The 72089-nt window shown below is 36.1% G+C and overlaps 3 pseudogenes; all 3 read left to right on the top strand.

Moving 5' to 3' along the window:
• Positions 1–14979: 14979 nt before the first annotated feature.
• Positions 14980–15905, top strand: LOC118928704 (olfactory receptor 14A16-like; annotated as a pseudogene).
• Positions 15906–22226: 6321 nt separating this feature from the next.
• On the top strand, positions 22227–23163 carry LOC118931423 (olfactory receptor 2T8-like; annotated as a pseudogene).
• Positions 23164–41924: 18761 nt separating this feature from the next.
• On the top strand, positions 41925–42877 carry LOC118936164 (olfactory receptor 6F1-like; annotated as a pseudogene).
• The last annotated feature ends 29212 nt before the right edge of the window (positions 42878–72089 follow it).

The following is a 72089-nucleotide window of genomic DNA, read 5'->3' as shown; positions in this document are numbered from 1 at the left end:
GACCCCTCACGGAGGTAAACAACCAAAAAGTCCCCCTGTCCATTACCCCTCTGGGCGCTGCGAAAGCAGAGAAGAAGCCAAAGGCTGGCCATGCCCTCAGAAAGGGAGCTTCATCCACTCCGGCCAGGCAAGACACAAAGACCCAATATACACGCAATTACCCAACACAAGCCACTAGGGGTCGCAGTTGTCCCAGAAGAGAAAGGCCACTAGCAAGTGAAAAGTTCGGCCCTCCCAGCAGTCAATAGCACCTGTCAACAAGAAAAGGCAAAAAAATATGATCCAGACAAGACTAACCCAGACAGCTTCAGCATCTGCTACATCTTCCCCTGAGAAGGAACCTGGGGAGATAGATCGAACCACTCTTCCTGAAAAAGAATTCAAAACAAAAGTCATAAAAATGCTGATGGACTTGCAGAGAAATATGCAAGAACGAAGGAAGGAGAATAGAGAAATAAAACAAGTTCTGGAAGGACTTCAAAACAGAATGGATGAGATGCAAGAGACCATTAATGGACGAGAAAACAGAGAACAGGAACACAGAGAAGCTGATGCAGAGAGAGAGATAAAAGGATCTCCAGTAATGAAAGAATTTTAAAAGATCTAAGTGACCAATCAAAATGGAACAATATCCATATTATAGGGGCACCAGAAGAAGAAGAGAGAGAAAAAAGGGATAGAAAGTGTCTTTGAAGAAATAATTGCTGAAAACTTCCCCAAACTAGAGGAAGAAATGGCCTCTCAGACAACAGAGGTACACAGAACTCCCATGACAAGGGATCCAAGGAGGGCAACACCAAGACACATCATAATTAAAATGGCAAAGATCAAAGACAAGGACAAAGTATTACAGGTAGCCAGAGAGAAAAAAAAGGTTACCTACAAAGGAAAACCCATCAGGCTATCATCAGACTTCTCAACAGAAACCCTACAGGCCAGAAGAGAATGGCATGATATACTTAATGCAATGAAACAGAAGGGCCTCGAACCAAGACTACTGTATCCAGCACGAATATCATTTAAATATGAAGGAGGGATTAAACAATTCCCAGACAAGCAAAAGTTGAGGGAATTTGCCTCCCACAAACCACCTCTACAGGGCATCCTACAGGGACTGCTCTAGATGGGAGCACTCCGAAAAAGAGCACACAACAAAACACCCAACATATGAAGAAGGGAGGAGGAGGAATAAGAAGGGAGAGAAATAAAGAATCATCAGACTGTGTTTATAATAGCTCAACAAGCGAGTTAAGTTAGACAGTAAGATAGTAAAGAAGCTAACCCTAAATCTTTGGTAACCACAAACTTAAAGCCTGCAATGGCAATAAATTCATACCTTTCAATAATCACCCTAAATGTAAATGGACTGAATGCACCAATCAAAAGACACAGAGTAATAGAATGGATAAAAAAGCAAGATCCATTCATATGCTGCTTACAAGAGACTCACCTCAAACCCAAAGACACGCACAGACTTAAAGTCAAGGGATGGAAAAAGATATTTCAAGCAAACAACAGAGAGAAGAAAGCAGGTGTTGCAATTCTGGTATCAGACAAAACAGACTTCAAAATAAGGAAAGTAACAAAAGACAAAGAAGGACATTACATAATGATAATTGGCTCAGTCCATCAAGAGGATATAACCATTATAAATATATATGCACCCAATACAGGAGCACCAACATACCTGAAACAAATATTAATAGAACTAAAGGAGGAAATAGAATGCAATGCATTCATTCTAGGAGACTTCAACACACCACTCACTCCAAAGGACAGATCCACCAGACAGAAAATAAGTAAGGACACAGAGGCACTGAACAACACATTAGAGCAGATGTACCTAATGGACATCTACAGAACTCTACATCCAAAAGCAACAGGATACACATTCTTCTCAAGTGCACATGAAACATTCTCCAGAATAGACCACATACTAGGACACAAAAAGAGCCTCAGTAAATTCCAAAAGATTGAATCCCTACCAACCAACTTTTCAGACCACAAAGAAATTAAACTAGAAATCAACTGTTCAAAGAAAGCAAAAAGGCTCACAAACACATGGAGGCTAAACAACACGCTCCTAAATAATCAATGGATCAATGACCAAATCAAAATGGAGATCCAGTAATATATGGAAACAAATGACAACAACAACACTAAGCTCCAACTTCTGTGGGACACAGCAAAAGCAGTCTTAAGAGGAAAGTATATAGCAATCCAAGCATATTTATAAAAGGAAGAACAATCCCAAATAAATGGTCTAATGTCACAATTATTGAAATTGGAACGAAAAGAACAAATGAGGCCTAAGGTCAGCTGAAGGAAGGACATAGTAAAGATCAGAGAAGAACTAAATAAAATTAAGAGGAGTAAAACAATAGCAAAAATCAATGAAACCAAGAGCTGGTTCTTCGAGAAAATAAACAAAATAGATAAGCCTCTAGCCAGACTTATTAAGAGGAAAAGAGAGTCAACACAAATCAAAAGTATCAGAAATGACAAAGGAAAAATCACGACAGACCCACAGAAATACAAAGAATTATTAGAGACTACGACAAAAACTCATATGCTAACAAGCTGGGAAACCTAGGAGAAATGGACAACTTCCTAGAAAAATACAACCTTCAAAGGCTGACCCAGAAAGAAACAGAAAATCTAAACAGACCAATTAACAGCAACAAAATTGATGCGGTAATCAAAAAACTACCAAAGAAAAAACCCCTGGGCCAGATGGATTCACCTCGGAATTTTATCAGACATTCAGGGAAGACATAATACCCATTCTCCTTAAAGTTTTCGCATAAATAGAAGAAGAGCGGATACTCCCAAACTCATTCTATGAAGCTAACATCACCCTAATACCAAAACCAGGCAAAGACCCCACCAAAAAAGAAAACTACAGACCAATATCCCTGATGAACGTAGATGCCAAAATACTCAACAAAATATTAGCAAACCGAACTCAAAAATACATCAAAAGGATCGTGCACCATGACCAAGTGGGATTCATCTCAGGGATGCAAGGATGGTACAACATTCGAAAGTCCTTTAACATCAACCACCACTTCAACAAAAAGAAAGACAAAAACCATATGATCATCTCCATAGATGCTTAAAAAGCATTAGATAAAGTTCAACATCCATTCATGATAAAAACTCTCAGAAAAATGGGAATAGAGGGCAAGTACCTCAACATAATAAAGGCGATTTATGATAAACCCACAGCCAACATTATATTGAACCGCGAGAAGCTTAAAGCTTTTCCTCTGAGATCGGGAAATAGACAGGGATGCCCACTCTCCCCACTGTTATTTAACATAGCAGTGGATGTCCTAGAAACGGCAATCAGACAAAACAAAAAAATACAAGGAATCCAGATGGGTAAAGAAGAAGTTAAACTGTCACTGTTTGCAGATGACATGATACTGTACATAAAAAACCCTAAAGACTCCACCCCAAAACTACTAGAACTGATATCGGAATACACCAAAGTTGCAAGATACAAAATCAACATACTGAAATCTGTGACTTTCAAACAACTCCATTCACAATTGCATCAAAAAAATTAAAATACCTAGGAATAAACTTAACCAAAGAAATGAAAGACTTATATTCTGAAAACTAGAAGTCACTCTTAAGACAAATTAAAGGGGACACTAACAGATGGAAACTCATCCAATGCTGGTGGATAGGAAGAATTAATATCGTCAAAATGGCCTTCCTTCCAAAAGCAATATACAGATTTGATGCAATCCCTATGAAACTACCAGCAACATTCTTCAATGACCTGGAACAAATAATTCAAAAATTCATATGGAACCAACAAAGACCCCGAATAGCCAAAGCAACCCTTAGAAAGAAGAATAAAGTAGGGGGAATATCACTCCCCACTTCAAGCGCTACTATAAAGCCATCCATATTAATCAAGACAATTTGTTACGGGCACAAGAACCGAGCCACGGACCAATGGAACAGACTAGAGAATCCAGACATTAACGCAGACATATATGGTTAATTAATATTTGATAAAGGATCCATGGACATACAATGGCGAAATGACAGACTCTTCAGAAGATGGTGCTGGCAAAACTGGACAGCTACATATAGGAGAATGAAAATGGACCATTGTCTAACCCCATATACAAAAGTAAATTCAAAATGGATCAAAGTCCTGAATGTAAGTCTTGAAATCATTAAACTCCTGGATAAAACAGGCAAAAAACTCTTAGACATAAACATGAGTGACCTCTTCTTGAACATATCTCCCCGGGAAAGGAAAACAACAGAAAAATGAACAAGTGGGACTATATTAAGCTGAAAAGCTTCTGTACAGCAAAAGACACCATCAATAGAACAAAAAGGAACCCTACAGTATGGGAGAATATATTTGAAAATGACACATCCGATAAAGGCTTCATGTCCTGAATATATAAAGAGCTCACATGCCTCAACAAACAAAAAACAAATAACCCAATTAAAATGTGGGCAGAGGAACTGAACAGACAGTTCTCCAAAAAAGGAATACAGACGGCCAACAGACAAATGAAAAGATGCTCCACATCGCTAATTATCAGAGAAATGCAAATTAAAACTACAATGAGGTATCACCTCACGCCAGTAAGGATGGCTGCCATCCAAAAGACAAACAACAAAGGTTGGCGAGGCTGTGGAGAATGGGGAACCCTCCTACACTGCTGGTAGGAATGTAAATTAGTTCAACCATTGTGGAAAGCAGTATGGAGGTACATCAAAATGCTCAAAACAGACATACCATTTGACCCAGGAATTTCACTCCTAGGAATTTAACCTGAGAATGCAGCAATCAAGTTTGAGAAAGATCAATGCACTCCTATGTTTACAATAGCCAAGAATTTGAAGCAACCTAAATGTCCATCGATAGATGGATGGATAAAGAAGAAGTGATACATATACACAATGGAATACTACTCAGACATAAGAAAAGGGCAAATCCTACCATTTGCAGCAACATGGATGGAGCTAGAGGGTATTATGCTCAGTGAAACAAGCCAAACGGAGAAAAGAAATACCAAATGATTTCACTCATATTGGAGTATAAGAACAAAGGAGAAACTGAAGGAACAAAACAGGAGCAGAATCACAGAACCCAGGAATGGACTAACAGGTACCAAAGTGAAAGGGACTGGGGAGGATGGGTGGGTTGGAAGGGATAAGAGGGGTGAAGAAGAAGGGGGGTATTAAGATTAGCATGCATGAGTGAGTGGGAGAAAGGGGAGGGCTGTACAACACAGAGAAGACAAGTAATGATTCTACAACATTTTGCTATGCTGATGGACAGTGACTGTAAAGGGTTTATAGGGGGGACCTGGTATGGAGGAGAGCCTATTAAACATAATATTCATCATGTAAGTGTAGATTAATGATAAAAAAAAGCAGTTCCTGTGTGTTGACCTCCAATGAGTTCTATACAATGGTATAAAGGTCATATAAAAGGGTAGGCAAAGCGTCTGTTTGTGTTTATACAGAGGATCAAAGCCTAATTTGGCTCCCCAGAAAATGAACTTAGATAAAGTATGAAAAAAAACTTCCAACATCAGCACTATCTGGAAGTCTCATGCCAGAAGATCATCATCAAAAAACCCCAAGAAAGATCCACGCAGTGATACAGGTGTCGATGCACTCATCCCACCAGTTCCTGGACTTGCCATGGGAATGAAGAAGGAGATATCTAAGCTGGCCTGTGCATACAGTAAAACAACAAATTTGACTGGATCTATACTGTTGGAACTCAACCAATAATTAGGAGAAGTGCAAATTGTAGTGTTCCAAAATCTTACAACTACAGACTATTTACTGTTAAAAGAACATATGGGATGTGAACAGTCCCCAGGAATGCGTTTTTTTAATTTGTCTGATTTCTCTCAGACTGTTCAAGTTCAGTTGGACAATATCCACCATATCATAGATAAGTTTTCACAAATGCCTAAGGTGCCTAACTGGTTTTCTTGGTTTCACTGGCGATGTCTGATAATTACAGGTATGCTTTGGTTACGTAACGGTACTCCTATTATGTTAATGTGTGTACGCAATTTAATTAGTAGTTTAAAACCTATACATGCTGAAGTTACTCTACAAGAAGATATGTCAAAGAAATATTCAATCTTCCCATGTTTTCTTCTGTCTTCTACTTCTATAGCTTTTCTTCTTCCTTCCTAATTACAACCCTTAAATAGAATTCGTGCCTCATATCGATTTTACCGAATATCATAATTCTTCCAAGTGATAAAGGTACCTCAAGAAAAATGCTGGTCATAGTAGCCACATGGCATAAATATGCAAAGAAGTAAAAAGCTATCCTTTTCAAACAATATTGCTTCTCTCTAACTTACCAACCTTACATCTCCTTGTATGGCCCCAGAAGATAATTGGTTAGCCAGAGACAGGTAAGACTCCTCAAGGGAGTAACAACCTAAGACAGGCACAGTCACAGGGGGGTCATCAGGTGAGAAATTGGGGATCAACAGAGGTGAGGCTTAGAACCTCACCCCCCCTGTTCTGAGAGAAATCTTCTGCATCCATGGATGTTTTATTGCCCTTGTCTAGCTTGGATTAACACATAGTCTATAGGCAAACACCTGATCATCTACATTTGCTCTCTTACAACACTAAACTATGTTTCCTACCTTTATCTTGTATCTACCTACCACTTCAGCATTTTATTAAAAATAATATTAATAAAGAGAGAAATGTGGTATCCACATATAAATCAAGTATAAAAATCAAATGAGTATTCATATTTGAACTGACTGTTTATAGTTCATAATGCATGAGCAAAACCAAAAGTTTCTGTGATGACTGCCCTTGTACTGTTCACCACGTAACTTATTCACTATGTAAGTATTTGTTCTCCATGTAAGAACTTGTTCGTTATGCTTCAGAAGATTGGAGACTGACAAAAATTAGGCTTGGGGTGGATTAATGATTGTCCATTGAGCATTGACACCCCTATACAGAATTTTATTGTTGTTAACAACCATTTGATCAATAAATATGAGAGATGTCCTCACAAAAAAAAAAAGTACAGACTTCCAATCATAAAGTAAATAACTAACCTGGATGTAATGTATAGCATAAGGAATATAGTCAAAATATTTTAACAACTTAGTAATAGCTGGTACCTAGAATTATCATGTATATAAATGTTGAATCACTGTGTTGTACACCTGAAACTAATGTAATACTGTGTGTCAACTACCCTTCAATAAAAAATAAATATGTACAAAAAATACATTAATAATTAAATGTATATGAATACAATAAAGATCTTTAGAAGAATAATTATTAAGTTGAAGTTTAAAAATTAAATACATAAAATTATCTTTGATCTAATATATGATGAAACTAGAATGCTTTCAGTAAAAAAAGAAAATAACATAATATAATTTCTCCATTATTTATAAGAAGCACACCAAAAATATTACAGATATCACAATACTGTAAAAATCAAGATATATCAATTTTGCATAACATTTAAAAGTAATTTTAAAATCTATTCTGCAAAAAATTTCAAGTTTTCAAAAATACGTACATGACACTTTGAGAAAATTCTACATTTAGATGTAAGACTAAAACATATCATAATTGAAAGCTCCTATCAGAAGCACTAATAAATTAAATGAAATCACACCATTACTGCAGTTGATTTCTTTGGAACTGAAGAATTTCATTCTAAATGTGCATTTTTATATTCATCTCATAAAAATTCAGTTATTAAAATATATCAGTCTGAAAATAATTACATTAATCATATACCACATTCCTCATCTTTCATTTTTTCTAGGATAATGACAATGAGAAGTCAAACTGGGCATGATCATCCAGGTGGGGAATCTTGGAGGGTAAATGACTCAACAAAAGTGGTGAGAAGGAAGTATAGGCTTATGACATAACATTCAAGCAACTCATCACCCCTGGAAGAAGCAGGGAGAAGAATCTAGAACTTGTGTTGCACAGCAAAGCAGACATACTCTTCCTTAGACTGAGTGATATAAGGGGTGAAAGAGAAGGCAACACCCTCTGTGTTGCAGGTAGGGTTACCTGGACACAGATATTTAACTGAGTTGGGTATGCTTTAGAAATCAACAACACCAGTGAAAATAATTAAAAAGAAGCAGGATTGGGCAGGAGGTGAGTCAGCAAAGCTTTTCCCTGCCTAGTGTTAGAGGAGGTCATGGAGAGGCATAAGCACTACTGATGAACAAGCCAGAACTGGGAAGTGGAAGGCTCCTCTCCCTCCCTTTTCCTTAGATTGTGCCACCTTCCCACTGTAGGAGCTGATTCAAGAATACAGTCATGACAGACTAGTCCTATAAATTCCTGAAGGCCATTAAGACCTCTGTGTACACTTTTAAGATACTGGTGGGCAGGCACAGACATGTATTCATCTTGCAGCCACCCAAGAATAACAATGTATGTACGTTCCTTTGCTTATCTAACCTGCAGCCTACCTACATGGAGTGGCCTGCCTCTTTCTTTAGTTTTTCCTCGCCCACCATTGAGTGGTGGTCAGTCTGAATCTCATCTGGAGAACTCCCAAGGCCGTGAACCAACATCCAGTTAGGGCTCAGAGGCAGCATTTTCTGCCGTGGTGTCCCTTCACCCCAACATTGTTCAGTCATAGTGGGCTGTCATGGCAGGGCATGGACTACTTTTCCCCAGGTAGGTCCTGAGATGGTGACTACATGAGCATGTCTGCTGACCTCAGTTAGGCAGCAAGTCCTTCTTCCAGAGACATATCAACACCATTTGAGAGGACTTCAGGGTGGGATGTATTCTCAGAGAAGCCCTGTGCTTTAAGGAGATGATGTTTGAATGGACATTCAGGGCAAAGTTTTAAACTCTAAAGGATTTTGCTGATTAATAATTTCCAGATGGCATGGAAGATTTTTAACACTTCTGAAGGAGTAAATATGGGGCAGAAAAATGAGTTTGCAGAGCCATGTGTTTATACATTTAGGGATTTACAAGGCTCCATGTGACATACACTTAAAGAAGATTAACCAGGAGAAGTTGTTCATACAGGCAGGAGAGAGAGAGTGGTCTTCCAACAACAGTCAGGTCTCATGGGTCCACTTCCTGTATGACTCCCCAGAGGTGTGGAGGAGCATGATGTCTATAGCGCAGGGATCCGTAGATCCCTGCCTCCTGAAGAGCAAAGGACACTTGTTGTTTCTTTTGGATCCCTTCTTAACTGCACATTCCACATTAGCAAATTGTCTTGGCTCTAATTTCAAAAGTATATAGAATCTTATGTCATATGAACACTTTCCACTGCTACAAACATTTAAAACTGAAGGTGAGGATATGAGAAAAAGGGAACATTTCTACACTGTTGGTGGTTATATGAATTGGTGCAATCACTATGGAGGTTCTTTGAAAAACTAAAGATAGAAATACCAAATGACCAAGTAACTCCACTTCTCAGGAATTTACACAAAGAAAGCACGATCTCAGATTCACAAGACATAGGCACCCCTGTATTTATTGTAGCATTATATACAATAGCCAAGATATGGTAGCAACCTAAGTGTCGATCAGTAGATGAATGGATAAAGAAGTTGTGGTACATATACACAATGAGATACTATTCAGCCATGAGAAGAAAACAAATGCTACCGTTTGCTACAACATGGATGGAGCTAACGTGTATTATGCTCAGTGAAATAAGCCCAGTGGAGAAAGACAAGTAACAAATGATTTCCCTCATTTTTGGAGTTTAACAACAAAGCGAAACTGAAGGAACAAAACATCAGCAGACTCACAGACTTCAAGAAAGGACTAGTGGTTATAAAAGGGAATGTTGGGTGGGGAGGGAAATAGAAGAGGATTGGGGTGTGTGGGGAGGTCACAGGGAAGACAGTGTAGCACAGAGAAGACAAGTAGTGACTCTGTGGCATCTTTCTACACTGACGGGCAGTAACTGCAATGGGGTATGGGGGGAACTTGATAATATGGGTGAATGTAGTATCCACAATGTTTTCATGTGAAAACTTCATAAGAGTGTATATCAATGATAACTTAATAAAAAAGATGTGGTACACGCCAAAAAAAAAAAACCCACTAAGCACATTGCACAGAATTTCAGGAGATCATATAGTATATAAATAACTTAAGGGATTAGAAAATGAAATGATAACTTTCAGTCTAACAAGAGGTCTAGTATCAAGGTATCTGCCCACCTAGTACTGATCATTACTCCTAGAGAAGTTGGCAGCCAGCATCTCAAGCGAGTGATCAAAATTAGTATCAATAGCAGTGAAATTGTCATAGTGTATCTACTTTTGTTCTTGCTTTATTTTTCCCTAGATTTATTTAGGTATTATTGAAACAAAACTTAAGTAGATTTAAGGTTACAATGTTGTAATTAGACACAAATGTATTGAAAAATTGTTCCTAATGTAAGGTTAGTTAACATCTTTAACCCCTCACATAATTATGATTTGTGTGTGTAGTGATAGTATGACATACTTTCTTAATAACCCCCAAGTATATACACAGTATTGTTAATTATAGTCATGATGCTGTACATTAGAGAAACGGCTTTTATTTGTCTTACAGCTGGGAATTTGTTCCATTTGACCAACTACTCCAAATTTCTCCCTCATCCAAGACCCAACAATCAACATTTGATGCTCTATTTCTATGAGTTCAGCTTCTTTAGACTCCTCATATAAATAAAAACATAGAGTATTATTCTTTGTATGTCTCACTTATTTCACTCAGTATAATGCCTCCAATGTCTATCCAAATTATTGAGAAAGGCAAAATTTCCTTTTATAGAACTGCATAATATTTCATTACATATATATATATTTATATATATATTATGTAAATGAAGTCACACTTTTTCCATCATTCCTTGAAGGACACTTAGGATTTCCACATCTAGATGTTTCCACATCTTTCTTGGTTATGGATGTAGTACTGAAATGAATACAATATTTGCATTTCTTTCAGGTATATTGGCAGAAGTGGGATTGGTGAATTGCATGGTAGTTTTATTTTTTGAGTGACGTCCACATTGTCTTACACACTGGCTGTGCCAATTTACATTCCCATCAAGGGTTTCCTTTTCTCCACACATCCTTGCCAACACTTAGTGTCTCATTTTACTGGGAATAGCCCTCTAACAGATTATAAGGTGACACCTCATTTTATTTGAACTTTGTTGAAGATATCTATTTATAAACCACTTTTTGTTTATTTTTTTGCTTAGTTTTTGCTGTTCCATTGCATGTATGTATTTTGGGTATTAATTCCTTGTCAGGTAGATGGTCTGCAAATATTTTTTCCCTCTCCATGCATTGATTTCTGTTTTACTGTTTCTCTGCTCTGCAGAAGCGCTGTAGTTCAGGGTGGTGCTACTTGTTCATTTTTGCCTTGATGCTTATGCTTTTGGTGTCATATCCAAAAAACTTTACCACGACCAATGACAAGGCAGCTCTTGGGTCTGGTTTCTAGGAGTGTTATGGTATCAGATCTTACGTGTAAGTCTTTAATCCATCTTGAGTTAGTTTTTGTGAGTGTTGTAAAACAGAGGACCATTGTATTTTTATTCATGTATTTATCCACTTTCCCCACTACTGTTAATTGAAGAGAATATCATTTTTCAATTCATTTTCTTGGCTCCCTCGATGAATATTACTAGAATATACATAAATGTACTGATTTCTGGGTAGCCAATTTGTTCCATTGATTTATCTATCTAGTGTTATGCCAGTACTATACTATTTTTATTTCTGTGATAAGAATGCTTGAAATGAGATAGTGAGATACTTCCAACTTTGTCCTTCATTTCAAGGCTGCTTTTGCTAGTCAGAGTACTTTTTTTTATTTCATACTAATTTATGATAGCTTTCAATTTCTGTGAAAAACGCATTATTATTTTGATAGGAATAAAATTGAATCTGTAGATGATTTGGTGTAGTATAGTGTATTAACAATAGTAATTCTTATAATCTGTGGATGTATTTCCTTTCCATGTATTTGCATCCAGTCTTCCTCCCAGTCTAGTTCCTCTACAGTGTACACTTACCAGAGAGTGATCAAGGTAAGCATAACATGACCTGCTTCTCTCCTACTCAGAACCACCTGTGTCTTTCCTCTCACAGTAAAAATTAACAGCTTCACATGAAGTGCAGTATTCCTGATCATGAAATCTTTTTGTTCACTCATACTCTAGTCTCTTATTTCCCTGCTCCCCGGAGATTGTCAAGCTCACATGTCACACCCCCGCTGTGCTCTTAATTGACCTGGTGTTAGTGGACCTCCCTCTGGGACTGCACTGTATTCCCTTCCTCCAGTCTCTCTCCAAGGCCTCCATCTCTGGGTGAGAGACAGATGCATTCACACTCACCTTTGGACTTTGACTCACTGCACTACTTTTAATGATGTATTGCAGTCTACTGGGTCTGACCCATAGCAGGCACTCAATAAATGACTGAAACATTGGATGCTAGATTAACTGGAGTCCTGTCATAGATATGTAAACCACTAAAAAAGTTAAAATATGGCACAGTGATCGCACTAATAATTGAGTGAGGTTTAGTATAGGCTGATACTGACTGAGCAGGTTAATGGAGAAAACAATAACACTATATTCCCTCTGGAATAAAACATCTTGATAAATTACAACTCTTGGACTACGGTTAAACACACAAGAGATATCGGCAGTAGAGGTAAAATGGTCAAGCTCTTCAGGTCTCCTCTTTCTTTTGACTGAGTTATTGATGAAGCCAGAGTTGAGAATCATACAACTTTTCAGAGGAATCAACAAAGCTAGTCATCTCTACTCAGTGGAGATGTGTATCCTTCTGTCCTTGTGATGGCAGTTAATTTCACTAGAAATAGCTTAAGTAGACAACTGGAACTTTTTGTATCAGGATTTGGAGGCATACTATTAAATAATTTTTTCATAAAAATCGTTTTAAATTTAAAGTATTCTAGATTTAAAATTTCATTTTATATTTAAAAAAAGTAACAGTAGTTAAAGTACTAATTTTACTATAATGAACACTAAAAATATCTAAAGGGATCAATTCATTCTGTGGTACACGAATTGTTCAATTACCAATATCAGTTTTTTTTAGGTGCGTTTCAGTGGGAGAAAACAGTATTTTTCTTAAATTTAATGTGCTCCACTGATTATGATTTATAGTGGTTTTATTACAGTATTACATTCCTATCTGTTAGTGCTGATTTTAGCATTTAGAATACTAAGGTGAAAGTGTATTAAATGTTAAATTAAATAACAATTAATGAGAAGTAGACAGTAAATAAGGAATAGCCTCAAGGTGAAACTAAAAATAAAATAATGTTGAGTCTTCAAAAAAGGTGTGTTATATTTTTCAACCCCTAAAATATTGACACATATGAGTCAGATTTTATCTTCAGGGACTCTATGGAGCATTATTTCTTAATCATTTAATATATCACATTAGGAGTGATGGACAGATATGGAAATCTATTTATCATGATGAACACCTGGGTTTTTCTTAGTCTGTCACTGAGAGGCTGCTACTGATCTTGTAAAATGAAGAATTTACAATATTTTAACAGGGATATCAGCATATGTATATCAAATCTAATTTTATCATTATGAACATGTGTTTTAAGTCACCCGCAAATTTTTACATCTTTGACTGGAATACGATCTAAACTTTATTTTGTTTTCATTAAAATATGTGGAATTATTTCCACTAATATATTAAAATTGCTGTATATTATTACTTTCCCAAACCTAACAACCAATATGTACTGAAGATGTTCACATGGTCCAGCACCATGGAGAAAAGTGGAACATAATATTTTAGAAAATTAGAATAAGAGTGTGTGATAGAATATTGTATAGTAAAGGCTTAATATTTTACATTTGCATGAAGGCTGATGAACAAAGTCTGTACAAACAAAATTTATCAATGTGTTACTGCAAAAAGAGGAAAATTACACTCGGCTGACCAAGACTGAATTTAGCTCCAGCTATAAATGGTCCCTTGTCCCCCACCACGTATTTGCATTTATCTTATGTTAGGGATAGAAGGAGACAGGAAAATAGATGGGGAATAGGTGAACATGTAAAATATCATGCTTGCAAGTTCATGCACTCTGGGACTGGAAGTTCAGACATAAAAAAGAAAAAAGATCATATAGAAACACTTTTTAACTTATTAGATATGGGAAAAAGTCAGATAAAATGGGAAATAATAAGAGGAATTGATAAATTGATAAATATGGGTCCAACAATCTTAGGTCATACCCTGTAGGATTTGATACCTAAGGCAATCAGAATATGTGTCATATAGAACCATAATGCATATATGAATAAAACCAACTACTTTTATGATAAATAATTTGAGTATTATGAACGTGAAAAACGGAGTTAGATCTATCTCTATATTAAAATGTTAAATGTAAGAACATCTCCAGATTGAGAATTTTGTAGAGAGAATGTAGGTTAAATAGTTTATAGGATTGAGGACAGTCTGTAATTCATTTTTTTAAAGAATTGTTTACTGTTTAATTTCTTGGAAGATATGCTGAAACAAATGTTGTTAGTCACAGGATAGGGTGTAAGGACATTAAGATTAGGACACAATTTAGCAGTTATCAGTTTGTTTCTCAGGATTCATTTATAGATATGGGGAGGATGCTTTTCATCAGGACACTTACGTTAAGGTCGGTTCAAATTTTCAGTCCTTCAGCATCTTTCATAGAACATATTTGGGTAATAAAAATGGCATGTGCATGTGCACTGAGTATAAAGTGGTTCAGTAAAGCAGTGTTATTCAGGTACTGTTGGTGATCAACCCACATGGTAGGAGTAACATTTTTATTAAATAGATTGTGTGATGACTATATGAATATAGAACTATATTGTAAGTTGAATATGGAAGGACTTGAAAATGACGTTTCATTTCTCTTTTTTTAAAATACAGATTTATGTCTCCAAGCAAAACAAATCTCACAGCTGTCACAGAATTTATCATCATTGGATTTTCTACCAATGAAAATATGTACATTTTGCACTCAGTGCTCTTCATCTTGATATACTTCTTTGCACTAATGGAAAACGTCCTCATTATCATGATCATAACTTTGGACATGCGTCTCTGCACCCACATGTACTTCTTCCTGAAATATTTGTCCTTCTTGGATCTCTGTCTAATTACATTCACAATCTCCAGATCTATTGCCATCTCCTTGACTCACAGTAACTCCATTTCATTTCCTGGCTGTGAAGCCCAGTTCTTTCTCTTATGTTTTTAGCTACTGCAGAGCTGAATCTCCTCACCGTGATATGCTTTGACCGCTATGCTGGCATATGCCACCCCCTGCACTATGAGGTCATCATTAATGTGAATATGCATGTTCAGCTGACAGCTGTGTCCTGGCTGGGTGGGGGTCTGGTCGCCATAATGCACACAGCTGGTACCTTCTCCTTATCCTACTCTGTGGTTCTAATGTCGTCCATCATTTTTTTTGGTGATATCCCACAGTTATTGGCTATTTCTTGCTCAGGATACATAATAAGAGAGATTGTACCTATCCTCATTAGTGTGGTATTGGATATCTGCTGTTTTATTTCCATCATTGTTTCCTATGTCTACATCTTCTCCACTGTCAAGAAAATGCCTTCAACAGAAGGTCAGTCAAAAAAAGCCTTCTCCACTTGCCTTCCACATCTGATTGTGATTGTATTATTTCTCTCCACTGATTTCTCTGCATATCTGAGGCCGATTTCACATGCCCCTTCCATTTTTGACCTTGTCATTTCTGTGTTCTACACCATGGCTCCCCCAACCTTTAATCCCATGATATATGGTCTAAAAAATAATGCCTTAAAAAGTCTCTGGAAATGTTGCTGAAGTGACTATTCACCCAAAATCATTAGGTATTCCATCTTTTATTTCAAATACAATTATCATCAATAATTAAATGTCCATTAATTGGTAATATTTTTCTTAAAATCCTTTAAAGACAGTTTTCAGAAGATTTTTAGGTTTGTAACAAAATTGATTGTGAGGTATAGAGATTTTCCACAAAGCCCTTATACCCACAAATACATAGCCTCCCATAAGAGCAATATAACTAACAAGAGTCATACTTCATTTAAACCAACAATGTACTGTTAACATCTCATAATTACTCAACATCCATAGTTTACATTAGGGTTTCTATCTTAATGTTTTATATTCTATGAGTTATATAAATGTAAAATGACATTTACTTATGAGTATATCACACAGAGCATTTTACTACCCCCAAAATCTTGTCTGCTTTGTCTACTTTTCTCCCTTACTTCTGTCAGCTTCTAGCAGACACTGAATTCTTCCATTTTCCATAATTTTTGGTTTTGTAGAATGTGATTCAGTTGGAATCATGCAATAAATAACATTTTGAAATTAGCTTATTTTACTTAGTAATGAGCATTATGTTTCTCCATATCTTTTTATAGCTAGATGGCTCCTTTCCTTTTATTTATGAATAATATCCCATTGTCTGCATGCACCACATTCATTTACCTTTCCACCTGCTGAATGCCACCTTGGTTCATTCCAAATTTTAGCAATTAAGAACAAAGCTGCTATAGATATTCTTTTGCATTATCATTCGTGTACATAAGTTTTCAACTCCTTTGGGTAAATACCAATGAACATGTTTGGTGGACCACATGATAAAATTATATATGGTTTGTAAAAAATCCACCAAAACTGGCATCCAAATGGCTGTAAAATTTTGAATTCCTGTAACTAATATGTACGACTTCCTGGTGCTGCACCTTCTCGGCAGCATTTCTATTAATGTCTGGAACTGGCTATTCAAATTGTGTGCAGTGGTATCTCATTTATTTTATTTTTATTTTACTGATGACATATGATATGGAGCATCTTTTTTTGTTGTTTTGAGAGGAGGGCATCTCTCATATTTATTGATCAAATGGTTGTTAACAGCAATAAAATTCTGTATAGGGGACTCAATGCACAATAATTAATCAACCCCAAGCCTAATTCTCAACAGTCTCCAATCTTCTGAAGCATAACGAACAAGTTCTTACATGGTGAACAACGTCTTGCATAGTGAATAAGTTCTTACATGGTGAACAGTTCAAGGGCAGTCATCACAGAAACTTTCGGTTTTGATCACATATAATGAACTATAAACAATCAGGTCAAATATGATTATTTGTTTGATTTTATAATTGGTTTATATGTGAATCCTACGTTTCTCCCTTATTATTGTTTTTATTATTATTATTTTTAATAAAATGCTGAAGTGGTAAGTAGATGCAAGAAAAAGGTAGAAAACATAGTTTAGTGCTGTAAGAGGGCAAATGTCAATGATCAGGTGTATGCCTATAGACTAAGTATTAATCCAAGCTAGACAAGGGCAACAAAACATCCACGGATACAGAAGATTTCTCTCAAAACAGGAGGGTGAGATTCTAAGCCTCACCTCTGTTGATCCTCAATTTCTCACCTGATGGCCCCCCTGCGACTGTGCCTGTCTTAGGTTGTTCCTCCCTTGAGGAATCTTATCCGATGGAGCATCTTTTCAAACGTTTATTTGACACCTGTCTGTCTTCATCAGTGAAGTGCCCAATTTTCAGTGGGAGTGTTTGTTTTCTTATTGTTGAATTTTATTTGTTCTTTGCATATTTTGAATAAGGGTCTTTTATCCTATAGGTCTTCCACAAATTATTTCTCCCAGCCTGTCACTTGTCTTCTCCTTCTCTTGATATTTTCTTTCTCAGAAATTTTAAATTTTTTAATTTTACTGTAGTCCAGGTTAACAACATTTGCTTTCATGAATCCTGCCTTTGATGTTGTATCCAAAAAGGCATCGTATAACTAAGGTTATCTAGGGTTTCTCTTAGGTTATTTAGCAGGGTTTTTTACTACAATGCTTTGCATTCAGGTCTAAGATCCATTTTGAATTAAATTCTGTAAAGTGTGTACAGTCTATATCTGGACTGTTTTTTCATGCCAAGTTTTTCCAGCAACATTATTAGTTGAATAAACAATCTGCTCCTTTGTCAAAGATGAGTTGATTATATTTACAGAGGTCTATTTCTGAGTTTCTATTCTATTGCATTGACCTATTTTATATTTATGGTCATTACCACACTATCTTGATTATTGTAGCTTCCCACTAAGTCCTGACCTTGGGCAGTATCAGTCCTCTAACTCTGTTTTTGTCCTTGATTTTATGATGTGACTGGTTTTGCTTTTTAAACTATTTTTTATTATGGAATGATTGACAAATATAATTGTATTTATATATATATTTATTGAGTCATTATATTGTACCTCTGAAACAAATATGATATTGTATATCCTATTAATAAATAAAAATAAAGTATACAATGTGAAAATTATATATATATTTATTTATATATAAGTGTATATATAGTTGAATGAATACCAAGATGAGCATAGTTAATGCATCAACTCACATAGTTCACAGAATTAACCATTGTGTGTTAGCGATAATTTATAAGATTTATTTTAAGCAACTGTTAAATATAGAGTACCATATTATTAACTATAGTCACCAAGCTCTACATAAGATCCTCTGAACTTTTTCTCATATTTAAAAATTTTTATCTTTAGACATTCATCGCCCCTTTTCCCCCTCACTGAAGCCCAAGGCAGCTACCATTGTATTCTTTGTAAATATGAAGTTGTTTGCTTGTTTTTTAGATTCCACATGTAAGTGAGGCCATACAGTATTTGTCTTTCTGTCTGGTTGACCTCACTTAGCATAATGCCTTCTGGATTTCCCCATTTGGTCACCAATGGCAAGAATTCCTTCTTTTTTACTGTTGAATGATATACCATGAATGTTGTGTGTATATAAATTTATTTGTGTACTTCTCCATCAAAGATCTTTTAGGTTGTTTCTACAGCTCAGCTTTTGTGAATAATGCAGCAATGAACATGGGTGTGCAGATCCTCTTTGATATACTGATTTCTGTTCTTTCAGGTACATCCCAGCAGTGGGGTCGCTGGATCAAGTGGGGTTTATGTTTTAAGTTTCTGAGTCACCACCATACTGTATTCCATAGACTGCTCCATTTTACATTTACATCAACAGTGTCTGAGAGATACTATTTCCCTTATCTTGTTAATATTTGTTATCTGTCTGACAACAGCCATGCTGAGCTATGTGAGGTGATACCTGGATATGGTTCTGATTTCTAGTTCTGTGTCTATTAGTGATGTTGAGGCACCTTTTCAATACCTGTTTTGCATATCCACTTTGGAAAAATTATACTGAGGTCCTTTCTTCATTTTATAATTAGATTATTTGCTCTTGTGATACTGAGCTGTGTATGCTCTTTTAATACATTTTTGGATATTAAGCCCTTATAATATATGTGGTTGGCAAATATTTCATCCCTTTCCATATTTTTGAACCCCACTTTTGAACCCCAGAAAATCCATAGTTCTGCTGTTTACTCCATATAGATTCACAGATAAAAGCCTCTATTTGTCTATCCTACAATCTGAAGAACTGAAATGTATGCAAGCTGACACAGTCGTCAGATAAAAACTATAGTAATAACCTGTCAATTCAGTCCAGTGAATGATTTGACTGTTACTATTTTAGTTTTTACAGCATAGATTGATTAATCATCTCAGCATCCTAAAGTAAAAGAGTTCAGTTTTAATGTTAGGGCAACAAGGATCAGAAAAATGTCGAAGGAAAATTATAGACACTATTCTAAATTTTCTGTGATAACTCTATAAAAGGAAGGGTGTATCTTTGTGCCTTCTATTAGCATTGTCAAAGAGATGATTCTGAGACTGAACACAAAGATCTAGAAGTTTTAGAAATATTCTAAGCAAGAGTCTTGGAACAGAGGGAAAAAAAAGATTTCTGAAGCCATAGTGAAAAAAGAAAGATAAACACTTATGTTTTAGAGTAGTAAATCTTCCTGTTCTTGCACTAGTCAATGTTGAACTTCCATTCTTCCACTTAGTGCCACTATTCTTTACTTGCAAGATGAGCTAATTCTTCATTTTTATTTCCAACCACACTTTTTATACATTGGCAATTTAGTTAGGAACTATCTCTTAATATCTTATTTCTGTAGGTTTACAGATACTTAAATCAGTGGAAAATTGACTCATTCACATAGTGTGAAAGTAGAGTTAGGAATATTCATGCAGCATCAATCAACCCAAATGTCCATAGATGGATGGAATTAATAAGGAAAACATTCTACATACAAAGGAATATATTATTCACCTTAGGAACGAATGAAATTCTGACACATTTGTAGCATGGATGATGGTTGAGGATGTTATGTTAAATGAAATAAGCCAGTCAACGAAGGGAAAATTTTGTATAATTCCACATATCTGATGTTCCCATAATAGTCAAATTTAAAGAGACAGAATACTAGTAAGGTGCCTTCCAGTTCCTGGGGGCAGGGGGTATAGAGGGCTACTGTTTAATGGGCACGTATTTTCAGTTTGAGAATATGTATAGAGTCCTGGCAATGGATACTGGTGACAGTTGCAGAAAGAATACAAATATGCATATCACTGTACTACAGAATACTTAAAAATGGGCACAATAATAGCAAAAATTATTTTAAGAAAATGACACAACCCCCTACAATGACTAAACTACAGATTTTTTTTAACACTTACTTGCCTTATCTTTTATTGTTGTTTTTAAAAACTAAACACTAAGTGGCATTCAGACTCCCCACCTTAAAAATGTTCTTTCTCTTTCTCAAGTGCTCTCTTACTACACACACACACACACACACAAACACACACATGCACACACAAAGGCGCCATTTACTTTTTATGCATTAATTTTTAAACAAGTTTAAAGTTTTGTCAACATTCAACAAGGAGAGATCAGAATAATAGAAAATAAGGAGTCTCCCAATCAAAAAAATGAGTCAGGAGGATTAGTTACTAGGTGTTCAGTGTGCAAGTTACAAATATAGGACTTTGCAGATAGAAAAGTTTTGGAAAATGCAAAGAGGAAGTGGGCTCTGTGACGTCTAACTCTGAGTCAACCAACTAAAACCCTCCAGCAGAATGCCACCCCTACAACCATGATGCTCCCACAGTGGGGCTGGGGACTGAGTGAGGCTTGGCACTGCCTTTGTCTGTCTTAATTGGCCTTCCAGTATGGGAGGGCTGTGTCAGTGGGGAGAAGGAATGACCACGGAGGATGGGGTCTCCTGCTGCCATGTCACTTCATTGAATGACATCAGATCCTTGAGACTGAATTACCATCCCCATCTCTGGTCATATTTATTCAAAATAATACATAGTTCCAGTACCAGCAGATAAGAAATGAAATTGCCTTTAAATATGTATGTTCTCTTGGCACCGAGGAGGAAAGTAATTTATCTCTGTGTTGGGAGAGGAACAAATGAGTGTTTTTTTCTTCTTTATCAGAAGATACTATATTTCTGTGAATTTGAGGAGAAACAGTGTCATTACATGAGTGCCTTTATACAGTAAATGAGAGCACACTAAGCAGTACAGACATGCTTTGGGGGAAAGCATTCAAAGAAGGTCACCCTTGTTTTCAGTGTATAACGTGATACATTTAAGCTGAAGGCACTGCCAATTCCAAGTAGTTGTGTTTCCATCTGCAGACTCAGGCCTGTCAGTCCCTAGACCAGGGGAAATAAGCTATGTTGTTTGGAAAGGAAAGAATGCCTCCTAAGATTACTCAACATCAGGGAAAATTATCTGATTTTAGTTTCAATAAGTTTTGAAATGTTACATAGGTATAACTCCATTATCAAGTACATAGCTTTACACAGTTAAATGCATCGATTTAATTTAGCTTCCAAGAATATTACTATATTTGATAGAAGGCTAGAAAAATTTTATAAATTATGTAATTAATATCTTGTCCATTTGTGTTGCTATCATAGAGCATAAAGATACACTTACAAAGCAAATTGGATTTATGAAGAATTCTCATTCATTGTCAGTTAAACTAAACTGAGAAGTACTTAAAATTCAAACCTTGAAAACAGGAAAATACTGAAATTAATTTTATGCCCTAGTTAAAAGATTTTGCAAATGGCAGTTCAAGTATTTGAAATAAGTTTTGTTATTTTCAGTTATTTTCATGAAAAATGTAATTGAAATGGACCATTGTGACTGATGAAAATCATCTATTTCGCTGTTTTCAGTGTCAGTCCTGTTAAAATCATGGAAAGTGGGAACAACACCTCAGAGATCATTCTCCTAGGAATCTTTAAGCACTCAGGAGACCACCCGTTTCTCTTTGTGATGGCTCTTGACAGTTGCCTTCACCTCCCTCATGGTCAACGCCCTCATGATCCTGCTGAATCACCAGGACCCCCAGCTGCACACGCCCATGTACCTCCTATTGAGCCAGCTCTCCCTCAGGGACTGGGTGCTGGTCTGCACTACTGTGCCCAAGATGGCTGCTCACTACATGACAGGAAGAAAGTCCATCTCCCTCACTGGCTGTGGGGTACAGATCTTCTTATTCCTCAAATTGGGGGGAGGCAAGGGCTTCCTCTTGGCAGCTATGTCCTATGACCGCGAACTGGCTATTTGCTACCCCCTGAGATACCCCATCCACATGAACTGACGACTATGCCTGCTAATGACTTGGGGTCCTGGTTCCTGGGAGCAGCTGATGGGCTCATGCAGGCTGCTGCCACCCTGAGTTTCCTGTTTTGCAGGACTCATGAGATTGACCATTTCTTCGGTGACGTGCTCACTCTGGTGCGGTTGGCTTGTGCTGACGTGTACACCTGCTGTGTGTTAATGCTCCTCGTCCCACGTTCCCTCATCCAGATTTCCTATAGTCTCACCCTGGCTGCTCTTCTCCGGATGCGTTCTACAGAAGCCCACAGAAAGGCTTTTGCCACCTGCTTCTTACACTTGGCTGTGGTGGGACTGTTTTAAGGAGCAGGCATTTTTACTTACATGAGATCCAAATCCTATAGGTCAGCTAACCATGACGAGGTTGTGTCAGCATTTTGTACTACCTTAAGCCCTGTGTTGTACCCCCTCATCTATAGTCTGAAGAACACGGGAGTCTGAGGTCACGGGAGCCCTGACAAGGTTTATGGGCCAGTGTCCTGCCTTAAATAAAGACTGAGGGTAAGATTCCTAGAGAGGAGTTATATATGCATTATATCTATAACGGTTATTTCTCTTTTTCTTTGAAATATAGATGGACCTCCATACATTGGATTGTCTATTACATTGTCATCAAGAATAAATTGTGGATGTTACAAGTCTGTTGATCACAAATCCTTATTACAGTGTTTCCAAATCACACTTCACAAATTTATTCAATGAATTAACTTGGCTACTTTTGCCTAGCTGGCTGTCTTATGCTCTTACTGACTGGTTCTACTGGAGCTATGTATTTGTTATATGTTTTGATTATTGCCAAAATTCTGTTTATAAAAGAAATTCAGTCAGGCATGTGTTACCAGAAATTAGGTATTTTATTGTGCCACCATCTTTATATCAGTGATTATCAAATTAATGTTCCTTTCTACCTATAATAACTTCCTCTCTGATATACTCCATTCTTTATGAAATACTATAAACAAGAAATTATATTATTATATATCTAACAACTATTATATGGAGTTTACCTTGGGACATCCTGAACTACAAATAAATTTGAAATTTATAGTGGGGTGTAACTTCCATCCATGGTAGAGAAAGCATGGACTAGAATCATCTTCTCCCTATTATTTATATGAAACATCTTTTTCCATCCCTTCACTTTTAATTTGTGCAAGTCTTTGGGTCTGAAAAGAATCTCCTGTAGGCAGCATATGTATCGGTCTTGTTTCTTTATTTATTCCACCACTCATGTCTTTTGATTGGTGCATTCAGTCGATTTATATTTAATGTAATTATTGGTAGGTATATATTATCACCAGTTTATTAAATGTTTTCTGTTTGTTTTGTGGTTCCTCTCTGTTCCTTTCTTCCTCTCTTGTTGATGGTTTTCTTTAGTGTTGTGTGGTTGGATATCCCTTTTTTACTTTTTTGTGTGTCTGTTACAGGCTTTAGGTTTGTGGTTATCATAAGGTTCAAGGATAGTTTCTGAAGTACATAACAGCCTATATTAAGTTGATGATTGCTTTATTTCAAACACAATCTAAAAGTGCTTTTCTCTTCTTTTTCCTCCTCCGCACTTTATGTATTAGATGTCATAATCTGCATTTTTTTGTATATACTTTGAGCCATCTTATGTAGTTAACTTTACTACCTTTATTTTGTTTTAATTTTGTATGTGCTTGGTAATTAATTGGTTTACTGCCTTTAATGTACATTTATTTTCACTGGTGAAAGTTCTTCAGCCTAAGGAACATTTCTGTCTACAGCAGTCCTTTTAATATGTTCTATAATACCAGTTTACTCGTTATAAATTCCTTAGGCCTTCATTTACCTGGGAAATGTTGAATCTCTACTAAAAATTTGAAAATAAGTCTTGCTGGGTTGTGATTATTGGTCAGAGGTCCTTCTGTTTCAGTACATCAAATTATTCATGCCCCTCCCCTCTGGCCTATAAAGTCTCTGCCGAGAAGTCTGATGATAGTTTCATGGGGTTTCCATTATAAGTAATCTTTGTTCTCTCTCTGGGTGCTTTCCATACTCTCTCCTTATCCTTAATCTTCACCATTTTAATTATTGTATGTCTTGGTGGTGTCCTCCTGGGGTTCCTTTATTAGAGGGTCTGTGGCCTTCCATGACCTGAGTGTCTATTTTCTTCCCCAAAGAAAACTTCCCCAGAAGTTTTCAACAGTTAATTCCTCAAAGAGTGTTTCTAACCCTAAGTCTCTATCTTGTCCTTCTGGTATCCCTATTACACAAATATTGATTCATTTGGAGTTATCATACAACTGTTATCATTCTTTCATTCCTAGAGATCCATTTTTCTCTCTGTTTCTCAGTTTCATGTGTCCTTGTTCAAGGAGATACATGAAAATAACACAACTTACATTATAATCAATGATAAAAAGATCAAATAATTTCCTCCAAGATCAGGAACAAGGCATGTGTGCCCACTCCCTCCAGTTCTTTTCAGTGTGATGCTGAAAATCTTAACTAAAGTAATTAGACAAATAAATAAAACATGTGTAATATATCCAAATTGGAAATGAAGAATTAAATTGTCTTTGTTTGCAAATGACATGATCTTTTATATAGAAAATCCCTAGAACTCCATAAAAAACTGTTAGCAATAACAAAGTAAATTTCCATGATATACAATTAACATACATTCAGTTGTTTCTAAACAGAAAAATGAACTATATGAAAATAAATAAAACAATCCCATATATAATACATTCAAAAACAGTAATATATTCAATAAGAAATTCAAATGAGATAAAAGATCTGAGCTCTGAATTATAAAACATTGATTAAGGAAATTGAATAAAATATAAATAAGTGAAAATATGTATCATATCTATGGATTGGAAAAATCAATATTGTCATAATGACAAAATTATCCAGAGCTGTTTGTAGATTAAATGCAGTCTTTATCAAAATTGTAAAGGCATTTTTCACAGAAATACAAAATAATTTTGAAAGTCATATAAAAGCATAGACATACCCTAGTAGCCAAAGAAATTCTTAAATAGAAGAACAAAATTAGAGGCTTCACAGTTTGTGATTTCAAACTACATTACAGACATATTGTAATTAAAACAATACGGCACTGGCATGAAAGCAGACTCATAGACCAATGGAACCAAGTCAACATTCCAGAAATAAAACTCATGCATGTACAATGAAGTAACTAATATTTGACAGAGGAGTCATAAGACCTAACAATCTTTTTTCAAAGACAGCTCCATGCCTATGTTCATTCACTATTAGTCACAAAAGTCAAAACAAAACATAAAAACACCCTGTGTCCATTGAAAGATGAATCAATAAAGGTAATACAATATGGGAGATCCTTCCATTTGCATCAAAATAGATGAAGCTTAAGGACATTATTCTAAGTGAAATGAATTAGATAGTCAAGATGAATACTGTGTAGTATCACTTAAAGGAGAATATAAGTAAGCCAAGTTCTTAGAAACAGAGAGAATAGTGGCTGTCAGGAGCTGGAGTTATGGAATATATAGCAGATGTTGATCAAAGGGATCAAACTTCCAATTTTAATACGAATAAGTTCTGGGTATTTATTGTAAGCTGCCTACCTAGAGGTACCAATATTGTGTTATACAGTTGAAAGGTGCTGAGACTGTAAATCTTAAATATATTACCAGAGACTCACATGCACATGAGGTAATTTTGTGAGGTGATGTATGTATGAATTAACATCATTGTGGTAATCATTTTGCAATATATAAATATATCAAATCACCACATTTTGCACCTTAAACTCAATGATGTACGTCAATTATGTCTCAATAAAACTAGAAAAATATACTAAATATATTAATACAGTCATGTAAAACAACATTAATGTTGTATACAATTCTTCTATCTGCTTTAATATCTGTTCACAACAGTCATTTATAATTGGTACCTTATAAAATAACAGTGAGAAATTCACCCTTAAAATTACACATGGGAAAATTTAACAGATACAAATTATAAGTAATCTCTTAAGGCTTTCATGTCTGTGTTATCAACTAACAGCCATGTTTAGGAGAAAATAGAAATAATGACAAAATAAAAATATTTGAAGATATTATGCTTGCTGATGCCAATATTCACTAAGTGTTTAAGTGAGGTGATAGACAAGGTAGGGTGGTACTCACGTTAATCTAAGTTTTAGATATCTAGCACACAATACAGTACTTTTCAATTATATCTTTATTGTTTGATGCATTATTTATCATTTTACTTCACACAGTTGCATACCTTAGTAAAGGAAAAGTTTTCTACTTTTCCACCAAGTCTTGGAAATCCTGATCTAAATAACATGTGTCATCTGTATTGAAGAGCTTTTAAGCATAAAGGTTGTAGAATTTCATTTGAAAAGTAATAAGTGCTATAAAAGGTGTACACCTCCTGGATAAATAAGTTATGTCATACAATGTGGTAGACAAAAAGAAAGTAACACAACTTAATTTTTTATACACAACATTTTAGATGAAGGATTTTTGTTTATTGACAAGGGAACCAAATAAATACAGTAGAGTTCAGACTGTCAGGTGATATTACCATAAGTTCATGCCTGAGATTTTACTTTAGAGAGTATTAACAGAAACTCCTGGGAAATGTAAGAACTTCCTAATCTCTGTGATGAAAAAATGCCATCATTGGATTGCTGTGTTACCAAAAGAAGGGATAACTTTATAAATCTTTATTGGTCTCCAGAGAAAATGTCTCTGTGGTACACACCTGCAGTTGACTATCTGTTTAGTATCCCTTTCTCCTGAGAAACTGAATAGATTGTATCTTGGAGGCCACCTAAGAGCACGTTCAAGTTCTTCATGCTTCCTTGTTTACCTCTTTCAACCCTATATCCTTTGGTTAAATCATTATGACCAATCATGAATTCATCATGCACATGCTTTATCATTGCTGCTGGAGATGAAAGTGGTGGATCAATTGAGCCAACTTTGTTCATGAGAAGGAACAGTAATGACCGCAGTGAAAAAATACCCAAATAAAAACATTAATTTAGGTAAGTTATTTTCAGTTTTTTACAAAAGCCCCTTTGCTGGCAGCCTATGATACATAGAATGGCTACATGGGCATCTTTTAGTTTTATAGATGTAGTAGTCCCTGCCCTCAAAGAATGTTATTCTGAGATATTTAGTATACAAATGTCCATCCAAACAATAAGGCTTACAGGTACTGATGTTATTTAGTATCTGATGTTATTTAGTCATAGTTCATATTTTTCAAGGACTTTTAGGGTGAAAACTCTTCTAACAGTTCTACTTCCAAAGCTGTTTTAGAAATATTTAAAAGTATATGTCATTACACATTTCTGAATTTCTCTTCCTTATAATATAAAATAAGCTAGTTCTTGATTTTATGCTGATGAGACTATAAAATATCCAAACCATGACAATTCAGTTAATGTAGAATTATGGTTTGTAGTTTTCTTTTTTCAAATTTGTGTTGTTTGACCTCCTAGAATGAGTTTAGAATTATTCCTTCCTCTTCCGTTTTTGTGGAATACTTTCAAAAGAGTATTAGCTCTTTAAAAGTTTTCTAGAATTCAACCATGAAGCTGTCTGGTTGTGGAATTTTGTTTATTGGAAATTTTTTTATTACCAATTCAATCTTGTTAGAAGTAATTGGTCTGTCAGGTTTCCAGTTTATTCCTGGGTAAGTCTTGAAATATTGTATGTTTCTAGGAATTTATACATGTCTTTTAGTTTGTCAAATTTATTGGCATATCATTTCCAATGTAATTTTCTTATAATTGTTTCAGTTCCCCTGTGTCACTGGTAACGTCCTATTACATTTCTGATCTTTTCTTTATTTTTGTCTTCTCTTTCTTTCCTGATATGTCTGCCTAAGGGTTTGTCTATTATATATGTTGTAGAAATACATATTACACACTTCTGAATTTCTGTGTTCTTTATAGCATTAGATAAGTTGGTTTTTGATTTTATGCTGATGATACTATACATTTTCCAAAAAGTAAAAATTCAGTCAATGCGGCAAATTCAAACTTCAAATAATATGTTGATATCATTTAACACAACTATGCAGCCAACACATACAAGATTTGGTTCTAGTGTGACTTTTCTAGATGTTGATGTTATACACATGATCTGCTGCAATAAATATTTTGTCTACACCTGGGGTGGAATGTGGTATTTGAGGAACAACAATTCCATCCAAGCATTTGTTACTAAAGAGAACATGATTGTTTTGGGCCACACATACTCAGAAATTATGATAATTTCCATGGATGCCTTGAGCACAATTTCCAATTAATATTCTTTAAATATTCTACATTTGAGAGTTTTATTTATCTCTAATGTATGAGAGTTAGGTTCTAGCTTCTTAATTTTGTCACCTATTCAATAATGAGTTCTTGGCTTTAACTCTTTTAGAAGCCAGGTATGTTTCAATAGATCTGTAAAATTGGCTCTACTTGGAGAAGCACTGTGAAATAATATTGATCTAAGATAAAGGGATATGCCCAGGGAGATATGAGAAAAGCTGAGGTTCTGGTTACATTCGTTTTCCATAAGAGACTTTTTGGTAACATGATGCTTAAAAAAACCCATACACCTCATTGTCTCTTGGAATTCATATTAATTGAAAATTTAACTTCTATCCACTTCAGGAGCATTAGCCTGACTCTAAAAGGAAAACTCACATTGAACTTCAAGATGAGTTTAAGCCTTCAACAAGATAGGCACAGATAACACAAATAACACAGAGGAAGGAATGTCTATCATAATATTCCCTCTATGCAATCATTGTCATAGTCTGCTACTGGAAATGTCATCTCCATTTCATTCAATTCAGCTATTATTCTCCAAACACATTAGACTAGTTGTATATTCATTATATTTGTTTTATTATTAATTCAAAGAGATAAAGGTTTTTTTTAAGTAAAGCAATTGTTTTCAATATTCTATAAACCAGAAAACTTTTAATAACAAATTTTCATTTCAGAGCTACAGAGCTAATAAGCTTTGAATCCTTTGCTGTCCAGGTTCATTCACTTAGAATTACATAATTTTGATTCATGTATTTCAAATCATTTATTTGCTGTTCAACAATTCTCTGATATGAGTGTAATCTCACAAATAGAGGCAATGAAAAATTGTGACTTGCTTCAATTAATTATTAAAAATCATTTATTCCTTATTTTAAGCAAGTGGGAACACATAGGCTTTATGTTATGAAATAGGTGAGCCACTCCCTATCTTGCCAGATGCTATATTAGCCAAAATCTCCTGAAATGTATTATTTTGTTTTGATAATTTTTCATTCATGCAATAATTCCATTATCTAAGTCTGAACTATTAGAAGATGTGATATAAGAGTAAACATGACATAGACTCTATTATTCAAGGGCCTTGCAAGTTAATTTAAAAATACATAAATTAAGGATCAATTGAATTGCTGCAGCTTAATTGTTCTGACAAAGATTAAGGGCTCTGGGACACACACCTAAAATAAGCTGGAATGAGTCTTAGGGAGGTTGTAAAGCCGAAACAAAGAGGAATATAGATTATAACTACTACTCTTGATAGTAAAAAAACAAGAGTGTTTCAATAATTTTACATTTGGCATTTTCATCATTTTCATGGTGAAATTGCACCTTATGCGATTGCAAAAGAACAGTCAGAAAATCTGTGTTGAAATATTAGTTTCACTTACTTTTAAGTATATGATAAATCATGGGAAAGACTTAGCACCTTATGAATCTCAGTTTATTCATTGGTAAACAGATAATATGATTTCCAGGGGAATTGAATGAAAATGAATTAGAGAATGTATGAATAGCTTAGTTTGGGTGTGATAAAATGTCTTTGTTTTAATATAGAATTTAATTATTCTTGAACTAATTTAATGGTGATAAATCAATTGAACCAATATGATTACACCATACCACAAATAAATTGTATTTATTATATTTTCACAGAAAAAAATCCAACATGGATTGATGGCCTGATTAAATCTGGTTTCTGAGCTTCATGCTTCTGTAAACCACAAGATCTACATGCAGGTGATGGAAATTTGGAAGAGGCTAAACCAGAGCAGTGTTGTGGAGTTCCTTCTCAAGGGGTTTTCTGATGACCCAGCTAAACAGCCGCTCCTGTTTTCCCTGCTCCTCTTCATTTATCTCACCACCATGGTTGGAAACCTGCTGATCATCCTAACAATCATCTCAAATGCTTGTTTTCACTCCCCCATGTATTTCTTCCTTAGCAATTTGTCCTTGATTGATCTCTGTTTGTTTTCCACTACAGTTCCCAAAATCCTTGTAGATATCCAGACAGGAAATTCCACCATCTCTTTCAATAGCTGCATGATGCAAATGTACCTGTTTATCTGCTTTTCAGGGTTGGAAACATTGCTTCTCCCTATCATGTCCTGTGACCGTTTTGTTGCTGTCTGCCTCCCTTTGTCCTACTTATCCATCATGACTCCCAAATTTTGTGCCTATCTGCTGGCCAGCTCCTGGATCTTTGCCGTCTTGAGAGCACAGATACACACCATCTTATTGGTGCAATTACCCTTCTGTAAGGATAACAAAATTCCTCAGTTCTACTGTGATATTCATCCATTGCTAAAGTTGTTCTGTTCAGATACCTACATCAATGAGTTATTTATTTTTATTAAGGGGGGAATTGTAGTGGTGGTGAGCTTTACCTGTATTTTAGTTTCTTACATACTCATTGGTTGTGCTATGGTCAGAATACCATCAACCACAGGGAAGATTAAAGCATTCTCCACGTGTTCTTCTCACATCTGTGTGGTCCTCTTGTTTTTTGGTACAATAATTGGTGTTTATTTACGTCCCTCCACCTTCCACACAGCTGAAACAGACAGAGCAGCAGCTGTAATGTACACTGTGATCACTCCCTTGTTAAACCCTTTTATCTATAGTCTAAGGAATAGTAATTTGACAGGAGTTCTTAGGAAAACCATCCAAAAGAAATTGTTTATATGATATATTTCAAGGTGTGGGGACTTTTCAGGTGAACATATAAATGAGTCAACAATTTAATTAAATGGTCCCATTTTCATCTGCTTTTTGTGACTGTAAGGCTTATAGTTTCTTCAGTAAATTATTTTATTTGTGTATAATAATTTATGAATTATAATATCTTAACACAACTGTTACCATACAATTTTTAAAGTACATAAAGGTGAGTATCATAAATATTGTAGATGCTGTAGAAAAAAAAATTTCTATTTCCTAGGATTTCTACAAACCTGACTAATCCTAAAATGTCAAATAAATCTCAAATATGTTTATTCTAAAATTTATTCTATTGGATATGATTAAATATTGTGTAACAACATTATTCAAAAGGGAATAATTACACTTATTTCGTATTAGTTCTGAATGTATTTAGGAAGATTTGTTTGGATATTCTAAGTATAAAGTCAAATCATTGCAAATAGAAATATATTTACCAATTAATTTCCAGTTTTCACTCTCTGTATCTTTTAGATGAATTGTATTGGTAATAAACTCCAATACATATAAAAAAACAGGTGTAGTGGGCATCCTGTTTCATTTACTTTCAATTTTACCATGTTTTCATTTTCAATTTGTTTATTTTCAATTTCATGTTTTTAAGATGTTGGAATGTGTTTTTATATACATATATAAAATAATGTATATAATTAATTTATTTTACATATATAAATTTTATTTCCTATTTATTTTGTATATATATTATTTTATATAATGTATCTATATATTATTTTCTATTTTATCTCTCTTTTTTTCTATTTTCTCTCTCTGTATATGTATATATTTCTCTAATTTCCATTTTCCTTTGGTTTGTGTGTGCATCTGTGTTGTGTATGTGTGTTTACTTGGGGTAAAGAAGGACAGTGGTCAGCAATAGGTGTTAAATATGTCATATACTTTCAATGTCTAAGAATTTGATCATGTAAATTTTTTCCCTTGATCTATGGCTTTAATACATATGAGGATAAGGCACTTCTTACTCCAATAATGCTGGTTGGGTTGTACCAAATGTCCTTGTTTCACATTTGTGCACATATATGTGCCACAGGAATAAATTGTGCTTAATAGTATTGGCTGAATCCTGACAACACATGCCTAAAACTTGATCTTCATGGTGTCATGACCACTCTGCAACCCTCACTACCCCACCGCAAAATACCTGTAATATCGAGAAATAAAGTGTCCATCATAGTTATACAAACATTAAGGGTCTCATATCCCAGTGATGAGATTGCAAAGGGGCAAAGATTGATGAGTATGAAACAGATGATCCAGGATAGATAGTGGATAAGTACTGTCTATCTATATTCCTCATAATATTCTATATAACAAAAAATGAAAACCCACCAAAGAGTTTTAAGCTGGTAGCAAAAAGGTCAAATGTGAATGTTACATCAAACAGATATGTGTTCCATATACCTATGCTTGCATGTGTTTTCTTCTAAAATATTTAGTAATTTATATTTCAAATTTAGAATTACAGTTCAGCTGATATTATCTATGGTGTTAGTGATGTTTAAGGAAACATTTTCACTATGAATGTTTAATTGATGAGACATCTTTTTTCTTTTTATATATATTTATTATAGTAGATATATTATATTTATTTCAACATTCAATATAGTGATTCAACTATTATATACATTACTAAATGTGTACTACAAATAGTGCAGTTACTGTCTGTCAGCATAGAAACATATTAAAGAGATATTGACTACATTCTCTAGGTTGTACTTTCATCCTTGTAACTAATTTATACTATAATTGAGATTTTCTGCCTCTTTATCCCCTTCACATATTTCAACTGCCTACTTCAACACCTCCCCATGGTAACCACAAGTCATATCTGTGTCTATGAGTCTACTGCGGTTTTATTCATTTTGTTTTGTTTTTAGATTCCACATATAAGTTTTCAGAAGGTTGTGTGTGTGTGCGTGTGTGTGTGTGTGTAAGTTGATTAACTCTTTCTGAAATGCACATGGAGTCCAAAATGTATAGCAAATCAACAAATTTGGAAATAGGAAAGCATACTGTCCAATTTTACCACCTGATTTCAGAATGACTATACAGGTATGTAAATCAGGACTGTTATCAGCATAAATATAAACAAATGAGTCAAATAAGACTTTAGAAATAGTTACATAGACTTACACTGAGCTTTTCTCTAATGGGCTATGAAAATTTAATAAGGAAAGGATTATAAAGTGGTGTAGAAAACCAGTATAGGAAAAACATAGAATCTCATATGTTATTTCAGGCCAAACAGAAATTCACTAGAAAAAGATGATAGACCTAAATATAAGATGTAAAACTACATTTTATAGAAGAAAATAGAGAAAACTGTCTTCAAAAAAATTGGAAAAATATAAGACGTCTTATAAGACACTTGTCATAAATAATAAACGATGAAGTATTAAAGATACAAATGATAATAGAGATAAATCCAAGTGATATTTAACTTCTTAGTATTTAGAAAACATTTCTAAGGCTAGGGAAAATCAAGTAAAAAATTGGGATAAAAATACATACACATGTATAGTAAAAAATTAGTATATGAGGATAAACTATCCAATTTAAAATGCCAGCATTTGAACATTTTACAAAAAGTTTCATAAGATTGGCCAGTGAACACATGAAAACATGCTCACTGTCATTATTTGTATTAAAAGCACAAACTGAGACATGAAGTACATTACATACCCACCAGAATAGCTTAAATTAAAGAGAAAAGTATTAAGTGTTGGTGTGGATAAGGACAGTGGGGCACTTGTCACTCCTCACTGGGATGTGAAGTGTTCCAACAAATCTGGCTATTTCGTTAATAATTTCTTACTAAGTTTAATACTTAACACTATACATACAAATTATCATCTCAGCTATTTATTCAAGCATAAGCAAGCATATCTTCACACAAGGATTTGTATGTGTAAGGTTCATTGTAGTTTTACCCTTAATAACTCTAAATTGGAAAGAATCTGAACATTTAGAGGGAAGAGTGGTAGCTTCACCCCTGGAGATGGCAGAGGAGTAATCAGGAGGGGAAGAGGAGGTGGGATGAGGGGGTGCTCTGTTGCCAAGGTCACTACCCAAGGCACCAACCTCTCCCATATTAAAGTTCTGTGGGTTGTAATTGAAAAAAATAAAAATACTAAAACTGTGGGCTCTTCTGAGGGAGGAGCTGCCTCCTCCCCAGGTTGTGGAGCACTCCATGCTCCGTCCCTATACCAAGAATGAGTTGGTGGTCATGAGAGTCTGGTATAGGCAGAAGCCATTGGAATCTCTGCCTACATGGCTTTTACATCTCTGGGATATGCAGGTGGAAAACACTGTTATGTCAGGTACTGAGATGAGTAGACTGGATTCCCTGACAATTCATCATTCCTTCTGGCAGCAGTTGTAAAGGGCCCATCACACCTCAGGGAATCAGGCACTTCTGGATTGACTGGCAGTAGCCATCCGGGCACTTTGACCTAATCAGGGAGATTAACCTTACTCACCCACTAGCTGGAAAATGTATGCACAGCTACAGCAGGTGGTATGGGAGATGGGCATGAAAAATATCATCTATAATATGGACACTCAGCGCTCTAAAGAAGAGGTGTTCACTGTAGGAATGAGAAATACGGTGCTCCATATAGCTCCCCCATCTCTCCTTGGGTCTATAGTGACTATTCTTGTCCTCCACGTAAAGCAAACCATAAATGAGGCTACTCATACTTTAGCAGATATGGGGGAGGTTGAAATAATAAGATAATGGAAGGAAGTACAGGCTACAACAGAAATGAGAGGTGCAAAGGGCCCTGTGAAAATCTCAAGGACTCAAGTGTGGGTTAATTTGATAAAGGCTGGGGTAGTGAAAGAAAAGTTGATTGTTAACCCAATAAGATGATGTCATAACTGTGGGAACAACTAAGCCAGAACAACATTTCCACCCACTGCGGTCCAGGACATGGAAGAGAGAGGCAGTTTCTTGCTCAGCCTGTGTACCTGCATGACTTCCTGGGGGACAGTACTAGGGCTCTGCCTGGACCCTCACCACCACAGGATGATGATTGGGTATTGCCATAAATGCCTTGAGTGTAATAGACTCATCAGGCCCTATGAGCTAGATGTTCATGTAAATGAAGATGGTTATGGATGGGACCTTTGGCAGTAACTTGAACTAATCTGCCAACCTTTTGTATTCTGGGCACAACTATGAAAAGGAGCAGAGGTCCAGTATTCTTTGACAGTGAAGCAACCGGATGCTGGGTACCACACATTTTTGACCATGGAGCCCATCACCAGAACAGCTCTGACCTGGGTAAAAACCACCAATCCCATTACAGGGTGGGTGCAAGACTGGACCCAAAGGCCATGGAGTAGTGTGGCACAGATGCCTATACTAGCCAAATGGAACACATATTCACAGTAGATTAACATGCTTTCCAATAGCCCCTTAAGTGGAGAACTCCAATGCTTACTTGGGCCAGTGACATTTACCAGTGGAAAAGCAGGAAGAACTTGCTTTTGAGCCATTGGTAGCCAAGAGTGCTTACCAGGAGGGAAAAGCCCCTATATCTGAAGATACTTAATATACAGACAGCTCCAGTTGTGGGCAGTCCCCAAAGTGGAGGGGTGTGGCTTTCCATCCTAAGACTGAGACAATATGGATGGAGGATCAAGAGGGGAAGAGCAGTCAGTGGGCTGAGTTGCAGGCAGTATGGCTCAAGATCACCCAGCAACCTTCCCCTATAGTTGTCTGCACTGACATCTGCATCATCTACTGGGGCTTGACCCTATGGCTACTGTCATGGTAGCGTGACAATGGATGGTTGGTCAGTGGCCCTTTTTGGGGCAAGGGCTGTGGCAAAACCCTATGGGCCTCTGGTCAGACTAAGACTGCTACTGTATATTATGTGACTGGCCGTTTGCCCTTGGCATCCCCAGAGAATGATGCAGCAATCACATTGGTGCAGGAGCACTGGCTAGAAGGAAGGCCTGCCTCTGATGGAGCCCAATCCTTACATCAGCATTTGTTGCACATGGGGCAAAAGACAAGGTGGGTGTGGCCTGTCGGTGGCGCTTAACGTTGACCTTTCAAGAAGTCAGCAGAGCCTGGAAGGAGTTCCTTGTGTGCTCTAAGAGGGACTAACACTGAGTCCTGCAGCAACATGGGACAATAGCAAGAGGGCCAATACCCCTTGTCAGGTGATAGACAGACTATACTGGACCTCTGCACATACAAGAAGGATATCGGTATGCCATGACTTGTAGGGACACAGCTACTGGACTCCTGGTTGCTTTTCCTGCATGTCGTACAGAACAACAAACCAGCAAGAGGGTTCCAGAGAATCCCTTTGCAGCCTTTGGCCGGCCACAGGTGATTGAGAGTGATCAAGGTATCCACTTTATTTGACATGCATTACAAGAATGGGTATAGCAATTAGGAATAAAATGGAAGTTTCACGTACCATATAACTCTACTTGGGCAGGAGTGATAGAGAGGTACATTTTTTTTGTTGAAATCATGGCCTGAAGTTGGACAGTAATAGTCTACAGGGCTGGTCCGTTCACTTATGGATGATGGAATGACATTTGAATGAGAAGCCCCAGAAAAGAGCCTTGAACCCTGTGGATATGCTAACACACAGTGATGCCTCTCCTACACATGTATGTGCAAACCAAAGAGGAATTACTGAAGCCAGGATATGACCAGCAGAGCAACATCCTGCTGCCAGCCCCAACTGCTTTAAACCGTGGAGACTCTGTTGAGTGGACGTGGCCCTGCACATTCCAACACACAGACCAGTGGTGGCTGGCCCTTCTGGCACCTTGGGGAAAAGCCCTGGAAGCTGGCCTTGTGAATGTACCAGGAGTAACAGGAGGGTGGACCCCAAAGTTCATGGTAGTATACCCAAAGTGTCTGCGGAGTAAGAGCTTCTTACCAGGAAGTTTTGTTTTATCTTTATGACCAGGGCATGTGCCTCCTGTAGCCCTATATAATGACCCATCTGTAACTCCCACAGGGAGGGGGTGGAAGTCTGGTGTACCAGACCAGGATGAGATCCCATTCCTGCCAGTGTCCTATTGCAGGACCACACTCTTGCATACATCCTATCAGATGGACAAGATTCGCCTATGCTGGTGTCATTAAAACATGTATCTTATTGCCCTTAAGGTTATTTTTTTCTGCATTCCCCGTGACCTGGATGTGCCCATTGGCTGCAGCTGCTGCATGTTGACTGCTCTGAACTTCTTTAGTTACCGGTGCCTGTAGAATGAGTGAGCTATGGACTTAATCTGCATAGGACTTTGAACCTAGCAGAATCCTCCACCTTGAGGATTTTCATGATTTTATTGCTGTTGTTTTGCATGTTATGAGTCTGGTTACAGTGCTCCAGTTTTCTCACACAGGGGCCGTTGTGGAAGATGGGGATCGAGTATATTGTGAGGTGATATTATTGGAGGGGTGGGCTGTGGGTAAAATTTCAATATTTCCAGACTCTCTGTCCTGGCATTAGTGCATCTCCATATCAATAGGTATTTCCAGTCTGTGGAAAGATGTAGTCCATATCCATATAAAAAGATGATCACAAGAGTGAGGCCATATCTTTACCGGAGAGGTTGGGTTGGGTCAGTTACAGCTCAGTTGGAAGAGACACTGGTCAGCAGAAGAGAACAACTGCTTGTAAGCAATCAACAGGTTTATCCCACTTTATTTTTCCCTTTGACTGATTTTGCCCTCAAAGGTAATTTGTTCAGGGCTGGGAACATATTTCCCCACCAAGAGTTACAGTGACGAAACAGAAAGCAGCAATTTCTTGTGTCTAAGTGGAGAAAATATTTGAATGCATGGGTCAATAGGACACTTTCTGAGAGCTCTACTTTTTATTGCAGTTGTGGTTACATTTGTATAGATTTATCAAAACACAAACTCTATCCTTATAACGGCTGTATCTTATAGTATGCAGTTATAGCTCAAAAAGTTCATTTTAAAAATTATCTTCTACTGTCTTTAAATAGTGATTCTTAGTGGGACCACTATTAATACTTTTGGCAGGGCATTTGACAACCCGAAATAATTAGCATTCTTCATGCTCATATTAAATCATGCCCCCAATATCCCATGTTACTTTAACAAGCTACCTGTACGTAGTTTCAAATAAATACCTCCTGGTACTTCCCACTTTCTCATTGATAACAATTGATTTACAGTTTATTTCTTTAATGCTTAAATGTTTGATCTGCCTGAATTTTATTTATAAGGATTTATTTTAAAAATATTTACATATGGGCTTATTTTCACAAACCATGTATTTAAGAAAATATTTTCTTTGGCAACATGAACTTAATGTGAACAAGCTCACACTTATATTCTAAGTTCTCTTTTTGCCATTCATATGTAGAAATAATCTAGATTTATCTTATTCAGACACATACGTTGCCATTTTTTCCTTCTTTTCTTCTTGTAGATTATGTTTTTCATACCCTCTATACATATTTACTATGTTGCTATAACAATTGGTGTGTGTGTGTGCGTGTGTGTGTGTGAAATGACTTAACTTTGGTATCTACTCAGTTGAGCAATGTTGTTTTCCACATAGCCTTGGTAAATATTGAGAGTTGAGGTTTTTGGTAGGAAGAGAATGTCACACCAGTATTGTTTTGTTTTGCATGTTTAGTAGTGCTGTTACTATAAAGGAAGTGCTTTAAGTACTGTTCCAGTGTGTGCTTTGTAGGCTAGGCAGTGTGATCTTCTGGGTATGCTTGTTCTGGCTGAAATATTGAAGGGTGCAATCTGTATACATGGATGACAGGTGAATGCCATGGGCAGTGGCATTATAAAGCCAATTAGGAGACTATTTCTTCAGTTCCTGTAGAAACATTTCTGCTGCTTCCCACACTTCCTTTGTTCTTTCTTTATTGCTAATGTGAGACTATTATGACTCTCACCTGAGGAAAATCTTCAGGGAAACTTTGTGGATGTCCCATGTTAAAAGGCAAGTCTCCAAGGCCCCTGGCTGAACACATAGTAGTAATTCCCACAAGGGGGATCTCAGACAGGGACTTTCTTTACATCCTGCTCACAAGGAAAGAAAGCTCTGAAAAAAAAAGGGTGGGGGGAATTCGTGTTTATCTATAACATAGATGGTCGGGGAAAGTCAATGACATAGCAGTGAAGACAGGGTTTGTTTCTTCTCCTTATGGTCCAATTGAATGTAGTGTCCTTTAATATTGTAACCTTCTGAAAGGAAAGCTTAAAGAGAATTTAATAACATTCCATTCCTGAAAAATAACCAAAGAGAGTACAGGCTGTGAGTATATCTGGGACAATATAATCCATGTTTTTACTTGGGTAGAAAATAATGGAGCTACGTAATAGTACTTTTATAATTTGGATACTTCTGTAATCACATGTAATATACCTTTGGCATGTCCAGTCCCCTTCAAAGTTAATATACATTTAAGAGGGTATAACCCTATTTTTGCTAAAGGCAGAATTAGCCATAATATCTTTAAGAAAAAGAAATGTTCTCTTTGACATGATGTTGTTCTGATTGCTGCCAAAACTCTACTGCTATTTTTTTCAAATTGCTGAATTTGCTTCGGTAGTGCAAGCAGAAAGACAGCCATGCAATACCCTTTTCATAAAAGCAATGTAGAAACCTTGAAACATTTATAGTAAAATGACAATATGAATTGTAATATTTGTCTTATAGAATCAGGAAATATATTTTTAAATATTGATCTCAATTCTTTCATCCAAATAGTTTTCTTAAATTGATAAATTCTGTGTGTTCGCTAGTCATAATATTTTTTAAAATACTTTGAATAGCTATAAACCATGAAAAAAAGTCAATGTTATATTATGTTAGTGTAAAAAGCAAAAGTTGCATTTTTAGGAAGTTAAAATCTGAAGGTTGATGTAGTGGGGCAAATAAAATGTCTCCTGATCATACTGATGTTACTTTAACCACATCTAATAATTTTTATGACATATTTATCTTGAAAAATTCTCTTCTGTATCAGCAGTACACTACATTGGACCATTAATACTGTGCCATAATACATATACATATTTTTAAATAGAATTTTATGGTTTAAAATTCCCATAAAGTTTTGCTCACCGAAATACACATATATGAACACAATTGTCTCTACATTTCACTCAACATATTTTTTATTGTGCTATAGGAGTTATCAAGTCAGTATCATTATGTCAGATAATTTTTTTAACTATTAAAATTATATTTTACATATAGAAGAAAGCCTTTATTATGAGCCCTAAGAATTTTTTTCTGCTATACTTTGCATTTATCATCTTGCTACTTGGCACTAAAGCACATGTATACCTGATTGTACCCTTTGGAATCCTTTTTTCTTTAAAGACAAGATTTCTAATTATTTTTTATTGTGGTAACACAACAGAAGAACAGTTTGCAATGTTATAAAGTACACTTAAATATTTGGAAAGTGGGTAGATCTCATGTTCTGTTCTTTCACAGTAACCAAGATATAGAAACCACCTCACTGTCTGTGAAAATTTATTTGTTTGACTTTTTCTCCTAAACGTAGGAAAAGAGATGAATGCAATGATTCTAAAAACAAACAATCCAAAGATTAGGAATGTTAATATTTATAAACAAAATATTTTCCATATAGATTTTAAATCCTACTCTGTGCTACTGTTTTCTTGAGATAGTGTTTGCTCATGTCCCAATCTCCCACCAAACCATAATTGATGGAATAAATTAGGATCTTGAAGATAAAATTGTAGAAAACATTCTGTGTTGGTTAGCAAATAGTAGAGCCTAGAATCTCCATTCTCTGAGGCATAGCAATCACTCCCATGATCTTCTGGCTTCTGAAATGAGGTGTGTGCATATTTCATCACCATCCTCTAGTCTCGAAGATGTAAATTCCTCAGTGATGGGACAATAACAGAAACATGTTTTTCTTATTGTTGTGGACTCACCATTAAAATCAACCTGCTGAGTTCAAAACCTGCCCTGCCATTTAAAGTGATGTAAGTGTAGGAAAATCACTCCACCAGATTCTTCATTGGAAGTTTTAGATTCTTTGAATATTTATCATGGAGATTTCTTTTCTAAATTGGGTGAGCTAATCCATCTGTAAATTTTAATTTTCACTAATACTAGAAGTCTATTATCGTCATTAAATAAATGATAACAAGTATATGCCATTCTTGCTCATGTATTATACAGGCTTTGTTGGTTCCAGATGAGAGAGGATGAGCTATGGAGATGACAAACCAGACCACAGTGGCTGAGTTCATTTTTCTTGGGTTTCCTGGTATTCTCTACCTGAGACACATTGTTTTTAATGTTCCTCACTGTGTATCTGTTGTCCCTCATGGCAAACACCCTCATCATATTCACTGTTGTGATGGAGACGACACTCCAGACCCCTATGTGCATTGTCTTAGGAAATCTGTACTTCCTGGAGATTTGGTACACCACAGTCACAGTAACTAAACTGTTGGACACCTGCCTGTCACAGGGTGTAACCATCTCTGTGTCTGGCTGTATAGCCCTGTACTACTTCTTTTTCTCCATGGGAGCTACCGAGTGCATCCTCCTGGCAGTGATGGCCTATGACCGGTACCTGACCATCTGCAACCCTCTAAGATACTCACTGCTCATGAGTATTCCAGTGTGCCTGCAGTCCGTTCTCTGCTGGATCTTGGATTGGGGGCTTCATTTCCCCTCTTCTATTTACCATACTTATCTCTCATCTGAACTTCTGTGGTCCCCAGAAGATCAACCATTTCTTTTGTGACTCAGACCCCATGTATAAACTCTCTTGCTCAGATACATTCTTGGTGGAGGCCTTGAGCTACACATGTAGCTCTGTTGTGATTCTCAGTTCTTTTCTTCTCACCATGCCCTCCTATGGACACATTGCAGTCACAGTAATCAGAATGTCTTCCCAGGAAGCTTGGAGAAAAGCTTTCTCCACCTTTGCCTCCCACCTCACTGTGGTCACCATCTATTATAGCACCATCATCTTTGCCTATGTCCACCCTCCGGCCAAGTACAACTTCATCATTGGTAAAGCGGTCTCCGTGGTCTACTGTGTGGTCACCCCATTGGTATATCCTCTCATATACACTCTGAGAAACAAAGATGTGAAAGTTTCTAGCACAAAAGAGATTGCTCATGCAGGGGATTTGGGAGACCATCTAAAATAAGCAATTTAGAATGGTATCCCATGCCAGATTTGCAAACAGTAAGTATTGTTAAGTACATTAGTAAATTGATACCATTTATTACAGACACTCTCTCACTTTTCATATTGATTTGTATCTTCTTGAAATAGTTATCCTATAATTAATGTATTTAAGAATGTTTTTTTAGCTTAATGCCAAAGTTACGAGTTTCCAGTCCATAAACCATTCAGAATAGGTAAAAAGGCTGGTTTAGTGCCATATGATATTTCAGTTAAATGTTCTAATAATATGTACTTTAACAGTAACTATGGGTCAAAAATTGTCCCTGTTAAAGGGGGAATGTTTTAATTCCATCTGGTAAATGGATTAATATAAATTTGTCACTATGTACATTAAAAAACACATGATGATTCAGTATTATTCCAAGACATTGATGTAGATTTAATTATGAATATAAACATAAAAATTAAATTAGAAACTAGAAATTACTCTCTAATTACTATTTTTCTGAGTAATATAACTGAATTTAAAAATAGTAGCAAATGTAACAAGATCAATAATTTGAGAGGGAGAACATGGGAAAAGTTTGAACTGGACAGTACAAGAATTGGATATCTAACAAGGAAAAGCAAATATCGACTATCTTAGATTTTAATATAATAGTCAAAGACACACTCATTTTACTATATACTAATTCAATTCAGACTAATAGGCAAAAAAAGGATGGACAACTACTTTTCCATTATTGTGTATCACTCTCCCATGTGAATAAAAAGTTCTATAATTTTCAGTACAGCTAAGAATCTACACGGATGGTAAAGGTGATGGAAGAAAAGGTATCGTCAAAGCTTTTTAAGTATGAATTTTCCACTACATTGCCTCACCAAGTCTCCCTATTCAAAGTAGGGTCAGTGGATGAGCACAGTCAGAATAATCTAGGAGGTTTAGAGAATGAGAATTTACATAGTTACAAGATATCCAGTTGGTTGGTTTGATATGCATATTAAATCATGAAAAGAAAACACTATTTTAAACACCCAAGTTTCTAAACAATTAAATTTTAAAGGGAAGAGAATATAAAGAAATCAGAAAACAGACTGGTGTGTGCCATAGAGGAGGGGGATAGGGGAATGGATAAAATATGTGAAAGGGGAAAAATTAGTGAGAAAAACTTTGGTATCTTCATCTGGATGATGCTTACATAATTGTAGATGAATATCAAAATTCATCAAGCTCTACACTAAAATTTGAGTATTTTATTGCAATAACACAAAAAATTTAATGAAAAAAACAAAGAACTTGCTGCACATGCCAATGTTTAAATATGTCTTTGCTTATATATGAACTCTTATTTTCTGGTATAAAATAGAATTGCATTTTTTCTGAATGCCTAATTAGTTTTCATTTCTAAAGTAGTATGCATGCATGGAAACTTGTCAAAATTACATTTACATGTAAATGTGAAACAAGTCATAATCAACATTTTTTGCTAAATCTTTCATTTCTATCAGCATATGAAAGATTACATAGAGACTTTCACAACATGAGCAAAACATTCTGTATCAGTCCAGTTACTTCTGTATGCCATCGCACTGAAGGGGAGGGAAAAAAAGGATTTCATCCTTTTTGGGTATTCCGTATGAGCCTAAGTATTAAGCAGTCACTAGACAGATTAACAGGAAAATGGCATGTTAGCTATATTTATTATTTTCATGTCCACATAGAAATTTTCTAAGGGAATATGAAGACCTGGAGAAGCAAGTAGAATCAAATGGTCATATGCATTTAAAATAATATTTTACTAATTCATTTTTATTTACGTATAAATGACATGCAATATTTTATTGGTTTCAATTACACAATATAGTGATTCAATAGCTCTACATAGCATTAAATGCTCACCCATAGTGAAGTTATTATGTCATCATGTTACAGTTACTGACTGCATTATACATGCTGCACTTTCATTTCCATGACTAAATTATAATTGAGATTTTGTGCCTCTTTACCCACTTCACCTATTTCACTGACCCACCCTGACCCCTTCCCCACAATAACCACCAGTCACCTCTGTGTCAATGAGACTACTGCTGTTTTGCTCATTTTTTTTTTAGATTCCACATATTAGTGAAATCATATGTAATTTGTCTTTCTCTGCCTTACTTATTTCACTTAGAATGATACCTTCAAGGTCTTTCCATGTCCATGAAAATAGCAGGTATTCTCTCTGTTTTATGGCTGAGTAATACTCTACTGTGTTTATGGGCTGCATCATTATCCACTCATCTATTGATGGACACTGACTGTTCCCACATCTTGGCTACTGCAGTTAATCTGGCAATAAACATAGGGGTGCATATATTTTTGAATCACAGGGTATTGTTTTCTTCAGGTAAATTCCTAGAAGTAAAAAATAAGGGGTCATAGAGTTCTTCTATTTTTAGTGTTTTGAGGAACCTCCATACAGCTTTCCTCGGTACCTGCACCAATTTACACTCCCACCTAAAGTGCAGGAGGGTTTCCATTTATGCACATCCTTGCCAACACTTTTTATTTCTTGCCTTTTGGAGAGTGACTATTCTAACTGGTGTGAGGTGATAACTCATGTGGATTTGATTGGCATAAACAGACATTTTCAAAGAAGAAATACAGATGGCGAACAGGCTCATGAAAATATACTCCAATTCAATAACCATCAAAATGTCATGCTCTTTGAAAGGCAATGGTAGGAGCATGAAATGAGTAGCTAACAATTGTAGAAAACAATTGCAAAACATGTAGTCAACAGAGTATATTAGAATAAATATCTTAACTCAATAATAAAGCAAAATAAAAATTCAATTAAGACCTAAAAAAATACATGAAGAGCTATTTCACTGAAGATGTAGACACGGCAATAAGCAATTGATAAAAAAAATTTACATTAATTACCCAACAAGGAAATGCAAATTAGAACCACATTGCGTTGATTTCAGGGCTTCTCATAGATAGCGCTATTGATATTTTGGTTGTATAATTCCTCACTGTGGAGGGCATTTCCAGTATAATCTAGGATGTTTAGCACCATTCCATCCTCTACCTACTTAGATTCTAGTAGCCCTCCCCTCCCTTCAGTCATGATAATGAAAAATCTCTTCTGACCTTGTGAAATGTATCCTGGGGATAAAATTATCCCCTAAAGCCATCATGGAGACCCACTGATGTAGAGCCTACTATTGTAAATGACCAATGAGATAATCATACATGCCACAAGTAGGTATTAAGAAGAAGATATATTCAGTCCTCAGACAATTAATAACCCTCCATATGAAGTACTAAAGGAGGCATTTAAAACAACTTTAGTTTTCTGCTGATTAAGCTAAATTTAGTTCTTATTGAAGAAGAGCTGCACTTGTAAGTCACAATCTCTGATCACAGCAGAGACCTGAATATATAGAGATTGCATGGCAGCCTTGTATCCAAGATGGCAGGTTATAGAAGCATAATATTTTAAAATATCGGTTGACCCTTAGTGATGAAAACATATTTTCATGGACTGCTTATTGGCTGTGTTTGGTCAATCAGCATATTGCATATGCAGTCTGATTTTATAGACTCCCCAAAGTTACTTGCACTTTTAAAAATTCAAATAGTTTTAGATGAATGGCATTAGTAAACTGTTTATTGGTTTACCCAATATAGAAAAATGTTACAGAATTTCCATCTGTGATCACTTTAATGTCTAAACTGTATATAAACCCCATTCTTATTTTGAATTCAAATAATTATCATTTCTTCTTAATTTTTGATTTTGAACATTTTATGACATGCCTATTGTACTAAAATAATCAAATGCAAAGATATCACTTTTTGATATCGCTAAACATCTATCAGGCCTGCTAAAATAAAAAGAATGTCAGCCCCCAGTACTGGCAATGCTTCAAAGTTACCTAGTAACTCACATGTTGCTGATGTGAAAATAAAGTGGGACAGTCAACCTGGAGAGTAGTTTGGCATGTCGCTTAAAATAAACAAGTAGCTACCACACAATCCAGCAATTTCACCTGGGGCATTTACCCCAGAGAAATTACTTTTGTTCACAGAAAAATCTCTTCAAGAAGACTTACAGGAGCTTTATTTGTATCAGCCAAAACCGTGGAAGAGCTCATTTGCCCTGATACAGGTAAATAATTAAAATAAAATACAATGATATATGAATAATATGAAATACTCCACAATACAAAACAACAGTCAGTACATGCAATAACCTGGGTTGATCAGGGGCATTATGCTGAGTAGAAAAAGGCCAGTCTCAAAAGCTTATATATTATATGATCCCATGTATAAAACGTTCTTAAAATGACAAAATTGTAGATACATAGAAGATGTTAGTGTTAGCCAGGATTTCGGTGGTGGTGTAGCTATTAAATGGCAACATGAAGAATCCTTGTGGCTTGGGAATGTTCTGCATCTTCAATGTCAATATCTTGGTTGTGATACTGCACTTCAGTTTTGTTAAATGTTATTTGATGTGCAAAAAGGGTATGTGGTATTACATAAATCTACAAATTCATGTGAATCTACAACCTAAAAAACCTAAAAATGTTTTAAATGAATTAAATAGAAGAATTATCAAAATAGGTGATTTCATTATCCATCCCTTGTATCTTAAAGATACTATTAACTGCCTTTCAAATATGTTATATCAGTTTAGCATTCAAACTGCAGGCATGAGACTAGCTTTAGACAGATACTTGGGATGGTTATTATCAGTCCTTCAGATTGTTAGGCTGAGTGAAAACCTGTTTGCTTTGAAATTAATTAATTGTAACTAGAACAAATTATGTATGTTTTTTTAAACTTTATTTAGAAAAACTAAAATCCCTTAATTTGATTTTAAGTGTCGTTAAAAATCTTCCATTTTCAGCTCTGTCTTTGAGCTCTTGGTTTTACACTTAATGCTCATGGTTCTGCCCTCTGGGCTCCACCAAGATTTATCTTATTTTTTCTGAAATGCTGTTAAACAAAAGAAAATGAGTTTTTCTACCATCTTGCTCACAGAGACCATAATTTGCTTATGTATAAATTTCATGTCCCTCCAGGATACTCTTTCTCTCTTTCAGTTCAAGCTCAGCAGGCCATTTATCCTGATTCAAAACTGTCAAGAACAAAGTGAAGATTGCATAAATTTCATGGATTTTCACTCCACTGCACAAAAGCCAAACTAATATAAAATTGATACGCAAAGAATTGCTATAATTCCTTCTCTATTTTTGGCTTTTGTTGAAATGGCTGAGGAACAGACTCTTAAATACCCTACGTGGCCTCTAGTTTGAAAAGGTTTATGAGGAGTATCTTCCTCTCTTGTGACTAAATACTGTTTCTACCTTCCCAAGTTTCAGAAGAATGTAGTAAAGTCACCCACTAAGTCTTTTTTCTGTGCAATGCTTTCAGCAGACATTTCAGAATTTTTGCTTCTTTTTCTTTGTCTGGGTATGGTACAGCATGACCATTTCTCATGTAATCAAATTCTAGTTCTTTTATTAAACATTAATTCTCTCATTTTATGACTTCCCCAGTTTATTATAAGCAAAGAGGATCATAGGTTCAGGTCAGACACATTGCTTGGAAATATCCTCAGCGATATATCCAAGTTCACATGTCTGAGTCCTGCTTCACATAAAACTGTAGAACACAATTTAACTAAGATTTACGTGACTGCATACCATGGAGCCCACTAACTCCAGGACCCAATAACATATTCCACTTCCACCTAAACTCACCTAGAAGCAGTCTCACAGTTGGATTTCTGGCATCAGTCTGCCAACATTACATTTAGTAGGTTTTCTCCAAGATGATTTAGGAGTTTTCTATAATGCTGTCCCTCCCTTTTCTTAAAAACAAAGATTGTTGTCTTGGTCAGGGCAACAGTTTCATGAGTGTGTATACATGTCAAAATTCATCAGGATATACACTAAGATTTGTGGATTTTATTTTATGTACCTTGAAAGGGTATCTCGCCGTGACCCTCCTTACCCAGAATGACTCAGGAGACATGGGCCCACGCAAGAGATTTTATTATCTGAAAGAGAGAGTGGCTGCCCCAGAGGGGGGTGGGGAGAGAGAGAGAGAGGGAGCAGCAGAGAGAGCAGTGGGATAGAGGGAGCAGAGACAGAGAGAGAGACAGAGAGAGGGAACAGCAGAGAGAGCAGTGGGACAGAGAGAGCAGGGAGAGAGAGAGCGAAAGAGAGCCGGGGACAGAGACAGAGACAAAGAGAGAGAGACAGAGAGGGCAGCAGTGTGGTGCCTTTTATTGTTGTGGATCCGCTCGGCCTGTTGCTTTGGGGGAGGGTCGGGATGTTTAGAGATAAGGCGGGGTAAGCCCAGTCAAGCCCCAGGCAAGCCCAGGCATAATTCTCACCGGCTTCTGTGCTTGGGACCATGGGGCAAAATGGAGGATCAATTACTATTTTCTTACATTCCTCCCTTTTCTGTTTTATAAGTGGTAGAGGATTTGGGAAGGGGTAAAGGTCAGTCTTCAGTAACTGCTTCTTGCTGATTAGGGGCGATGAAGTTCATTTTTGTAATGATGGGGGGCAGACCTCAGATGAACCCTTGGTCTGCAGTGGCGATGGCATTTTCCAGGTTCAATAAGGATCATCGTCTTTGGAGAGGGGTTGGTAATCCTGTAATATAAGTTGGTTAAAGGTTTGGTTAGAAACTTTTTGCATTTGGGCTGATTGCTATGTTTACATAGGGTGGCTGAATTAATAGCATTTTTTGTGGACATATGTGTATGCAGCAAAGCAACCTGTAGGGCAAAGGGAATCCTTGATGGTGCCATCTTTTGGACAGTCTGAAAGAGAAGAAATGGCTGGTGTTGTTTGGAATATAGGTCTGGTGAGAGAATAAGTGTTGAGACCAGGGTTAATGATCTTGAGGCATGATGCATGGCCGTTGTAATGGAGTTCTTAGGACTCGGTGTTGGCAGAAACTTCTTCAGTGATAGGTGGAAGTGGAGATGAGCAGTGTGAAATGTAGAGGGAGAGTAAGAGGTCCCATCAGAGTGGAGTAGGAACCGGTGGGAGATTTGGTGAGAGGGGAATAAGCTGACACAAACGGTTTATGGTGGGAGTTGTGTATCCAGAGGGGAAGACCCTGGAGTTTAACTGCAGTTGGCATGGAAAGGATTACTGTGTATGGTCTTGTAAGGGGAATCTTTTGGAGAAGTTTTTTCCTGTCTATGGTAATGGCCTTGTAAGCGTGGGAAGAGCTGAACTCCCAGGTATGTGACCTGAGCAGCAGACAGCTGAACTTTGGAGGGTGAAACTCTATAGCTGTGTTCTGAGAGAAAGTTTAAAGGAATAGTATCCTGTTGAGATGTTTGTAGGGAGGGACTGCACCTGAGAAGATCATCTACATATTGAAGGAGTGTGGAGCTCGAGAGAATAAAGGATTTGAGGTCTTGTGCTAGAGCCTATCCAAAAAGGTGGGAACTATCTCTAAATCCTTGGGGAAAGACTTGTTAAGTGTTCTCTGAATATTAAAAATTAACTTAACATAAGGAATCTCCTGCCTTGATTTTTGTCTGGGATACTGGAGTTTTGGTCTGGGAGTATATCAAAAGGCTACCTGCTCAGCTCCCAAGGTGGGCTGAGGCATTGTCTATTTGCTAAAGAATCCTGCCTTTTACTATGCCATCTACAGCTGGGTCTGCATGCTAAGTTAGTTGCTCAGTTTGCAAAATTACCTCATCACATCTGAAGGAGGAAAGACAGCACATAGGTCTGGGCCTTTTAGTATGCTAAAGTGAATCTTATACACGATTACAAATGATTAGCATAATAAAACATGCGCTACTCTTCTTTATCTGGGGAACATTAACTGATGTCACTGAAGAATGTTCAACAGTTTTAGTAGGGGTGTGTCCTAGCATGTAGTTACTTTGCTATGACTGCAAATATCCTGCCTTGCTTTCTCCAGAGGCTCTCACCTTATTCTAAGCCTATGGTCCCTGTCTCATTCTCCCCTCTTTAGATAGAGACTGTAGCTGCTGCTAGGGAAAGGGGGCGATGACCGCTCTGGCTGCTTCATGCTGAGAAGGGGCACAGTAAAGGGTGCAGCTAGGTCTCCATCACTGGTCAGTTGAGAGGGCCTCGGAAGGTTGGCGCTTCTATTCTGGGTTTCATTTCTATTACTATTTGCAGTTTTGTGGCTTCTAGGCAAGATAGAACAAATTGTTATTAGGTTAAGTAGCAACATCTGGAGTTGGATTTTCCATTCCAAGGACAAACTTGATGAGATTAAGAATGCATGGCTGAATATGAGAACCAGAAATATCAAGAGTCTAATTGAGAATCATAGCCAGGTATCATGGGGATAGTAGAATTCTGGATCGAGTTTACATCTCAATGACTAGTATTAAGATTTTGTATAGGTAAGATTGCATTATTGAAACAATATTTTTCTCTAAAATCACTCTCATTTTTATTAGAAGTAGCCAGATTAAGAAAGTAATTAACAGTTGGCTTGATTATTTGCATAAGTGCAGCAAGAAGAGTAATTGATTACATTGCGATCTTTTAAATGTGCTTTGCTGGAACTTTCTGTAAGGAATTTCAGATTGACCTTTTAAGGGCTACTTGAGGCCAGAAAGCCAAGCCAGACTTGCCATCAGGTTGTGCCTACAGTACCTGTACATTTGGGTGAATTCCTCTCTTCTTGAGATTCCCAAGACATTCCTGAGGTTCCTACACTTGCCAGGAAGTGACCTTCCTTACTCACCTGATCAGACTGCTGGGAACTCTGTAAGCAAGGTACCAGGCCAGTTCTTCCAAGGGGCTTTGTTGGCTTTATAAAGTCAATCTTAGTTCCTTAAAGCTGTCTGTTCATATATGAGTTTACACACGTGTCTCTCAGGTATGACATTCCAGTAAAAGCCTTGGTATATAACCAGTGTTTTCAATTAGTCCTCTTACAAAGAAAGCAGATTTTTATTGAACTTGTGCAAACAAACATACTGCCATGAAATATAAAAATAGTCACTGAGAGTTTTTAAATTCTGGAGGGATCAGATATAGAGAAAGATAAAGTTTCAATTTTGCTTATAAAGGCAATCATTTACTAAACTGTTGTCAGCTTAAGAGAAAAAGCTTAAAACACTTTATCAACAACATTTGAAAAAAAGCCACGAAATTATCTTCCTTAGTTTACTTAATCCTATGTAACTAATACCTGTTCTGCTGAAATCTAGTTTTTTAATAGTTTAGGAGTAATAAAACAGTGAGTATAGATGACAAAAGACTTACAAATGACAATGGTTGAAGATCTGATGAGAGCTTACTATAAAGACAGTTGTCATAAGGAAATTTGGATATTTCTGTAACACAAAACATTCAGTTACAAAGTTTAGCATCATCCCCTGTGACAGTGCCTTCTAGGTAATTAAGCAGGTAAATAAGCCAAATTAGCCAAATATTTTCTCCAATGAGAAAAAATTCCTGACATGTTCCAGGGGCTCTCTGGGAAATATCAGAGTGAACTAGAGGTAAAAAGCACTTTTCTGAATTTGATTTTGGGAAGCTATTAAATGTTTTAAGGCACTTACTTAAATAGTTACTCCCATTAGACAAAGCTATATTTCACTTTAAGTATTTTTCTTTGAAAGATTTAACAGATATCATAAACTTAAATGACTTTAGTTAAACTTATGCAGCTAAAACCATAAGGACATGTCTATTCAGTTCAACTTAAATTAGCATTAATGCTTAATATCTTCTATTAGAATTTTCTGAAAATTTTAGAATGCCCAATTTTTTCAAGCACTTGTCTTCAAATAAATTTTTATTAATATCATCTGGAGGTAGAGAAATATTTTTCATTTACACATTTAAACACAAACATACAGATTGAGACATAAAGATACAGTGAGAGGACAGACAGAACTCCTGGCATGAGCCAGGAGGGGACAAGAGAACCCATGGTGGTGCATTGTCTAGGAGTTTTATAGGCAGTTGAGAATATTTGGGAACGTGAAAAAAGCTTAGGGGTGTGGACTTTAAGGCAAGTAGTAGGTGTTTAGGATTGCACAGGGGACAGAGAGAGGGCTTAGTTCGGAGGTAGGAGAAAGCCTGGATATATGGGATCTTTTTCCATTTGCCCGTACGCTCACAGAAGTTGTGTAAGTCATGGAGAATTTTAGGATCTAAAGAACCATTTGGAGGCCATTTAGACTGACTGTCCAAGGGATATTGTGGCCAGGTCTCATTACAGTAGTGAACAGGTTTGAGGTCTGGAGTGAGGTGGAGGGGCTTTAGATTATTGACTAAGCACCCTAGTGGTGAATCTTCAGGAATGGAGGGGCCAGATCCCATGGTGAGAACGAGACCGTTCAGAAGTTGCTGAGGCATCCCTGAGTGATTGAGAAGGTCGCGGAGAAGACCAGGCGTAGTTAGGGGGTCATCACCACCTCTAACTGTGGGGTCGAGGTGAAAACACTGGGGAGGCTCGTTACCTGATACCAGGAGTTTTGAGTCGAATAGAAACATAGATAAAGGGAGACTGGGCCTCAGTGGATGAGGATTCTCACCATGGGGAGGCAGAGAAGGGTTGACTATGGGGATCAACCACGATTCTGAAAGTCGTGGTTGGGGGTGCCACTGACACACAGGAGCACTTGGGGGTGCCAGACACTCAACGGTCACTTCCCAGGTTCCAAAGGGACATGTAAGTTGACCATGAAGGGGAGACTCACCAAATCAAAGGCCAGTGTTGGGTGAGAAGAGCGACTGGGGAAATGGACAGTGAACCCGTGGAGGAGGATCAGACAGTGAGGGTTCCCAAAGCAGTTAAGGATACCAGAGGAAGAGCAAAGTCAATGGGAGAGCCTCATCCAAGTCACGGCACCAATGAAAGGGTATCTCGCCGTGACCCTCCTTACCCAGAATGACTCAGAAGACACTGGACCATGCAAGAGACTTTATTATCTGAAAGAGAGAGTGGTGCCCCAGAGGGGGGTGGGGAGAGAGAGAGAGGGAGAGGGAGCAGCAGAGAGAACAGTGGGACAGAGACAGTAGAGACAGAGAGAGAGAGAGAGAGGGAACAGCAGAGAGAGCAGGGGTCAGAGACAGAGACAAAGAGAGAGACATATAGAGAGGGCAGCAGCGTGGTGCCTTTCATTGTGGATCCACTCTGCCTGCTTCTTTGGGGGAGGGTCGGGATGTTTAGTGATAAGGCTTGGGTAAACCCAGTCAAGCCCCAGGCAAGCCCAGGCATAATTCTCACCAGCTTATGTGCTTGGGACCTTGGGGCAAATGGAGGAAAAATTACTATATTCTTAGATACCTCAATGTAAATAAATAAATAATAGAATTTTAAGATATATTAGTATTCATAATTCATATACACTCAACAGCAATTTTCAAGCTTAATTTCTACATGATGTGAAATAAAAGCAGTAGTGTTTCTAGCCTCCATAAACCGTCCTTTAATGTACGTCATTGCTTTGTATGTGTGAGTTGAGTCCTCATCCAAAGTAAAACATGAATTTTTTAACAGATCAATGTTAAAAATTAAGTTTTCTATAAATTGAGTGTAACATCATCCTACACAAAATATTGAAAACAAGACAGATCCTCCTTGAAAATCTTCAGGGTAGAGACCTGTTTCCCAAGCACCCTACATATGCAACCTCATATATTAGGAATACAAATTTTTGAAATCATTCAAGTAAAATTCATGTAATATTGAACTAATACAAATTGAGAGATCTGAAGCAATTAAGAGGTTCTCTGATAAACAATGTATAGGTGCTTTTAAAAAAAGTTTTGATTATCTTATAATTTATTTTCAAATTTCAGGACATTGAAATATAAAACAGTTATTTATACACCAACATTTATATTATTTTAGATATAGTATAGAAATAATACATTTCCCTGTCTCATATTTTGTATTTATGTGTAAGACTTACACAATTATGTTTGTAAAGTGCACCATTGTTAGACTCATGATCAGTTTAATGATGAAGATATTTAATTATTCCTACAATGCATGAACTTCCTTTTGTGCAGAGTCAATGTACTTAAACTATTTTGATACTGAAGTAATTTAGAGTTCTAGAATGAAATTCATTTCAGTGATTCATTCTATATTTATAGTTTTGTTTATGACAATAATTCTAAATCCTTTAATCCTAACCCCTATGGAATGACTTTATCCCCTAGAGAATAGTAGGCATTGTGTTTTGAATTTATTATAATTATTGTTTTATATTTTGCAAAATTTTGGAATAGACAGTAAAAGAACTTTTCCATTCATTTAAATTTAAATATAGTTGATATACAATATTATTATGGTTTTAGATAAATAGCTTAGTGATTCAACAATTATATAAAAAATGCTCAACATAATTAAGTATAGTTACCATTGGTCACCCTATAAACATATTACAATATTTTGAGCTATACTACTTATGATATACTTCCATCCCTGTAACTAAATTATTTTATAATTTAAATTTTGTACCCATATATCCCCTTCATCTATTTCTTTTCATCCTGGTGGAGGAACTGGTAACATCCCCCATAGAAGCTGTTCTGATACCTGCCAGAGTGTATGTGCTGAGCCCCAAAGCCATAGCCCACACTCAGGGGCATAATTGGGAAATAATATTTGTTGTACTGGTACCCAGAATTTCAGCTAAATTGGTAACAACATATCACCTAAACTTCATTGGCTGACAGGATGTCCCCCTGTTTCCCAAAGCAGGTAGAGCAACTCAGGCACGCACCAGCACTAACTACATAAGCATTAAATTTTCTCTGTATGCTTGTCAAGAGTTGGTGCTTTCAGACTTTATATTTTCAATCTACTGATGTGCAGTGAGACCTCACTGAGATTTACTATTAATTTTCCTTTAATACAATTGTGCACAACACACTCCCATGTGTTAATGACGTATTTGTGCTTCCTCTTCTCTGGAATTCCTTTTTGGGCTTTGTGAGTGGCACTTACTTGCTTTCATTTCTAATGTGCATCTTGGGACTCACCTGGTGGCTCTTGAGAAAAAAATCTTAATTGGAATATATTTAGGGGTATGTTTCCACTGTGTGAATTTGGTGGGTTTTTCCCAGCTCTTCTCCCTTATCCTCCTGCACCTTCTCTGAGCCCTTCTCTTACTACTTTTCTTCCTTTTAAAATGATATCCTACTTTGAAGTTCTGAAGGCATATTCCAAAATATTGTAATATTGGTTTTCATATTTCATTATTTAATTTACTTAGAATTGATGAGAATAGATCAGGAAAAAGGAATTCAATTCAATTTGTCCAGTATTTGTTACTCAGTTTTTCTGGAACAAACTATTGAGGTACACATATTGTTCACATAACCAAAGTGTTCCTGCCATTTGTTGAGTTTCCTTTTATGCAAGACTCTGTAACTGTGCTCTGCCCTGTTGTAGTATTTGCCTATTTTGCTCCCAAATCACACTACTCGATTACTATTATTTTATTTCAAGACCTGATAATCCAGTTCTTGTAACCTTTTATTCCTTAGAATTATTTAGACTATTTGAGTGTAATTGTTTAGGTTATTTTAGAGCACATGATATTTTCTACAGAAAAAAATATTACCAAGATTTAAAAATTAGGTTTCATGGGATAAATAAGTATAATTGACATTTTATAATACTGAGTATTATAATCCATGAGTATACTCTATTTCTCCATTTAGTTTTTAAATATCTTCCAATAAATTTTAAAATGTGTCCAGAGTTGTCATTATATATTTGTGATATGTGTGCTACATATTTTCATGTTATTTTCAATTGTGTTCTTTAAAATGCCATATTATCTGTGGCTCTTACCTTTTGTACAAATGCTTGGTAATTTTTCTACCATTATTCTCTTCAGAGTACTCTGTTTCCATGAAAATAAAATACTATAACTTATTAGTTGCCATGACATACTATAGATTAAAAGTTGTCATTTTCCTCTTATTTCAGACTGCCTATCCCACCCAGTTACATAACTAACCTGATAAAGTCTGCATTCGAGAGAGAATTTGCAAACTTTTTCAGTCTGAGTTATCCTTCATAAAGTGACTTTCTGTCCAAATGCACACATGGATAGTGTGAGAACAAGGAATAATGATAAGAATTGTGATGCTGTGAAACTCTGAATGAGGGATCCAATCCCCTTTTAGTTGGAGTGGGAAATGTCCTGTATGTAGTCAAGTGCAATTCCTGCTTCTAGAGACTTCACTGCACACTTTGCAGGACTTCCTCTGGATTTTTCTGACTGTAGTGACATTGTGTACTGGAGAAATAGAAACTTCAATATTTTAAATTGAGTATAGCAGATATACAATATTATTTTTGCTTCAGGTATACAATGTAGTGATTTGGAAATTATACTCTGCCCAGTAAGTGTAGTTGCCATCTGTCACCATGCAAAGATATTACCGACAATATTCCATACACTGTACTTATATCACCATGACTAATTTATCTTATCATTGGAATTTTGTACTTCTTTATCCCCCTCACCTAGTTCACCCGTTTTCCCACCATTCGTTTCTTTGGCGTACAGCAGTCTGTGCTCTGTATTTATGAGTCTATTTCTGAAACTTTGAATTTTGAGTTCTCATGTCCTAGAATTTCCTTGTAGCTTGTTAACCGCCCCTTCATTTTTCTTCTTTCCAAATTGGTGGCTCTTAAGAACATTTATAATGTTGACAAAAGGCCTTTTTTAAAAATAACTGCTTTTAATGTGTAATACTTAACGTGAATAATAATCACATTATTGGCTATGTCTCCTGTGCAAAGGTGTATTCCAGTCAGTTTGGGTGAGTAGGAATGCCACTCCATGCCACAATTACTTTTTTGTTTACTTGCTTTCCTTTAATAAGTCATTCTAAAATATCCACTTTTCTTTAATTTAATATCTGCTTGTTGATTTGGCTTGTAAAAGATTTTTAAAATTAATTTCAAGTTGTATTTGATTTCTTTCATGCCATATTCGAGACCAGATCTTAAGAAAATATAATTGTATAGGACTTGCACATATTTATGAAGTTACTACCATAGTAAATAAATTGCCTTTTTAATCAGACATGAACTTGAAATTTAACTGACTCTGCAGTGGACCAGAAACTTTTTTTGAATACTTCTCATTTGTTAAGTATCACAAAAAACTTTGTCATTTTATTGCTAAGAAACACTCTTACAAATTTAATTAATCTCAATGGCATGGCCAGATAATCCTCACCAGTCCGCAGTTAGAGGAAAGCTGGACTCTCTGGAGGTAGAACTCACCTGATTCTCCAGGGCTCATTGGAGATATGACCTGTACAAGTCCTTTACTAAAGAGCCATGCTTATAAATAACCCAGAAGCAGAACTGTTCATGTAGTCTATGATCAGTATGAATATTCATGGGAATTAACTCCATGAATTCTATTCAATGAATAAGCAGGGTCTAAGATTATGTTATTTCTTTAAATTGTGTTAAAATAAATATTCATTATAGGGAAGATAAAGTTATGAATTCACTTCTCAGGTATTTTGTATATATTAATTTATGTATTTATTTAAAATTACTAATGAATAATTCCTTGACATAGTCAAGATACATTTGGGTATTTTAAGCATATTTAATTGTTTATGCTTTATATAATGTATAATGCTAACAGAATAGACTAAAAGGTTCTGATTCTAGTGTTTATTTTAAAAGATTAATTAAAAATAGTCTGAATATCTGTGCTTGATACATATCAAAGTATTGAAACACAGGTGACAGAAAAAGCCCCTGTGCATTGAAATGCAAGCCCCATGAGTTAAATACACTTCAGTTGAATTTAAAATAACTAAAAAATCTACCAGCCAAAAAAAGTTGCAATAATGTTTCATAGAAATTGAACCACTTAAGCAAAATATTGTAATACAAATTATAAAATGTAAAACATCTTGTATGTTTATAAGTATGACCAATTTTTTATGACAGTTTCATTTTATGAGCCCTTAAAATGGTTCTAGTGATTATTTTAATATGTGGTTTATTTCATCTGCTTAATCATGTGTGGGGACTTAACAATTCTATTCATTCAGTTGTCCACATTTGAAAGTTCTGTGAACGAAATAATTTATAAATGTAATTGAGATAATAAGAAGGGAAAAAGTCCTGAATATTCTCTACTGAACAAGACTATTTAGAATGCCAACAGATACACTCTAAGACATGAGATATAAGGCAAAGTTGGCGGAGGGAAACATGAGAATTTTAGATCTAGGAAAAAGAAGATGCAGTTGAAGACAGGGAGATGGAAATGAAACTTCTAATGACCTACAGCTAAAATTTGTTATCTTAAAAATATAAAGTCAGTTAAAAATAGCTGTTTGCGGGGTATCATGATTGGCACACATGGTAAGGGGTGGGGGAACCAGGGGGTAGATAGTGTAGCACAGAGAAGGCAGATAGTGACTCTGTAACATCTTACTACACTGATGGGCAGTGACTGCAATGGGGGAGGGGGAGGACAGGATAATAGGGGTGAATGTAGTAACCACACTGTTTTTGCATGTGAAACCCCCCTAAGAGTGTATATCAATAATACCTTAATAAAAATTAATTAATTAATTAATTAGCTGTTAGCATGATTTCCTTCATTAACTAAAAATACAAATCTATAATATCAACGAAATCAATGAGTGTTGTTTTGGAAGATGACATTCTCTGTAAAAAGGACTTTACTTTCATTAGAAAAATGAAACTAATAAAAGAAACCACATATAATTCAGAGAGTTGTTATAGAAAAAACTAACAAAATAATTTGGTAAAGTACTGGAAAAGTCATATAAATGCCACTAGTGCATGCATATAAATATTATTGTTTACAATATTATCAATATTATTCCCAAAATATGACAATAAAATTATAAAACATTTGATGACATGAATTACATATCAATAAGATACAGAAATGCAAACACTAACATTTTTAATGGTATAATCCTTTAGATTTTTCACAGATGAATATTAATACTGTAATTGCACCACTATTAACTAACATTTTTATTGAAAAGCAATTAAGACATAAATGAGATTTCTTTATGATTTGAAATGCTCAAGGCAAGCACAAGTAACTGAAATGAATTTAAAATAGTTACTTTAGAATAAGGAGATTTCAGCAAAAGCTATATAAGCAGGTGGAGAGGACTGCATAGAATGTTAGCAATACATTACACACTGTAATGCATGCTACACAGAAGGAGGGGTGCTTGTTGAAGGAATAATTTCAGTGTGGATGCTTTTCTGAGATAAAATGTGCAGGTGCAGAGGTGAAGTAGAGTACAGCAAGAGAAATGACTACATGCTTGCCAAGAGGAAAACAGAATCAATCAAATATGTATTGAACCACACCTGCTATGGACTATGTGCTGTAAAGGAAGAAAGAAAGGATTCACATACTAGTTCTATTGAGAAAGTGAAGTGAAAGAAATTTGGCATAACTTATCTTTTCTCATTTGTGTTAAAAACATTTCAGAGGAGATCTATCATTCAAAAATTTGTGAGAAACTATAGAGCAGCTAATCACAGAAGGGGATATATTAAAAGACATTTAGATTACTGGTGCTTGGAGAGAATGAGTAAAACTGTGGAAGTTTAAAACATCAATATCAAACTTCTCTTGAAGCATGTCTAGGACAACTATTTGATGCTGAAGAAGTGATATAAAAATCATGGATGTGTCTAGGAAGAATTTTTAAAGCCTTTTACATAATACTGTAATGTACTCAATAAGTAAAACACTGGAGAGAATGGATCTTACTTTTAATATGTTATGCGCTTAGATTCTGTGATGCTACAAATGTCTAAATTAATGTTAACTCAGCAGAGTTGGGAAAGAAAATCAAGCGAAATACGTATTTTCATTTAATTTCAAGGTAATTTATCTATTTTTCCTATCCCAATTTCCTGGTTAGAAGACAACATTGATGCTGTCGTTTATATTTATATTTATAAAAATTTATATTTTATATATATTCTTATATTTGAATATATCCCCATGAATTAGTTATGTTTGTCTACATATATTGTTATTGTCTTTTTATTGTGATAGTAAGCTACAAGTCTGTGTCTTCATTTTTCTTGATCAATACCATTTTGTATAATTTGTTCATAGTTCTTGAGATATTAGAAGCCTGACTCACATTTCCAAACTATTGTGGAAATGTTATGTTTCTAGCTAAACAAAAGGAGGACATCCTACTAAGAAGGCCATGCCTTGTTTATTACTACATTAACAAGTGCTATACTCTTGAGAGAACTTCAGGGTGGTACACACTGCCAAGCTGTGAGAACATATTGAGCAGTTGGTATTAGAGAGGCATTGTCAAATCACCTCTTTGTCTTCAGTCTTAGACAAAGAATGGGCTAAGACATAACATGATTTTATCTGAGAAATATCTAAGATGCAGAGGACATAGTATTGTATTGAGGAGATCACACTAAAATCAGCATCCAGAAAAGATATCTATACTCCCATGTTCATTGCAACATTATTCACAGTAGCCAAGTTGTGTAAACAACTCATGTATCCATGGACAGATGAATGGATGAAAAGAGTGTTGTTTATATACACAATGGAATATGACTTAGCCTTGAAAAGGCAAGAAATCCTGCATATATACAAATGTGAATTAATCTGGAGCACATTGTGTTAAGTGAAACAAGTCAGTCATAGAAGTACGCATACTGAATGATTACACTTATATGGAGTTTCTAAAACAATCAAGCTCATAGGAGCAGAAAATAGAATAGTTGTTGCTGGGGCCTTGGTGTGAGGGAGAATTAGGGAGGTTATATTCAAAGGATATGAAATTTGAGCTATGCTATATGAATACATAACAGGAGACAGAGATCTGATGTGCAAAATAGTGCCTAATTTTAACACTGTAGTTGTGTTTGCCTCAAAATTTGTTTAGAGGGTAGATATTAAGTGTTTTTTAACCCTCAGAAATAGAGTGAAAGAAGGTGGGTGTCAGATACATATATTACTTTAATTGTTATGATAGTTTCACCGGGCACATTCATATGCCCAAAGTCATCATATTGCACACATTAAAATATGCATCATTCTTTGTATATAAATTATATATCAATAAAGCCATTACAAAGGAGATGTGTGAGATATTTTCTGTTTCTTTTGTTTTTAAGATTCCTCATACAAATGAAATTATATGGTATTCAACTTTCTCTGACTGACTTTTTTCATTTAGCATCATATCTCTAGGCCTATCCCCATTTCGTCACAAATGGCAGGACATTTTTCTTTTCTATAACTGAAGAATATTCCATTGCATATGTGTACCGCATCTTTTTCCATTCATATATTGACGGATGCAAACAGAAATAGACTCATAAACACATTGAACACGTGGATGATCACCATGGGAGAGGTATGATGTGTGATATAGGTGAGGGGGATGAAGAGATACACATATAAAATAATAGTTCACAGGACTAATAGCACAGCATAGGGGATATAGCTCATAATATTTTAATATCTTTGTTAAGTGACAGATGGCAACTACACTGATCATGGTGAGCATCATTGATGTATTAAATTGCTGAATCACTGTGTTGTTTGTCTGAAAACAATATAATATTGTATAGAAAATGCATTTCAATAAAATGACTATTAAAATGTGCAAAATAAATCAAGAGTTATAAAGAAAAGAAATGGTGCCTTTGATGTTTAGCAGCATTTTGTAGAAAAGCAAAAACACCATTTTGGCCATTTATTTTCATATAAATTCACCCTCAGGTTGACTAAAAACACAGCATGTTAAATTTTACTTTGTCCATCTTGTTTAATATACAGGAAAGGTGTGTAATAAGATTTTTTTGATTATTTAAAAACTTTATTTAGAAGTCACTGATCCAACAAACACTTACTGGACACCTAGAAGTGGAGCAATAAAAAGCAACATCAATTGAATATCCAAACAAGTACCTAACATAGTAGAATAGGTATGTTTGTGTGATTTTATTCTATTAAAATTTTATTGAATTGAAATTGATAGACAATATTATATTGGTTTTCAATTATACAACAGCACTTCAGCACTATATACCTTATTAAGTGCTGACCACAAAGACGGTATACTTACTATCTCTCAATGAAGACAAATGTTATGGAACTGTTGTCGATTGTCTCTATGCTTTCATCCCTGTGACTAATTTATATATATTATGATTGAGATTTTAGCCTATTTATCCCCTTCATCTATTTCACCCACCCACCCTAACTCCTCCCTCACCTGTCATTTCTCAGTGTCGATGAGTCTATAGCCATTTGTTCACTTCTGTTTTGTTTTTAGTCTTTTGGATAGTGGCCATTCTAACTACTGTGAGGTGATACCTCATTGTCATTTTGTTTGCCTTTCTCTGATGATTTGTGATGTGGAGAATCATTTCATGTGCCTGTTGACCATCTGTATGACTTCTTTTGAAAAATATCTATACAAATCCTCTGTCCATTTCTTAATTGGATTAATTTTTTTGGTGTAGAGGTATATGAGTTCTTATTATATTTCTGGATGTCAGCTCCTTATTGAATATTTCATTTAAAAACACATTATTCTACACTGTGGGCTGTCTTTTTATTTTGTTGATGTATTCCTTGGCTGTGCATAAGAATTTTAATTTGATATAGTCTCACTTATTTATGTTCTCTATTTTTTACTTTGCCAAGGGAGAAATATCCAGAAAAAAGTTACTCATTCTAGCACTCAATAACATTCTGCATGATTATTATTCTAAGAGTTTTATGTATTCATGTCATATTTAGATCTTTAATCCATTTTTATTTTACTTTTGTATGGGATTAGAGAGTGATTTAGATTTCTTCTCTTGCATGTTGTTGTCCATTTTCCCCTACAGACTTAATTAAAAACTCTCTTTTCCCCATTTTTAATCTTCCTTCCTTTGTCATATATTACTTTACTATATTTGATTAGGTTTATTTCTGGGCTCTCTATTTTCTTCCATTGATCTATGAGTTGGTTCTTGTGTCTCTACCATACTGTTTTGACTACTGTAACTTTGCAATATAGCTTGAAGCCAGAAAGCATAATATCCAGGTTTGTTCCTCTTTCTCAATATTTCCTTGGCTATTTGGGTTCTTTTGTGGTTCCCTATGAATTTTAACATTATTTGCCCTAGTTCATTGAAAATTGCAGTTGGTAATTTGATACGAATTGCCTTGAACAAGAAACAACAAATGCTGGCAAGGATGTGGAGAAAGGGGAACCCTCCTATACTGCTGGTGGGAATGTAAATTAGTTCAACCGTTGTGGAAAGCAATATGGAGGTTCCTCAAAAAACTAAGTATAGAAATACCGTTTGCCCCAGGAATTCCACTCCTAGGAATTTATGCAAAGGAAACATGATCTCAGATCCAAAAAGGCATGTACACCCCTATGTTTATCACAACACTATTTACAATAGCCAAGAAATGGAAGCAACCTAAGTGTCCATCAGTAAATGAGTGGGTAAAGATGTGGTACATATACACAATGGAGTATTATTCAGCCATAAGAAGAAAACAAACCTTACCATTTGCAAAAGCATGGATGGAGCTAGAGAGTATTATGCTCAGTGAAATAAGCCAGGCAGAGAAAGACAAGCAGCAAATGATTTTACTCATATGTCGAGTATAAGAACAAAGAAAAACTGAAGGAACAACACAGCAGCAGAATCACAGAACCCAAGAATGGTCTAACAGTTACCAAAGGGAAAGGGACTGGGGACGATGGGTAGGAAGGGAGGGAGAAGAGGAATAAGGGGCATTACAATTAGCACACCTAATACAGACGGGGACACAGGGAAGGAAGTATAGCACAGAGAAGACAAGTAGGGGCTCTATAGCATCTCACTACGCTGATGGAAAGTGACTATAATGGGGTATGTGGTGGGGACTTGATAATGGGGGGAATGTAGTAACCACAGTGTTGATCATGTGATTGTATATCAATGATACCATAATAAAAAAAAGAAAAAATATGTATCCTTAAAACTGCAACATAGGGAATGTAATCAATATTGTAATAAGTTTGTAAGGTGACACATTTTATCTACCCTTATCATAATGAGCATATTGCAATGCATATAATTGTTGAATCTCTTTACTATACACCTGAAATTTTTATAGTATTGTATGTCAAGTATTCTTCAATAAAAGATGCTTTAAAGATTTAAATGGAAGACCTGAATCCATAAAGCTACTAGAGGAAAACTGTGGGAAAAAATTCCTTGATATGTCTACAGAATGATTTCCTATGACACCTAAAGCACAAGCACAAAAATAAAAAGTAAACAAGTGGGACCATATCAAATTTAAATGCTTATGCACTGCGAAAGAAACAATCAAAAGTGAAAAGATAGCCTACATCATTGGACACTATTTGCAAACCAGATATCTGAGAATATATTAATATGAAAAATACATATACATAAGAAACTCATCAAACTGAGTAGCAGAAAAATATAGTCCTATCTCAGTAGGCATAAGACCTGAATTGACTTTCTAAAGAAGATATATAAATGGCCAACAGGTACCTGAAATGACACCCAACAGAACTAGTCATGAGGGAAATGCAAAACAAAATTACAATATCACCTCAAACATATTAGGATGGTCATCATCAATTAGACAAAACTTCTAGTGAGGATGCAGAGAGAAGAGAAAGTGTGTGCACTGTTGCTGGGCTTATAAATTGGTACAATCACTATGAAAACACTATGGAGGATCCTCAAAAATTTAAAAGTAGAACTACACTATGATCCAGGTACTGCAGTTCTGGGCATGCTTCTGATGGAAACAATCACCCTGACTTTAACAGGTACCTTTACCCCATGCTCATAGCAGCATTCCTTACAGTAACTAGGAAATAGGAAATAATCCTAGTACCATAAACAGAAAAAAGGATCAAGGTAAGATATTCAGTCATAAAATTGAAGGGTCCTGACATTTGCAACAACATGGATGGATCTTGAAGGCATTATGCTGAGTGAAGAAAATCAGACAAATAAATAATAATGTTAGATCTCCCTTAATTGTGGGAACTAAAAAAAGAAAAAACCCTCATAGAGACAAAGATCATATTTATGATGTTTGTGATTTACCAGAGGTAAGGGATGGAGAGAAAGGGAATTGGTAGTAGGTGATTAAAAGGCACAAATTTCCAGTTACAAAATAAGTAATTACAATATGTAAACACAGTATAATGTACAACAAAATGACTATAGTTAACACTACTATATAATACACACATACATATTAAGAGAGCAGATTCTAACAGTTTTCATGACAAGGAAATTTTTCTTTGCTTTTCCTTTTTGTTCTGTCTGTATGAGATAAAGGATGTTAGCTAAAATCATTTTAGTAGAAATTTCACAACATATATAACTCAAATCACTATGCTTTACACCTTAATCTTATACAGTGATCTCTGTCAATTATATCCCAAGAAATCTGGAAAAAAGATAAGTAAATATTGAAGGAACATCTTGTTAGTGTGATCCCATTAAGCAAATATTCACCAAATCTCCACTTGGCTTTGTGCACTACTGATAAAATGGAGCAGCTGAGGTAGACAAAACTCTCTTCAAGAAAATAATTGAAAAGGGGATAGAAAGAAATTATATGCTCCCAATTTCAAGATGAACTATGTATCTGGAAATCTAATGTACAGCATAGACCATAGTTAAAGACTGCATTGTATAACTGAAAGTTGTTAAGAAAACAGATCTTAAATGTTTTCACCACAAAAAATTTACAATAAATATGTGAGTTGATGGATATGCCAATTAACATTATTGTAATTATTTCATCACATACACATGCATTGAATTATCATATTGCACAATTTAAACTTACCCAATGTTGCATGTCAAATATTTCTTTAAAATGTTTGGAAAAAGTATGGATATTAGTAAAAATAGGGGTTGTGGAGCCAACATGGCAGCGTGAGTAAGACAGTGGGAATCTCCTCCCAAAAACATATATACTTTTGAAAATACAACAAACACAACTAGCCCTAAAAGAGAGACCAGAAGACGCAGGACAGTGGCCAGACTGCAGCTACACCAGCGAGAACCCAGCGACTGGTGAAAGGGGTAAGATACAAGCCCTGGCCCGGCGGGACCTGAGCGCCCCTCCCCCCAGCTCCCGGTGGGAGAAGAATAGGCAGAGCGGGAGGGAGACAAAGCCCAGGACTGCTGAACACCCAGCCCCAGCCATCCGGGCCAAAGCGCAGACACAGTACGAACCCAGGGGGCCCTGGATACTGGGGGAACAGGGAGTAAAACCTCTGAGCGGGTGCCGAAGCTGATGCCCCTGTGAGAAAGAAAAGTGGGGGCTTTATGAAAGTCTTAAAGGGACAGGGACTTAACAGCTTGACAGAAACAACCCAGGTCACAGTACAGGAGCTGGAATTTACAGGGAAAACCGGGTGCACTAACCCCCTGGGCAACAGCTCTGAGACCCCTCACAGAGGCAAACAGTCAAGCAGATCCCCATCCATTACCCCACCGGGCGCTGCAAAAGCAGAGAAGCAGCATGAGACAAATTCCGCCCACAGAAAGGGAAATTTCTCCCTTCAGGCCAGGCAAGACACAAAGACCCACTCTTCACGCAATTACCCAACACAAGCCACTAGGGGTCGCAGTTGTCCCACTAAAGAAAGGCCAGTAGCAAGTGAAAATTTTGGCCCTCCCAGCTGACAGTCAATAGCACCTGTCAACATGAGAAGGCAAAAAAATATGATCCAGAGAAGACTAACCCAGACAGCTTTGGCATCTGCTACATCTTCCCCTGAGAAGGAATCTGGGGAGATAGATTTAGCCAGTCTTCCTAAAAAAGAATTCAAAACAAAAGTCATAACCATGCTGATGGACTTGCAGAGAAATATGCAAGAACTAAGGAAGAAGAATTCAGAAATTAAACAAGATCTGGAAGGACTTCAAAACAGAATGGACGAGATGCAAGAGACCATTAATGGACTAGAAAACAGAGAACAGGAACGCAGAGAAGCTGATGCAGAAAGAGATAAAAGGATCTCCAGGAATGAAAGAATTATAAGAGAGCTGAGTGACCAATCGAAAAGGAACAATATCAGAATCATAGGTATTCCAGAAGAAGTAGAGAGAGAAAAGGGGATAGAAAATGTCTTTGAAGAAATAATTGCTGAAAATTTCCCCAAAATAGGGGAAGAAATGGCCTCTCAGACCACAGAGGTACACAGAACTCCCATGACAAGGGATCCAAGGAGGGCAACACCAAGACACATAATAATTAAAATGGCAGAGATCAAAGAAAAGGACAAAGTATTACAGGCAGCGAGAGAGAAATAAAAGGTTACCTACAAAGGAAAACCCTTCAGGCTATCATCAGACTTCTCAACAGAAACCCTACAGGCCAGAAGAGAATGGCATGATATACTTAATGCAATGAAACAGAAGGGCCTCGAACCAAGACTACTGTATCCAGCACGAATATCATTTAAATATGAAGGAAGGAGAAAACAATTCCCAGACAAACAAAAGTTGAGGGAATTTGCCTCCCACAAACCACCTCTAAATGGCATCCTACAGGGACTGCTCTAGATGGGAGCACTCCGAAAAAGAGCACACAACAAAACACCCAACATATGAAGAAGGGAGGAGGAGGAATAAGAAGGGAGAGAAATAAAATATCAACAGATTGTGTTTATAATAGCTCAACAAGCGAGTTAAGTTAGACAGTAAGATAGTAAAGAAGCTAACCCTAAACCTTTGGTAACCACAAACTTAAAGCCTGCAATGGCAATAAATTCATACCTTTCAATAATCACCCTAAATGTAAATGGACTGAATGCACCAATCAAAAGACACAGAGTAATAGAATGGATAAAAAAGCAAGATCCATCCATATGCTGCTTACAAGAGACTCACCTCAAACCCAAAGACACGCACAGACTTAAAGTCAAGGGATGGAAAAAGATATTTCAAGCAAACAACAGAGAGAAGAAAGCAGGTGTTGCAATTCTGGTATCAGAGAAAACAGACTTCAAAATAAGGAAAGTAACAAAAGACAAAGAAGGACATTACATAATGATAAAGGGCTCAGTCCATCAAGAGGATATAACCATTATAAATATATATGCACCCAATACAGGAGCACCAACATACCTGAAACAAATATTAATAGAACTAAAGAAGGAAATAGAATGCAATGCATTCATTCTAGGAGACTTCAACACACCACTCACTCCAAAGGACAGATCCACCAGACAGAAAATAAGTAAGGACACAGAGGCACTGAACAACACAATAGAACAGATGGACCTAATGGACATCTACAGAAATCTACATCCAAAAGCAACAGGATACAGATTCTTCTCAAGTGCACATGAAACATTCTCCAGAATAGACCACATACTAGGACACAAAAAGAGCCTCAGTAAATTCCAAAAGATTGAAACCCTACCAACCAACTTTTAAGACCACAAAGGCATTAAACTAGAAATCAACTGTTCAAAGAAAGCAAAAAGGCTCACAAACACATGGAGGCTAAATAACACGCTCCTAAATAATCAATGGATCAATGACCAAATCAAAATGGAGATCCAGCAATATATGGAAACAAATGACAACAGCAACACTAAGCCCCAAGTTCTGTGGGACACAGCAAAAGCAGTCTTAAGAGGAAAGTATATAGCAATCCAAGCATATTTAAAAAAGGAAGAGCAATCCCAAATGAATGGTCTAATGTCACAACTATAGAAATTGGAAAAAGAAAAACAAATGAGGCCTAAGGTCAGCAGAAGGAGGTACATAATAAAGATCAGAGAAGAAATAAATAAAATTGAGAAGAATAAAACAATAGCAAAAATCAATGAAACCAAGAGCTGGTTCTTCGAGAAAATAAACAAAATAGATAAGCCTCTAGCCAGACTTATTAAGAGGAAAAGGGAGTCAACACAAATCAACAGTATCAGAAATGAGAAAGGAAAAATCACGTCGGACCCCGCAGAAATACAAAGAATTATTAGAGACTACTATGAAAACCTATATGCTAATAAGCTGGGAAACCTAGGAGAAATGGACAACTTCCTAGAAAAATACAACCTTACAAGACTGACCCAAAATGAAGCAGAAAATCTAAACAGACCAATTACCAGCAACGAAATTGAAGCGGTAATCAAAAAACTACCAAAGATCAAAACCCCCGGGACAGATGGATTTACCTCGGAATTTTATCAGACATACAGGGAAGACATAATACCCATTCTTCTTAAAGTTTTCCAAGAAATAGAAGAGGAGGGGATACTCCCAAACTCATTCTATGAAGCTAACATCACCCTAATACCAAAACCTGGCAAAGACACCACCAAAAAAGAAAACTACAGACCAATATCCCTGATGAACGTAGACGCAAAAATACTCAACAAAATATTAGCAAACCGAATTCAAAAATACCTCAAAACCATCGTAAATCATGACCAAGTGGGATTCATCCCAGGGATGCAAGGATGGCACAACATTAGAAAGTCCACCAATATCATCCACCACATCAACAAAAAGAAAGACAAAAACCACATGATCATCTCCATAGATGCTGAAAAAGCATTTGACAAAGTTCAACACCCATTCATGATAAAAACTCTCAGCAAAATGGGAATAGAGGGCAAGTACCTCAACATAATAAAGGCCATCTATGAAAAACCCACAGCCAACATTATATTGAATAGCGAGAAGCTGAAAGTATTTCCGCTGAGATCGGGAACTAGACAGGGATGACCACTCTCCCCACTGTTATTTAACATAGTACTGGAGGTCCTAGCCACGGCAATCAGACAAAACAAAAAAGTACAAGGAATCCAGATTGGTAAAGAAGAAGTTAAACTGTCACTATTTGCAGATGACATGATATTGTACATAAAAAACCCTAAAGACTCCACCCCAAAACTACTAGAACTGATATCAGAATACAGCAAAGTTGCAGGATACAACTGTGATAAATCTGTGGCTTTCCTATACACTAACAATGAACCAATAGAAAGAGAAATCAGGAAAGCAACTCCATTCACAATTGGACCAAAAAATATAAAATACCTAGGAATAAACCTAACCAAAGAAGTGAAAGACTTATATTCTGGAAACTACAAGTCACTCTTAAAAGAAATTAAAGGGGACACTAACAGATGGAAAAGCATCCCATGCTCATAGCTAGGAAGAATTAATATCGTCAAAATGGCCATCCTGCCTAAAGCAATGTACAGATTTGATGCAATCCCTATGAAGCGACCAGCAACATTCTTCAATGAACTGGAACAAATAATTCAAAAATTCATATGGAACCACCAAAGACCCCGAATAGCCAAAGCAATCCTGAGAAAGAAGAATAAAGTAGGGGGGATCTCACTCCCCAACTTCAATCACTATTATAAAGCCATAGTAATCAAGACAATTTGGTACTGGCACAAGAATAGAGCCAGAGACCAATGGAACAGACTAGAGAGTCCAGACATTAACCCATACATATATGGTCAATTAATATTTGATAAAGGAGCCATGGACATACAATGGCGAAATGACAGTCTCTTCAGAAGATGGTGCTGGCAAAACTGGACAGCTACATATAGGAGAATGAAAATGGACCATTGTCTAACCCCATATACAAAAGTAAATTCAAAATGGATCAAAGTCCTGAATGTAAGTCTTGAAATCATTAAACTCTTGGAAGAAAACATAGGCAAAAACCTCTTAGACATAATCATGAGTGATCTCTTCTTTAACATATCTCCCCGGGCAAGGAAAACAACAGCAAAAATGAACAAGTGGGACTATATTTAGCTGAAAAGATTCTGTACAGCAGAAGACACCATCAACAGAACAAAAAGGAACCCTTCAGTATGGGAGAATATATTTGATAATGACAGATCTGATAAAGGCTTGACGTCCAGAATATATAAAGAGCTCACACGCCTCAACAAACAAAAAATAAATAATCCAATTAAAAAATGGGCAGAGGAACTGAACAGACAGTTCTCCAAAAAAGAAATACATAAGGCCAACAGTCACATGAAAAGATGCTCCACATCGCAAATTATCAGAGAAATGCAAATTAAAACTACAATGAGGTATCACCTCACACCAGTAAGGATGGTTGCCATCCAAAAGACAAACAACAACAAATGTTGGCGAGGCT

This window comes from Manis pentadactyla, chromosome 13 (genome assembly GCF_030020395.1).
Source record: "Manis pentadactyla isolate mManPen7 chromosome 13, mManPen7.hap1, whole genome shotgun sequence".
Classification (NCBI taxonomy): domain Eukaryota; kingdom Metazoa; phylum Chordata; class Mammalia; order Pholidota; family Manidae; genus Manis; species Manis pentadactyla.
The sequence above is the reverse complement of the archived record's forward strand: the minus strand, read 5'-3'. Positions and strand labels throughout refer to the sequence as shown.